The 70776-nt window shown below is 47.8% G+C and overlaps 1 protein-coding gene across 2 annotated transcripts; it reads left to right on the forward strand.

Annotated features, from left to right (window-relative positions):
* Positions 1-3009: 3009 nt before the first annotated feature.
* Bmf (Bcl2 modifying factor) lies at positions 3010-22633 on the forward strand. 2 transcript variants are annotated; one of them, XM_027422209.2, is made up of 5 exons: positions 3010-3132; positions 3502-3631; positions 5594-5890; positions 7372-7532; positions 20870-22633. In XM_027422209.2, exons 1-5 carry the CDS (start codon positions 3010-3012, stop codon positions 20969-20971), a joined length of 813 nt encoding a protein of 270 aa, XP_027278010.1. In that variant the 3' UTR covers positions 20972-22633. The 2 variants fall into 2 exon arrangements, with proteins under 2 accessions (XP_027278010.1, XP_035302665.1); XM_035446774.1 differs by lacking the exons at positions 3010-3132; positions 7372-7532 and having other exon boundaries at positions 3507-3631.
* The last annotated feature ends 48143 nt before the right edge of the window (positions 22634-70776 follow it).

Raw genomic sequence — 70776 nt, forward strand, 5'->3', positions numbered from 1 at the left:
TGTCCCTGTGCTGCAGGAAGAGAAAGGGTCAAGAGGGGGAGGGGTCTGCTTTGACAATGGTGAGTAGTGGGAGTGAGGCTCATGACCTCTCTGACCTCTTTATCCCAGACATCCCTTCTCTGGTCCCTCACGTTGGGATGCTGGGCCCCCTGCTCTTTGACCCTAAAGGTTGAGTGTACCAGAGACCAAGTCACCAGAGTCCTTCAGAAGTAGCCTGAGGGAGAAGGCTGGGGAAAGGTCTGAGCTTCCTACCACCATCATACAAGTTCCCAGGCTCACTAAGGCTGTCTTCTGGGTCTCCAGCACCATTCTTCTACAAAGGTGATGTTTAGCTCTTTGTCTTTGAGTTGGGGGTCTCCTTGGATAGCCCAGGCTAGCCTCAAACTCCTGATCTTTTGCTGCAGTCTCCCTAGTGCTGGGATTTCAGGTGAGCATCACCATGATTTTTAACCCTTTGTAAAGCAGTAGATTCCTTTTTGCGTACCCACCAACTCCGTTTAGACACTTGGGTGGCGTATTCACAGCTCTAACACTCAGGACTCTGAAGGACTTGGTGGGTCTGCAGAATTGGGATGGAAATCTTGTTGTTGTTTTTGTTTGTTTGTTTGTTTGTTTTTTCATGGCTTCCCAGCCTGTGTAACCCAATTCTGACATGCATGGCTGGGTGCAGTAGGTGACTTTAGTGAGAAATCTAGAATAATCCTTACTCCTCAGGGTCTACAGGGGACTCAGAATGCTGCTTTGTCCTTCAGTTCTATTTAAGACCCTGCAGTGGCTTGAATATGAATGGTCCCTGAAAAATAAAATAAAATAAAAAATAAAAAGAATGGTCCTTGTAGGCTCATATATTTGAGTGCTTAGTCACCAGGAAGTAGAACTCTTCTAGAAGGATTAGGTGGTGTGGCCTTGTGGGAGGAAGTGTGTCACTGGGGGGTGGGCTTTGAGGTTTCAAAAGCCCATGCCAAACCCAGTCTTGCTTTCTCTACTATGTTTTTATCACCATGATCACCATCCTCCCTGCCACGATGATAATGGACTAAGCCTCTGAAACTGCCTCTGAAACTGCTGGCAAGCCCCCAATTAAATGTTTTCTCTTCTAAGAGTTGCCATGGCCCTGGTGTCTTTCATAGCAATAGAATAGTGACTAAGGCAGATCCCAAGAGATGCATTTAGCTAGCCCGAGGCTCAGGCCCCTGTAAGATGCTGGTGATGAAGATGAATGGAGGGAGGAGAAGGGATCCAGCCCATGGGAAGCAATGGTGGATTCCTCATGTGTTTCTGAGCCACTGGTCCTGCATGTCTCCTTATGTGTCATGGGTCCCAGGTCACTCTGACCCTCTGACAATCTCACTTGGCCTCCTTTTGTACCTCCTATTGATACAGCATCTCTTGTTGAACATCTATCAGCTCCTAGTAGGATTGGGCTACTGGTCAACCTTGACTCTCTTATCTGTCTTTCCCCTCTTCTCTGTGGCCTGGGATTAGGACTTTCTTACATGAGCAATCATGGACCACAGCCCTCTGTATGCCTGCTTCATTCTTCACTTCTTTCAGATGAATTTTGAGGAAACAAAGGAAATAATAGATAGTAAAAGCATAAGAAGCCTGGCATGGTGGTGCATGCCTGCAATCCCAGCTTTTGGAAGACCGAGGCAGGAAGATCAGGAGGTCACCTTTGGCTATATACAGAGTGTGAAGTCAGCCTGCTACACACAAGGCACTACCTCAAAAAACAAGCCTGCCTCTATCACAGCTCTAGTAGGCTGTGGCAGGAATTGGTTCTTTTCACTGACTTCTGCTCCCTCCTTCCTCCGTGCTCCCCTGTCTTCCCCTCACCCCCCCCCCAATTCATCTTCTGTAAAACCTTTGCTGCCAGCCCTCTATAAAATACAGATTCCTCAGCCTGGTTTTCCAGTCGCACCTCTGCAGTCTGACCCGAACCCGCCTGCCCACACTTACACATCTAAGTCATGGTGAGGATGCCAGATAGCTTGCTGGAGAGGTGTGCCCCTGCTTCCTTGGACAAGCTTTCCAGCAGAGTACTTTATTCTAGCTTCCTGCCTTCTCTGGGCTTGGGCTGTTTTATTTGGATTTTACTTAATGAAAAATTCCTCATTTTTCTAAGCTCGACTCAAAATCTCTGCATTCTGAATTTTCCTGCACCCATAATTATCCCTACACGGAACACCATTCATGTTGCTTTCCGTTATTCGAAAATAACGGGGTAGAAGTTCACTGAGGTCAGGCACCAGAAGTCTGGCACTTAGTCCTGTGCCTGGCACACAGTAGGTGTTCAAGAAATGTGCAGTCATCCTTGGGTCGACCATAGTACGTGAGATGCTTGTTGCTTTCCCAGCGGCCAATGAAGTCTTCTGATGCGACCATCAACAGGTTGTGTCGGCTGCCCAAGCTGCCCCTCTTGATCTCGCCTCTGCCAGAATCTTTTTTTCGCACATGTTCTTGCCCAGTCCAGAAGAGAGGACCTGGGCCTCTCATTGCACTTGCTGGATCCAAATGTCATTTGGTTACAGATGCACGTGTTTTCCTCCAGCTTTCCTCGGACCCACCCAAGCAGGCGAGAGGGCGGCGCCCTCCCCCCTTCACTAGGGACCGACAACAGCTTTTTCCCTCTACAAGTTGCAAGCCGCTGAAAGCTCCCAGCCTCCTTCTGAGCCGGCTTTCTGGAAACTCCGCAATAATTCAGTCCATTTCCAAGTAGACAAAAGTCACTTCGGAGCCCTGTCCTCCCACCTAGTGGAGAACCCAGGGACTCCCTGGCGCTTCTGGGGCCTGCCTTAGGAACCGAATCCTCACCCGACACAGCGCTCCAATTACGCTTCTGGCGAAGGTCAGAAATGCGCTCGGCCCCTTATAGTGTTTCCAAGGGAAGGTTTGTACATTAGTGACCGTCCCTGGCAGCTACCCAGCCTGAGACTTGGAGCTCCACTTGTCATTGGTCAATGGTTGGAGTGACGCGAGAGGGGCGGGGCCTCATCAGCTGTTTGCGGGATGCCCGGAGCGGGCGTATTTTGGAAACAATACCGCGAGGTGCGCCGTGGCCTCCTCCCGCGCCAGCTCGCGCCCGCAGCAGCCACTGCCCCAGCTCGCGCCACCGCCTCCTGCCGCAGCCCGGTGAGCGCCCGGGCGGCCGGGGGCCAGGCGGAGTTGGATCGTGCCTCCTCCGGGAAGTGGGGAGCGGAGTCGCGCGGCGCGTGGGGGCCCGGGAAGGGTTTGGATTGCGGACATCTGGGGTGACCATGAAGAATTGGGGTGCCGGGATGTGGGAGCGGGGTGCAAAGCACAAATTTGGGCGTGCTGTTCCAAGCGGGGCTTTAGGGAAACATTTGGAACTTGGAGTTGAGAGTAGGTGGGCAAGTGACCCTGGGGTGCACTGCCAAGCGCTCGGAACGTTCTGGCCTCCGGGTCTGACTCTGGGGTGGGGCCGTGAGTTGTGGTGCATTTTGCCTCCCTGCGAACTCTGAAGGGTCCTCTTCTTAACAGCTGGAGTTTGCCCCCTCCTTCCCAATCGAGTGTGGGCGCCAAGCCCCCCGAGTGCTCATCACCCTGGACCCTGGCGCAGAGCCCTGGCATCACGACTCGGAGGCTGAGACTCTGTCCTGGAGTCACCCAGGTGTGTCTGCGCTCGTGTGTGCGCGCGTGTGTTTTGAGATCTTAGCCACTATCGATCTTCAAGGTGTCTAGCTAGTGCCATCTCCCAAGAAGAGGAGGAGTTTTAATTGAGCATCCCAGTTGGAGCTCTGAGGCTCTGGGATGGCTCCAGCGGACTTTAATCCCTTTGCTAGGAATAAAGCGTTCTCTGCTGTGCTCTCAGGAAGTGCCCTCTTCTTACCAGTCTGGACATTACCACTTTAGCTCAGGGAAGCTGAAGGTCTCTACTTTTCCCCATTTTACGTTTGTCTTTGCCCAGAACCTCTTGGAGGCGGAGGCTCACACCAACCGGAGAGCCACCTGCAGTTCGTGTGCAGAGTGGGAGGGGGTCTCGGCGTTTTCAGAGTCACACCCTCTGGCTGCACCTCCCCCACTGTCCAGTCTAGGCAAGGGTTGAACTTTGGGGCTTTGCTGGGAGGGGGAGGGGAGTGATAGGCATCAAAAGAAACACCAAGACAATGACTCCTACTTGTGATTGGCTCTGGAGGTCCCTACTTTGGTTGGGATTACCAGCCTGCAGAGAAGGGGATGAAGGACAGGAGAACTGCTTGGTGACAGCTCTTGGTCCTTTTATCTGGGAACTTGATTTTTCTGTTGCTGATAAGCTGGAGTTCCCCCTTACCAATTGGAACAATATCCAAAGATATGTGCTTTGCCATCCTAGCAGGCATGTATGGCATCAATCTCCAGGGAAGAAAGCAGAGACGAGGCCACAGATAGCTCAGGGATGTGATGAGGTGGAGTGCCGGATGAGGCAAGAAACTCAGAGCTCACATTTGGGGAGGGAAGGTCTCCGAACTTAACTAAGATTTCTTTAAAGACAAAGCTTTTCTTTTAAAAGGCTTCTTTAAGAACCCACAAACCACTTGGCTTGTCTTTCAAAGGCAAGACCCTAGTGGGTCAGAAGAGTCTGAAGATTACCAAATTTGTTTTTGCATTGCCTTGACCATTCAGGCGCTTGCCTATGATTCTGGTTGCCCCCGGGGCATGCTTGGAAGCTCAAGCTGCTGGGTGACTCCAAGTGCAGAATTTCATGAGCCGTCAGGTGGAGCGAGAGGAACTTAACACTAAGAAACAGCCCCCGCGGTGTAGGCAGTGAGAGAGAGCACAGCAAGAGGGCTGAATTTCACTTCCTTCTATGAGGCACGTTGCACCTATCTCAGGTTCAGCTCTGGCAAGAGTGGGAGGCTTCGTGGATGAAAATTTGAAGTCATGGAGATTAGTGGGTAGAATTAGCAGGACACTTTGCTAGAGGCTGATTCAGCCTTCAAAATTAACCTGTGCTGGGCAGACAGCTCTGTTCCAGTGGAAGAGAGCTGAGCCAGGCAGCTGGAGTGACTAACTTAGGTCCCCTGTTCCAGGACACTCACCACACCACAGAGCCTGTTTGTTGTGTTGTGCAAGGAGGGGGGTGGAGATGTGCAGTAGGGCAGGGCTTAGCAGGTTAGGAGGGAACCTGGCTGCTCTACAATTTCTGGCTTTTGTTTTTGCTGCTGAGCCTGGAGTTCAGCTCAGACTTAGGGGAAAGCTTGGAGGTCCCTCCTCAGTGTGTGTGTGTGTGTGTGTGTGTGTGTGTGGTTAGTCTTGCTTATCTTTTCCCAGGTACCCTGTGATAGCACCTGATCTTAACCCTTGCTTACATACCTCAGTGCCCAAGCTTTGTGACCAGCCTAGGCTAGAGAGTATGGGGAAAGGTGGCTCTGGTGGGTGCAGGGAGGAGGTATGGAGGAACCTGACCATTGGGGTGGTCCATACTTTATGGGTGAATGTCATCCTTGGCAGTGTTTAATTACCAGAGTTGTGTATCATCAGAAGCTGGCTTGGTTCCCACAAATAAGAAGAATGGGAAAGGAAGGAGGGAGGGAATTCTTCGTCTGGCCTCAGTAGGACAAGCATCCCAGATGCCTCCATTGTTTTCTGACAGGAGAGATGGAGCCACCTCAGTGTGTGGAGGAGCTGGAAGATGATGTGTTCCAGCCAGAGGATGGGGAGCCAGGGACACAACCTGGGAGCTTGCTCTCTGCTGACCTGTTTGCCCAGAGCCAGCTGGATTGTCCCCTCAGTCGGCTTCAGCTCTTTCCTCTCACTCACTGCTGTGGTCCTGGGCTCCGGCCCATAAGCCAGGAAGACAAGGCCACCCAGACCCTCAGCCCAGCCTCCCCAAGCCAGGGTGTTATGCTGCCTTGTGGGGTCACAGAGGAACCCCAGAGACTCTTTTACGGTGAGTGCTCTTAGCCTTAGAGATTGGGGGAAATGAGGGGACTTTCCCTTCCCAAACCTGCTAAGTACTATTTCCTTCCCCAAACTGAACAACAGCCAGGGCTATCGATCATACATCAACTTCCAACCCTCTTCACCCGCCCTTGGGCCCCCAAAGGCCAGATGGCTTTGTTCTTTCTGCTTCTTCCTGGAGGGACCCTTGGGTCCATGCAAGAGAGCTCCTTTGACATCCTATGTCTTCTCCGTGGCTCTCTCTGCCTTTTGGGCCTGGGTGCTGATTTGTCTTTCCCAAAGTGGAAGGGAATGTTAAACCCTGTGTCACTGTTGACACTCCAGGAAAAGCCCAGCGAGCTCTTATACGGAAGGTTGTCCTGAAGACAGAAGGTGGCTTTGAGTTGTCATTTGGGACTTTCTGTGCTTGGAAGGGGAACTGGAGAAAAGAGGCTGGGCCTGCCTGGGCTCAGTGCCAGCAGAGGGTCTGTTTCCAAGGCTAAATCAGACAAGACCCCTTCATTTGTGGGCTTAAATGGTTTGTTTTATGAGAAATATGCCCTCCTCTGGCAAAAGGGCAGGATTAGACACTTGGTCTGTTTTCTTCTTTTAGCACACTGGCCTGTGGAGGGAGGGTAAAGGCTCAGAGGTCATCCTGCTGTGTCTGCGGGAGCAGACTGAGAAGCCGCTGCGCTTAATCTCAGAGGGAACTGCCCATAGGGCACTTCTGGAAAAGCAGTTCTGGCGGGAGTCTAAGAAGCTGGAGGAGGCCTGCTTCGGGCTGGAAGAGGGAGGAGGCAGGAGGTGGCAGGCGCCCCCAGCGGCCATTCTGGTGCCAGCACTCGGTGAGCCGACTTGGCTGCTCTGTGGGCTTCAGGAGTTTTCTCACTCTTTTCTGCTGCTGCTCTGATCTTTGAGTGCTGAGCCCAGCTTTCCTTAACTGTACTAGAAAAACGAAGACACTTTGGGTTTTTTGTTTGTTTTGCTTTTCTCCGTCTGCTTTGCTCAACCCAGGAACTCTTGAGAGTTTTCCCAGAGAAGAGCTTCAGAGTAATACGTTGAGGTCAATTATAGCTTGATAAATGACAGAAGACTGATGTGTTGTTCATCGTACACATTAGCACCCTGCGCTATGCCATGGTACTGAGAGTGGAGAAGAGGCAGGGTCTATATATATTCTTTCCTGTTTTTCCAGGATAAGTGTGTGTGTGTGTGTGTGTGTGTGTGTGTGTGTGTGTGTGTGTGATGTCTTTGAACCTAAACTCGTGTGCTAAATATTCAGCTACACTCTCAGCCCTTGTACCAACTTTCATATTCTTGGGCAGCTCTCCAAGATTGGCAGAATGCCCTGGTAAAGGCAGGCAGGCTGCTTCCTCTTCCTTCTATCCTAAGATTTACCAGTAACTCCAGGTCTTGGCCAGAAAGGATTGACATGGAGAAGATGGGGTGGGGGTAGAAAATGTTGAGATGTGGACCCCTCTATCTTTGCAGGCAATGCTGGCTACAGGCTTCCTCTCCCTGCCAGTTTCCCTGCAGGCTTGCCCCTTGGGGAGCAGCCCCCTGAAGGGCAGTGGCAGCATCGAGCAGAGGTACAGATCGCCAGAAAGCTTCAGTGCATTGCTGACCAGTTTCATCGGCTTCACATACAACAAGTAGGCACGAGGGTGGGGTGGGAGGGTGGAAGGGGGGCTTGAGGCTAATGGGGCTGGGAAGCCAGGGCCTGCCTTTGTCCTCTTGTCAGTAACCCAGGAGTTTGCCAGGCCTCAGGATATGTTTCAGAGTTTTGGCCTTGGCTACTGTCATTATGATGGACTGGGTAGGCACAATTAGATGAGTAGTCTTGTCCTTGAGAGCTCCGGCTGCCTACTTAGCTTCACAAGAGGTGGGAGATACTGCGCTTCCTTCCTGCCAGTGGGATGGCTTCCTGCAGTCTGGTTGGGCAAACTACCCGGACCCAAGTTGGGGGCTTGTCTCTTGTAGAATGCTGAAGTGAAACGGAGCAGTTGGGGGTGTGCCTGGCGGAGGAACAGTGGGAAACCGGTAATCAGTCCTGAGATGGGGCCTGAGTGGGGAAAGTGGTAGAACCGGTTGAAACCTGACACTTTCCAGCTGGGGAGCCACTCCTCACTGTCTGTGTCTGGGAACCCGGGCCTAGGACTCTGGAGATTGTACCTCAGAGTCTCTCCAGACCTGCGACCGGCGGCGGGGCGCTCTGCCTGGTGCTTGGCCGGCAGCCTGGCACCAGCCCCGCCAGGGCGGAGCATCGCGTGTCAGCCGAGCATGTGGCAGAGTCCATCAACAAAGGCGGCGGCTGGCAGGCTCGTGCTGGAGCCCGTTGTGCCATGGATGGGAGGCTGTCTTGCTCGACAGCCTAGCCACCGTCTGTGCTGGGCCCCCAGGTGCTTAACCCTTCCCAGACTGGCTGGCTTTTTGGATGGCTGCCAAGGCAGGGGAGGAGCCTGAAGCTGGATCCTTGCTGGTACAGATACTACCTGGCAAAGCCACAACACAGGGAAATGAACACGATCTCTACCTATAGGACTGTGTTCCTATTCTAGCAGTGTGTGTGTGTGTGTGTGTGTGTGTGTGTGTGTGTGTGTGTGTGTGTGTGTGTGTGTGTGTGTGTGTGTGTGTATCACAGGAACAATTAGCCAACAGGGCTAGGCTCAACCTGGGAAACTTAAGATGACCAGAACAGTTACTGGTAGTGATAACTTTGACTTGGGAAAAAACCATTGCCAGCAGCAGTGGGTGGAGGAATTGACCTTGAGTTTTCTGAGAACAGGCCACAGAGAGATTTGGGGCCACAGCTATTTCTGATGGGTTTTCCCCAGCGCTTAAGTGATTTGGAAAGAAGGTGGCCCTGTGCTGAGGTTATAAGGCAGTCTGGCTAATTGCTGTGGCCCAGACACAGCCCCTATTCCCCGTATGATTATATTGTACAAACTTGGCTTAGTGAGTCCCCTGCAGTCCGTGTATAGATGCCTTCTGATTCTTACTTTCAGCCTCTTGGCCTCCTTCCTGTCCATTTAATCCACCTTGGTTGTACCGGTCCATGGCTCAGCCCAGCTCTTGGTGTTTGGTCCTGATAGTGATGAGGATGGAAAGACACAATGGCTGTAGTCTCTAGCCTCATTTAGAGCATATCTGGAAGACCTTCTTTCTTCATTCACAATAATCTGGCCTCTCTTAGCAGCTGTTTCCCATGATAGCCTGCTTTCCATTAGTGAACCCTGGCATATTGGACACTAGACTAGAGGCCTCCTGGCTGCTGGACCTAGGTTCAGGAGAAGAGACCATACATATCCTGAGGCTTTCTTGGACTGATAGCCCCCAAATCATGACATGACTTATTAATTATAAGTGCTTGGCCTTAGCTTTAGGCTTGTTTCTAGCTAGCTTTTCAAAACTTAAATTAACCGGTTTCTATTAATCTATGTGCTGCCCCCAAGCTCGTCTACCATCTAGGTACTGTCCACCCTGCTTTCCTGCTTCTTCCGTGTCTGTGTCTGGCAGGCTGGGCCCCAGCTGGCTGCCCCCCTCCCCTTTTCTCTCTGCCCACCAATCCTGCCTAGCCTTCCTCTGCCTAGCTATTGGCTGTCCAACTTTTTATTAGACTAGTAAGATACCTTAGGCAGGCAAGGTGAGACAGCAACACATCTTTACACTAACAAATTCAGCATATCTTCATTTAAACAATTATTATGCCACATATCTTTACATAGACTAATATTCTGTTCCACAACAGACCTTTCTCCCAGTTTAGGGTTGCTTCTTTGAGGGCACAGGTCAGTTCTAGACGAGGTGCTAGTATTTCATCTAGAGCGCCCCCAAGAGGTTGGAAGGAGAATCGCACGAGAGTGTTAGCTGTCCTTTAGTCCTTGTAATAGATTTCCGTGGTGATGATGAGATGGAGCCTCAGCCCAGCTGGCCATGACTCACTATGTGACTGAGGATGGCCTTTATTTAGCTTGCGATCCACGTCTTAAGTACTGAGATGGCAGAATTATACCACTATGCTCGATTTATGTGGTGCTGGTGACCAAGCCAAGGGCTCCCTGTATGCTAAGCAAGCATCCAGCCAACTGAGTTCTACCTCCAGTTCCCCAGTTGTTGTTGGCATTACTCTTCCTCTTCTCCTGCACAGGGAGGTGTGGGACATGACAAAGATGAGGGTTTATCATGGGATTGGAATTGGGATTATCTGTTGAGGTCCAGGGCAGCAGGTTTCAAACTGTCCTGGTTGTCAATTTATGTTGGCCACATTCCTTATACCTACCTCCATGCCATTTGCTCTCTCACCATATTCCCTGAGAAGTGTGGCGGGGTGCAAGACTAACCTGGTTCCCCAAGGGGCTGCTTCAGAGTGACTTCTCTGGATTCATGGGCAACGGATCTATGGACAGAAGTCATTGGGTGCTGTTCTCTGCTCATTCCTTGGGTTTCTTTCTCTCTCTCTTTCTTTCTTTCTTTCTTTCTTTCTTTTTTTTTTTCTCGAGACAGGGTTTCTCTGTAGCTTTGGAGGCTGTCCTAGAACTAGCTCTTGTAGACCAGGCTGGTCTCGAACTCACAGAGATCCGCCTGCCTCAGCCTCCTGAGTGCTGGGATTAAAGGCGTGCGCCACCACCGTCCTGCCCATCATTCCTTGGGTTTCTAAAGCAGTGAGAAAGTTGGAGGTGAAGTGAATGGAGGTAAAATGTTCCCTCCCTCCTTCCCGCCCTCCTTCCTTCTCTCCTTCCCTTCCTCCCTCCCTCTCTTCCTTCCTTTTGGGGTTGGGTAGGTGCGACAAGGTCTTGCTATGTAACATAAACTGCCTTCAGTCTCCCTGAGTTCTGGGATTATGGGCATGTACCACTGTGTGCAGCTTAAGGAAAAGTGTTTTCAAACTTCCCCATGTATTCCGCCTCTTTCTGCCGGGTCAGAGGGAGACTCCTGTTCTGTTCCTTTTGGCTGGCAGGCTGTAGCAGAGATTTTTAATGCCTCGCTGACAGGGATTTCCTTAGATTTGGGTTCTGAGAGGGTGGCCCCTCCAGTTTCTCTGCAGAGTGGGGAGAATCAGGTTCAGTTCCTGACAAACTCACAGCTGCCCTGTTCAGGAGGTCGGAGCCTCTGTTTCTCTGTGTTTTCTGTGAATGGCTCCTCTAGCCAGTGTGGGCCTAGGGACAGTCGGTACCTTGTTTCCTTCCCTGCAAGAAAGTCTGCTATGGCCAAGTCTGAATGGATATTTCTAGACAGTGTTGAGAAGCTCAAAAAAAGTAGCTACTGTAGGCCCTTGAGTAAGTGAACAAGAGGGGTAACGTCATTTATCTTGGAATTTTCTTCCTCTTACTTGGCCCGGGAGTGGCTCCATTCAGAAAAAAAAAAAAAATCAGATTTAGAAATTCCCTAGATAGTAATTAGATATTTTGGAAAGTGGTATCTAAAGAAACTTTCAATCCCTTGTTCGAAACCATCTTCATTTGTAATATCAAAGGATGGATGGTGGACTTGCAAACAGGTCTGAGGAGAACCCCCTTCTTGTCACTCACATAAGCTGTGTTTGTGGGCAAATCATTTTACTGGTCCAGACCTCAGGTTCCAAGGTTAACCTTGCAGGGTTGTTGTAAAAGGCCTTTGGGAATTGTAATAAAAGCACTATTGGCATTGGCTTGAGCTCAGGTGAGTATTAGAGGCCTGCCTAGCATTCTGGAAGCCCTGGCTTTGATGCTCAGTGCTGAAAAAAACAAAAACAAAAACAAAAACAAAAACAAGAAATTATGATAGCTTGGAGAATTGAACACATGCTGTTAGCAACGCTGGAGCAAGGCAGGAGGATTGCAAGTTCAAGGTAGGAAGATAGTTCAAGGGCCACCAGGGCAACTTAGTAAGATCCTGTCTCAAAAAGGGAACAAGAATATAGCTCAGTGGTAGGAAACTTGCCTGGTGTGTGCACACATACACCGTGAATTTGGGATTATGCTTGGACCTGACTTTATAATTCTTGGGCACCTCTTTTGGAAGTTGTACCCAGATTGGTGTTTGCATGGTTCATTACCTAGCAGCCTCTCTGCCCAGCATCCTGGATCCTTTGTTCTGGGAGCCCCCAATTGCTTTCTGAGCCTTAGGATGCTCTCCATGTTGGTGAGTGGTTTTCTGGAGCAGAGACCATGGCTAATGAGGTCACTCAGGCTCCAGAGAGAACAGCACTGTGCAGGGGCCTCAGAGATTTGTCCTAGAGTGAAAAGTGTCCCTAGGAAGCCATCTTCTGTCCCAGGAGTAGGAGGTCTATGCAGGACAGTGCTAGGGGAAGAATGGGGTTGGGGGAGGGGTCTCTGAAAGCTCAGTGTTCGTGAGAGCCTGTGCTGGGGCTTGGGGGCCCTGTGTTTGCTCTGTGGCTGGCTCTGTTTATATCACTCGCTATATTTAGCTTCTGAGTCATCAGCGTGGCAGACTGGAGGCCGAGTTCCCCACACACTCTGCACCTGACTGTTCTTTCTTCCAAGAGAAGGCCTTCTAGTTCCGGGCAGTTCATCCCTCTCTGCCCACCAAGACAGGCCATGGGGATGGCAGCAAGCTTTGGTGTGTTTTCAGGGTGGGGGGAGGTGGTGGGAAGACAGGATTGGAGGAAGCACAAAGAAGAATAAAGAAAAGTGCCTGGTTTGCCTTTTGATCCATGCCTGGCAAGTCAAGAGGGCACATTCCATGACCAAAGCAAGAACAGTCTGCCTGTGTGCTGAGAGGAGGGTTCCAAGCCTTATCCTTGCCCAGTCTGCCTTGTCCTGTCCAGCAGACTGACCCCATACAGAAAAAGAACAGCCAGCTGCAAAGGTTCCAATTTGAGAATGAGCCTGGGGGTTCAGTCTCCATAACTGTGTACTCTCACAACCTGCTGGCCTGCCCCTCCCTCCTTCCCTCCCTCCTTCCCTCCCTCCCTCCTCCCTCTCCTCCCTCCCTCCCTCCTCCCTCCTTCCCTTCTTCCCTCTCTCCCTCCTCATTGAGAGACAACCACTTTTCTCCAGAGCTCTTCAGAACTTATGCTGGTCTGAGATAGATGGAAACTGAGACACCCCAAGGGAACTGGGTAAGGGTGTCAGTAGTTTCTACCTTCAGGTTATGGAGGTTGGGACATGGGTAGTGTTCCACAGCACTGTCTCTTGCCTAGCCGCTTGACCCCCAGTGGCTGGATCCAGTGACTTCCAGTAGTGTCAGAGGAAACCCTGATACCCCCAGCCAAGAAGTGGCTGTTGTAGGCTGCCCTTTCTTCCTTGGAGAAGTGTAGGCTTTGCTTTGGCAGCGCTGACATCCTGTTAGTACTGATGCCTGTGTTGAGAAAGTCCTTGGCAAGTATTTCTTTCCTTTTCCATTTTGCTATGTTGCTAATCATGGGGTGTCTGGGCAGGGCCTCGATGGATCCCTGGATGACCCTCTGGGTGTCAGACCCCAAGTTAGCTTGAAAGCCTTGAAACCTGAGCCCAACTGCTTCTGGCTACTGTTAGCAGTCTCAAAATAGGAAGGCTGACCCGTCCGAAGGACTGCCTGAGTTTGGGCAGGAGCTGGTGCTTGGGGGGGCAGAGGCAGAATGTGTCCAGGCTGCTCAGTGCTGCCACCAGGCCTGAGAGCGAATGTATAGTTTCTCATTTAATCAGCAGAGCCAACTTCCAGCCCCATTTTTCCTATTTTATAGCACACAGGCTCCTAGAAACAAAGCACCATACCTGAGTTACTCTGTAAGTGGCTGCACTCAGGGTTGTAAAGTTTAGGCTGCTCCTAAAACTGTGATCTTTCTACCTCACCATCCCGGCTTCTTGGCAAACACATGCCGGAGGGCATGGATATAATGGCGCCGTCATCCACCATCCTAACCATTCTGAGTCCTGACACTTCACTCTGTTCTCTTGATTTCTTCCTCGTTAGACTGTAAAATAAGTGAGAACAAGATTATTCTGAACCACTTTCGTATCCCTAGTAGCTCTCTGGGCTCCAGGGAACCTCAGCGGCTTTAGCAAAACACCTTCCCAACTTGTGCAGAGTGGAATTTTCCTAAGGTTGCCTTATCATTGTCCCTGCTCTCAGCCATGGACTCTTTCCTTCAGCCTTGGCCTGGGCAGTTTTACAGTGTGACAGGAGAATGTGAAGGGGCAGTGTGCAGATCCCTCTGTGATGTAGACCGTGCAATTCTGCATGGTGAAGTCAATGAGGTGGTTTCAAGATGTGGTCCAAGGTCCTAATGCCAGCCCGTCCTTAGTTCTGTTTGATCTCCAGTTAGCTCTGCCTCTGATAGGGCTCTTGTTTTCTGCTCCACATCACCTTTTCTCAACAGCTAATGATCTGGAAACAATGTCTTTAAGCAGACCAGGGGACAGTTCAGTGATGGTTCTCTTTGCACAGGTAATACTGTTTGCACAATGTGAGTAAGCACTGCAGTTCCCTTCCAAGACAGGTTTTCCCCATGTAGCTCTGTTGTCCTGGAGCTAACTGGAGACCAGGTTGGCCTTCCCTGTGTAGCCCTGGTTGTCCTAGAACTAGCTCTGTTGACTAGGCTGGCCCTGAACGCAGAGATCAAAGGTCTACACCACCATGCCCAATATATTATTTTTATTTTATGTTCATTGATGTTTTGCCTGGATGTATGTATGTGTGACGGTGTCAGATCCCCTGGAACTGGATTACAAACAGGTGTGAGCTGCCAGGTGGGTGCTGGGAATTAAACCCAGGTTCTCTGGAAGAGCAGCCAGTGCTCTTAATCTACTAAGCCATCTCTCCAGCCCAGACACAGCATTTATTAAGGAAAGAAAAGTTTTGTAGGACTGGAGAGGCAACTCAGAGGTAGAGTACTTGCCTAACATGCCCTAGGCACTATGTTTGATCCCTAGCAGTGCAAATAAATAAATGGGTTTCTTGTATCAACTTGTGTAGGCGTTTTGTCTGCATGTGTCTATATAGTACATACATGTACGCCTGCTGCCCTCAGAGGCCAGAAGAGGGCATCAGATCCCCTAGAGCTGGTTATGAGCCACCATGTAGGTGCTGGGAATTGAACCCAGGTCTTCTACAAGAATAAGTGCTCTTAACCTCTCCAGGCCTTTCCTCCTCCCTCCCTCCCTCCCCCCTCCCTCCTCCCTCCCTCCCTCCCTCCCTCCCTCCCTCCCTCCCTCCCTTCTCCCTTTTTTAAAAGAATAGCTTGGGATTGAGAAGTCAGGGATTTGAGTAACTCATCAAACTTGCCTAGGATGATTTTTTTGGAGACCTTGCTTCCCCATCTGTAAAACAGGTTGGTAATATCTGCCTGTCCTGTGACCCACTGAAGAAATATGAAAACACTTTGCCTGTGACGGTCAATTTGCTTTTCAAGTGTTAGGTCTATGGAAGCCTTCTGATCCTCTGGGTGACTTAGCTCTGCAGGAGCTTCTGGAACACTGGTGACACATGAAGCCCCCAGAGGGCAGGAATTGAATCCTACCTGGGAGAGGAGAAGGGAGATTTTATCCAGAGAGGGCCAGAAGCACGCTTTGTGCTTGGTGCAGAGGCCCCGTGGGATCAAACAGTTTGATTTGTGTAATCTAACTGTATCTATCTCTCTCTCTCTCTGTCTCTCTCTCTCTCTCTCTCCCTCCCTCTCTCTTTACTGTTTGGCCTCTCCCAGATAAGAGGCTGAATCTACCACATAAGGGACATCTCTTCCCTTGGGCAGACCAGGTATCCCTGGTCTTAGACGGGTGTGTCACCTTTCAGGTCTGACACTTCTGCCCTCAGTCCTGTGTGCACAGGTGGGGAACTCACTGTGTGTCTTCCAGCTTCCCCACTACATGGTATGAGCGACCACACATTCAGTGGTAGTGCCTTGTTCACTTGTTTAGATACTTGTCCATGCTATCTGCCCTTCTCCGACCAAAGCAGAGAAGAGAGATTGACCCCTGCTTGGGCTCTGGGGTTATTCATGCTCTCTCAGCTTTCTTTCTTTCTTTCTTTCTTTCTTTCTTTCTTTCTTTCTTTCATTCTTTCTTTCAACATTTGCTCTTTTGCTATGTGTGCAGAGGAGGTCAAGAAAAAACCTGCAGGAGTGTCTCCTTCCAATATATGGATTCTAGGTTTTTTTGTTGCTTTTGAAACAGCCCTGGCTGGCCTGGAACTTGCTGTGTAAACCAGGCATGCAGAGAGCCACCTGTGTCTGTCTCCTGAGTGCTGGAATTAAAGGCCTGTGCTGTCATGCCCCGTGGATTCTAGGATTTGAACTCAAGCTATCAGGCTTGGCAGAAAGCACCTTTATCCACTGAGTCATTTAGTCAGTCCCCTTGAACATTTTCTATTCGTTCGCTCCTCTTTTGGGTTTAAATCTTGATGAGTGGGAGGGCTTTGGGATGTTTCATTCCCTATTCCCAATCTTTCATATTTGGGTCACTCCATTGTGGTTTCTGGGAGCTCCCAGCCTGAGGCACACATTCCCTGCCTGGGAGAGCTGGGCCCTGTTCCAGGGGTTTGCTCTCAGTTATAGATTGTATGCTGGGTGCTGGGCCAGGTGCCTGAAACTCAGAGGCCTCCCAGACTCTTTCCTGGTTCCCCCTTCCTCCTCCCTCCTTTGGAAGGACTCGTGCTCTCTGCTGTTTTTGGTGTCTTTGTATCCTTCATCCTGTTTGGTAGAGGCAGATTTCCTTCCTCAGAAGTTTCTTTCTGGCCTCCTTTCAAGTCCTTTCTCTTTCCTTTCTCATTAGTCTCTTTTGTTTGACTTGTAGAAATATTTTGTTTATTGTTATTCCTTATAATCAGGGTGTTCTTTGCCTCTTGGTGTGTGAGAGCTTGCTTTCCATTTTGGGGTGTGCAGGAGAGACTTTAAGTGCAGTATTCTCGGCTTGGTTTATGCCCTGGGGGTGCTCAGGGTCCTGAGGATGGGCTCCCAGCCCTCCCTTGCTATCGTCCAGGACTGCCTAAGCACTGCTGGGGTGGCTGACAGTACTGAGTCCTTGGACTGTGCTGTATCCTGAAGGCAATTGTGGTCACAAGCTCCTTGGGGTTGGAAAGCACCTCAGTGGTTTCCAAACGCCTGTCTGTGGCCTGGCTGCTGCAGAAGCACCTGGGCAGGCTCTGCCTCTGGTTTGGCCACCAGGGCAAGCCATTGGTTTAATGGAAAGAGGTTAAAAGGCACTGAAGAAGGTGACAAACTATGAAGTGTTTTCTTCTAGGCTGTAGGATCACTGGCAGCTTTTATATTCTCCTCTGTAATTTCTTACAGCTTATGATGGTTTTACAATGAATATGTATTGCTTTTATTACTATTTAAGTATACAATAAATTTTCCTTCTGATCTTCCTTCTTTCCTTCCTTCCCTCATCCTTTTATTTTTGTGACACTGGAGATTGAACCCAGGGCCTCCATGTATGCTAGGTGTGGTCTACCATTGAGCTACGTTCCCAGTCCCCTTTTGATTAAAAAAAAATATTTTCATTATTTTAATTGTGTGTGTGTGTGTGTGTGTGTCTTAGTTAGGGTTTTATTGCTATGAAGAGACACTATGACCCCAGCAATTCTTACAAAGAAAGCATAGAGGATCCCATTATCATCACAGTGGGGAGCACAGTAGTGTACAGGTAGAGGTGGTGCTGGTTTCATCTTGTTGAATTTCTTTTCCACCTGGTCCTGCTGCTCTTCAGCCCCAAATAAGCACACAGAGACTTATATTAATTATAAACTGTTTGGCCAATGGCTCAGGCTTTTTATTGGCTAGCTCTCTCTTAATTATTAACCCATAACTATTAATCTATGTATTTCTAGGGGTTGTGTGCATGTGGATGCAGGTGCCTGTGGAGACCAGAGCATCAGATCCCCTGGAGCTGGAGTTACAGGTGGTTGTGAGCCACTGATATGGGTCCTAGAAACCAAACTTTGGTCCTCCTCAAGAGCTGTGCACACTCTTAACTACCAAGAGATCCAGCCTGTCTGCCTCTTCTGGTTTTTAAACTATTACTCATAGAATTTGTTCAGTATGTAAATTCCTGGGCCCCTTCCCTGGACATTCTGACCCTGTTGGCATGGGCAGGGCTGGCACATTCTTGTGACACAGTTGGGTTTAGAAGGTATAGATCTACTATAACACCAGTGTGAGTTTTCACAGATCCATTGAGAGATCCAGCCTAAAGCCAGCCTCTGACTCCTGATCTGAGGATCTAAGTTCCTCCCTTAGTGCCTTCTTGCTAGGTCATGAACCCTGAAAAGTCACAGCAAAGTCATGGCGGGCACTAGCTTCTGCTCCAAGGCCAGCCTGTGTGCACCACCACCTGCACTCATGCTAGGCCCCACCCCTCAAAGCTGTCATCCATCCCAACTGACCACTCACCAGCTCATAGATGCTTCTCTGACTCTAAATGATGAGATTGCTTCTTCACCTCACTCCTACCGGACCTGGGGGCCCAGGAAGTTTCTTCTGAGCAAATGACCTCCATTAATGGAATTTGGCAGAAGCCAAGGCATATTGGATATAGGATTGGTGCAGTCTTTGGATCATAGAATCATGATCTCCTTCCTTGGCCATCATGCTATTTTGAGGTGACGTAGTAAATGGGTATGGTGGATCTTCTTTGCCTGGTGCACAGTGATCTTAAGTAGGGATATCGCTCTGGGTTTAGCCAGTCCCTGCCACTTACTAGCCATGTGATGGCTGGATTAGATCTTTAGTTATTTCATCTGTTATGGGAATGAAAATACAGACCCATTTCATAGGGTTTAGGGAGGTGATGGGTGGTTTATTTTGTTTGGTTTGGTTTTTCGAGACAGGGTTTCTCTGTGGCTTTGGAGGCTGTCCTGGAACTAGCTCCTGTAGACCAGGCTGGGCTCAAACTCACAGAGATACCCCTGCCTCTGCCTCCTGAGTGCTGGGATTAAAGGCATGTGCCACCAACACCTGTCGAGGTTCTTTTTATCCTACACTGTACCTTGAACCTCAGAATTCTGGGGATCTTGTAGAAAATTCGCATTCTGATTCAGTGGGTCAGCATTTCTAGTGGGCTTCCCTGGTGCTGCTGAGGCTGCTGTCCTGGGGACCACACCTTAAGAAGCAGGACTGTAGATTGCTCAGTATGGAACAACCATAACCTGTTTCTATTATTGTTGAGAATCGTTGTTATTGTCACTTGGCTTTTTCAGACTGGTACCTGAGGAGATTCACAATGCCAGCAGACTGGCCTCTCCAGGGACCTGTCTATTCCCGGGGTCTCCTGTTCCACTCATGACCTTTGCACCTGTTGTCAGTAGCAGCTGGGCAGGCATGGTGAGGGGGTTCTCCCAGCTGCTGCAGGCCTGGGTCACTAGCTTTGCAGCTGAAGTTCAGGCTGCTCTACTGGAACCAGACTTTGTTAAGCTGCGTGTGTTTCCTCTTTTTACTCATCTTTGTTTACAAAACACGAGGAAGCCATCAGTCTCCCCAGCGCCTTCTTCCAGGCTTCTCTGTGGCACACCCCGCTTAGCCTGCTTGCTTGGCAGGCACTGTGCCTCAGACTCACTCGCCTGTTCTCAACACTCCCCTCCACTATTTCTCTTTGTGGCTGAGGACCGTGGGGAGGGGACTCACAGCCTGCTTGGTTCCCTGGGGAAACCTGGGGCTGGATGGAACTTCAAAGCTCCAGGAGTCCAGGAAACCTGGGCTTACAACATGCTTGTCTTACTAATGTACTCTACCCTTCTCCCATGTAACTCCTACCAGGAGTTGCCTGGTAGGGGGTGATGGTTGTGGTTAAAGACAGCCTGAGAGAGCCCCCACCCCCTACCGGACACCTCACATAAACGGGCTTGCTGACTGGGCCACTGAAGGAATCCAAATCCAGTCTGTGCTGGCCCCTCTCTGCACACTAGGTTTTTATTCCCCTGTCCACTAAGAACCCCACGGAGAGGCCCCAGCCTGTCCTCCTCCCCTGGCAGACAAGGAGAGAACAAAGACCGCCTCTTCCAGCATTCCCTTGTCCCCTTCAGGCCTCTTTCTGCTGGTCTCTGGGAAATAGTACCTGTATGGACAGGACACCAGCCAGAAACCTTTGTGCTTCTGACCTCTGAACTTTGCCCCCTAGCTTCCCTGCCTGACAGTAGGACCTGGGATAACCTCCAGAGCTGGTGTGCATTCTTTGTTTTTGTTTTGTTTTCAAGTGTGTTCTTGCTTAACGTTTAATTGGCTCCAGTCAGTAGGAAAGCGCTCCAAGAGGGATTATTTATGGCTTACTGTCAAAAGCAGCTATAAAAAGGGCAGCCCAGAGCTGGGGATGCTGAAGGGGGGAGAGGCGGGCTCTCTCACACAAGTGTGTGTGTGTGTATCAGTGTGTGTCTGTGTGTGTGTTTGTACTGGATGAAATCAGATTTTTGCTGCCTCAGCAGTGTGGTTTAAATTGAAGATTAACCCTTTGACCTTCACAGTGTCAAATCACTTGCAGATGGAGGCTCCCCCCTCCTTCTCTTGTTCTCTGTGTTCCTTTGGAATGGGGGAGAGGGAGGGACTTCTTGTCTTTCTCGCTCAAGCAAGATTGTTGTTCATGCAGCTGAGGTTGGGGGGGCTCAGGAGCCAATCTGATTAAAAGCAGTACTTGGCTAAACTGTGGAAAAATCCTGCTAGCAGGGGAGAAAGTCTGATCCTCCTGTCACAGTCCACACAGCCCAGCCTAGTGGGGTTTTTTGTTTTGTTTTGTTTTGTTTTTTATGGGGGGGATTCAAGACAGGATTTCTCTGTGTAGCTTTGAACCTATCCTGGCACTCGCTCTGTAGACCAGGCTGGCCTCGAACTCACAGAGATCTGCCTGCCTCTGCCTTCCGAGTGCTGGCATTAAAGGCTTGCGCCACCAACATCTGGCCCAGCCTAGTGTTTTTAAATGCCCAAACTGCAGTTGTCTTTGGAGTTTTGTCCCCTGTCTCCTCAGTTTGCTGGGTGGCACAACGGTGCCAGTCTGAGATCTGGCAATGGAGCTTGTTTGGGAACCAGGAAGGAGCCTGTAGTCTAGGCTGGTGCCTGGCACCTAACACTCATCTCTTTCCCTTACAGCACCAGCAGAACCGAGACCGTGCATGGTGGCAGGTCTTCCTCTTCCTGCAAAACCTGGCCTTGAACAGAGAAGAAAACAGGGAAGGGGTGGGTCCCTGGTGAGGCTGGGCGGCCCTTGTTGGATGAAGCACCAGGAATGCCGTCTGGAACAGGACAGACACCTGGGAGGACAGACACTGTCTTGTCCAGTTTTGTTGTTTTAATTTTTTCCCCTGTATGTACATATAACATACCCCAGTGGGATCTTCCTTCCTGCTCAGAACTTGCACTGGGAATGGGGACCTTTGTCAAACACTGTTGAAGGAGAGGCGGCTGTGTCTGCTGGTGGTGTTCCTAAGGCTCTGATGATGGCCAGTTGGTGATGTTCTCCAGGAAGTGGACTGAGGATTTCCTCCTGGAACTGGTTAAGAAATGGGAAGTCAGGTTAGACTCCCAGGATCACCAAATATGTCAGCCTTCCCTCACACCTGATGGAAACATGACTCTAAACCACCAGGACCTTGGCCAGGGGCTTCCTGGCTAAGAGCAGCAATGCCTTGGCTAGCCAGCCCTACATCTGGGTTCCCACTTGGCACAGCCAGTGCCCACCACATGGGCTCAGGGATTCTTATCCAGACCCTGTCACCTCCAGAAGACCTCAGGGAGGGTTGGACTTCTCTAAGAACCTCTCAAAGGTGCCTCAAAATGGAGTCAAGCTTGATAAGGCCCCAACTGTGACTTGGTCCCACATGGAAACCCCTTGATTAGTCCCAAGGTGCAAACTACTGCCACCTTTGCTGCCTGGGTGTCAACCGTGTGTGAGCCATGTAGCCAGTCACCATCGTGTTGTACCCAGCAGCCTGTGCCTTTGTCAGCTCTATTTTCAAAAGACCCTGCCAACTACTGGACTGGATTGGACTACACCCACTTCAGCGGCAGCACTTCGAGATGGGGTGGGTTCACAGGGGGCATGGGAATGGAGCAGCCATCCCACTGATCAGACAGTCCCAGGGGATCCTAGACCTCTTGGTTTCCTTGGAAACGTGTACCTCCTCCCCCTTATCCCCATTCCTTTCTCGTACCTAGTGGGATACAGGAAGAAGCTAGGACAGTGACTTTGTCACCTGAAAAGTGACTTTTGAAGTAACAGACAATGTTTAGAACACGGAACCGGCAGAGCTGGGTTCCATCTTCCTTCAGCTTCCCGGCTAACCCAGAAGGGAGAGTTATTGAACCCAGAGGAATCTCAGCTGCCTCTGAATGTCTTCCTTCTCTCCCTGCCACAGCTCTCAGGGAGGGGACACAAAGCGGCTGACCTTAGTCACAGGGTGACTCCTAACCCATGCCTGGAAGTCACATCGTAATTTTTATATGTATGTGAGGAAAGACATTGGTGCTAAAGATGAAGTCCAAAGAAAAGATGGCTTCCCCGAGCAAAGACGACTCCGGGGTCATTCAAGGAACTTGGAGGAAGAACTCAGAGGAGGTTTAAATTGAACAAAGCCCAATAACTCTCATTTCTCTGTGTGTGTGCGTGTGGGGGGGGTCTTCAGTCCTGTAGAAGGCAACTGACCCCCCTGGGCATACAGTTGGGCAGGCTTTCTGCTGCACAAGGGTATGAGGGGGATCACGGAGGCTGAAGTTCAGCCTGTGCTCTGCTCTCTAGGCTGTATGTCCTGACGTGGGGCAGATCTGCTCAGAGTTAGGGGTGTCTTTCCTAATCTACACAAAGGTACCGTATGCACTCGCAATGGTCCCAAGAAGGACCTGGAAATATGTGTATAAGCCTTTGTGTTTTTCTGCTTAGATGATCTGGAGATATTACCTCTTCTTGGCCACAGTCATTTTCTCAGGGTGTATACCATTGTTTGTCTGCTAAGAAGCTGGGTTCCTATTTGCAAGGAAAAGGGACCTAATTAATGAATATGAAGACTGGTTCTGGGGCACACCATCACAAAGCCCAGCTTTCCTGTGTGTCTCCCCAGCAGTTTAGATGTGCATGGGACATGTGTGGTCTTCCACTTTCCTGGATCAAGGCTATGACAGGCAGGCTTCCGGTATGTGCTTGGCACATGGGCTGTGGGACACGTGTGCCCCTGTCATACCGAACCATGTTCACCAGTCATCTTTGAAACCCCTAAGCAGACTTTACATCTGTGTCAGGGCACAGCTTTCAGCTTCAGAGACCTTGCCAGGCACAGGCTGGGTGCCCTGTGGTCTGTCCTGAGAACTGAGCCCAGAGATTGACCTGAACATTGAGTCTGGGGCCAGGTGGAAACTGGTCAGAATGCACTGTCTCCACTTTGGGCCTAGGCTGACTCAAACTCACTAACTTGGGCAAGCCAGGGTGAAATTGAAAACCTCTTTTATCTTCCTTCAACCTGAATCCAGGCTGGGGTTGAAGCTCTAAGATAGAGTTCTTGCCTAGCAGTCAAAAGACCCTTGGATGGATCCCCAGGACTGTAAAATATAAATAAACAAAAACACAGCGCCCTCCCCCGCCCCCAAGCCCTAGGAGGTAGCTGGCAGCCCAACCCCAGGAGGCAGAGGTTCCCCCTGGCTGGTTGCTTTAATTGGCCAGTGATCTATGCCTGGTGAATTGGCTTTATAGTCTCCCAGCCCAGCTCCGGGACAGCCAGCCCCTCCCCATTGCCTCTCCCCAACTTCAGGAGCCTGGCTGTCTCTAGTGAAGAGTGGAGATTCAGATTTAGAGGGAGGGAAGTCTGACCTGTGTGATGACCTGTAACCAGCTGAAGGCAGCGGGCTTTTGTGGTGTGCTGAGGGTGGGGGTGGGAGAGGGGCGGGAAAACTCCATATAGAAATGCCCTAGAGGGACAGAAGCCTGATATTCAGGGGCCAAACTGCTCTTCTAGTTCACAATTCCCAGCAGGCATTTCTAGAAGCCAGTGAACAGATCTGAAAAGGACTGTCCCTCAGTCCAGTTACTGACTCCCCAGTGAGACTGGGGCAGGGGTGGGAGCAGCTCTCTGCCTGGCCCTGTCTCTGTGTTTCAAAGTCTGGCTATGCTATGTAGTTGTCCCCAGTGGCCTTGTCTTGCTCAATCAGAGGTGGAAAAAGATCACCTCCCAGTGACCTCCCTCAGGCCCCAAGGGATGGGCTGTGTCCAGAGCTATGTGCAGAGCTTGTTTCCAGGGCCTAGAGAGGCCCAGCTGGCCTGCCTTGCAGCCCCAGCCACAAACCCAAGCCCAACCTTGAGCATGGCGGGGAGTGGGTATTTGGGGCAGTCTAGCCAGGGCCCCCGTCTGCCCCAAGCTTTCCAGGAACTAGGCAGTGAAGTCACTGACTGTCCGGGTCAGGGAGGAGAACAGTGCTCTGATAGGAACTTTCCTTTCGGGGTTCTTGATAGGGAATCGGGTACATGTGCTTAGAGTGGCCAAAAAAAGTCCTCATGGTTCTGCAGGACTTATGAGGAATCAGAACTGTGGCCGAGATCCTCCTGGTGGGGCAACCTGTGGCTCTCTGAAGATGAGGACCTTTGGAAACAGGCTATCCTGGCCTGATAACCTGGTGGGGCAGGGTGGAACCACAGTCGTTTCCTGGGGTTCCTATGAGCTGCAGGTCTGGGGGAAAGAGCCCCAAGGGAACAGCAGAACAAAGCTGGGCTCTTCCATATGTGCCTAGCTTTGGCCAAGGTGCTATGAGGTATGCAGCGCCAGGCTTGCACTACCCCTCTTTCTACAGGTGTCTCATGGTCCACCCCATCTCTGGGTCTACAGAACTGATGGGGGGGGGCAGTGAGATGTAGCATTTCATTCCTCCCAGTTTGGTTGCCCTGGGGTCTGGGCATTCTGCCTTAAGGAGAATAATGGGGACCATTATTTTTTAACCTGTACATAATATTTGGCTTTTTTTTTTTTTTTTTGCTCTTTACATGTATACATGTGTAAATATCCTCTTCCTCATCAACTGGTACAATTTTTAATAAAACCATTTAAAGTAAATCTGTTCTTTATTTTTCTAAGATGTGGCAAAAATACACAAGGGGCATCAAACCATCTTAACGTGCTTCTCCCTGACATCCTGAGTTACCCCAGGGCCTTTCGCTTCTCAGAGTTGGGAAGAACAGTCTGGCTTCATGGTAACTGGGCCACAGAAGCCCAGTGTCATGGGACAAAGGGGCTTTGGAGCGGTCAAACTGGGTATGGGTCCAGTCTCTGGCTCCACCTGCTGAATGATCTTGACAGTGATGGAATATGCCACAAACCCTGCCACCTCTGACACCCAGCACTGGCATTCTGTGGTGGAGAGGAAACTCCCGCCTTTCTGCACACAGCTGAACCCCCTGGCAGGCCTAACCTTGGTTTCTTTTTTTACCAGGTAACATCTCAGGCCTGGCTTGGTAACACAGGCCTATGATCCCATCCCAGCTGCTTGGGAGACTGAGGCAGGAGGATCACAAATCCAAGGCTGGCCTGGGCTATAGAGAGCATTCAAGACCCTGTCATAAAAGCAAAGAGGACTGGAGCTATCACTTGGTGGTAGAGCACATTCCAAGCAAGCGTGATGCCTCGGGTTCAATCCCCAGCTCATGAAGGGAGTGAAGAGAGAGGGCCCAGTGGATACAAGTGGGTCTGTACCTAAGGGTGGCTCTTGAAGGACCCATTCAAAAGGCCAGGAGCAGAGACACACTCTAATCCTAGAGGCAGCAACAGGAAGATCCCAGGGGCTTGCCTGGACAGTCCCTGGTAAATGAATTCACAAGCTCCAGGTTAAGTAATGGACCCTGCCTCAAAAAACTAGCTGAAGGGGCTAGAGAGATGGCTCAGTAGTTAAGAATGCTTGCTGCTCTTCCAGAGGACCTGAGCTTGGTACAACTGCCTATAATTCCAGCTCTAGAGGGATCCAGTGCCTCTAGCCTCCACAGGTACCCTCACTTGTGTGCACATGCCCACACATATACACATAAAGATAAGATGAAATCTTCGAAAGACGTATATAAGATATATAAAGAGAATAATAGCAGACCCCCCAGCTTCAACCTCCAACCTGCACATATGCACACATGCATACACCACACATACAAAACTGTTTGATAAGTGTTTGGCGGTAGTGGCACATGCCCTTAACCCCAGCACTTGGGAGGCAGGAGCTAGCCTCATCTACATAGGCCAGCCAAAGCTACATAGTGAGACTATTTATAAATTAATTAATTAAAAGGTAGCCTGTGAGGAGTTATGTGCTGGGTGTATAGGGACTTCCTGGTTGACCTTGTCTTATGTATGTGTGAATCAACAATGCATGAGATTACAAAGGGTGGTTTCCAGCTCTTGACCGAGTTCTGTTAAGTCCTTAGGGAAAAGCTGGTGTGGGTCCTGATTAGCCCTGTTCCAAGAGCAGAGGGCCAGCTAGCCTTCCTGTGTCACACTGCTGTGAAGTCACCAGCTCTCCACAGATGTCCTGCTTGGTAGAACGTGGTCACTTGCTTTGCAGATCTGCTAACTGAGGTCCACATGGGCACTCTACTTTTCTGTGGAGGCTCGTTAAATAGCTGAGTCAGGCCGGATGTGTGTGAGTGTCGCGCTCTATCTGTGTTTCCATTTGAAAATCACATTGCTAATGCCCAGCTATTTGAGGAAGCCAACACTTGTCTATTTTTAATGCCAAGTAACTGCCTCTTCTGTAAAACATGGCACTTCTGACTACTCTATATTTGAACAGTGAGGTTTATTTTTACTGGAGTGTGGTGGAAGTGGGGCTTGGTGCCATGTCCAGATGTTATTCTACATATTATATGCGAAGTTGTAGTTGAGTCTATTAAGCAGTTCCTATGAGCTATGCAGAGAATTGTAGGTTACTAGTGATAGCAATGCCTTACCACCACTGCCCAGGGAGCTCATGGTTTCTATGGGTCAGGAATTCTAGATCAACAACCCAAGGTGGCGGCGGCGGGATGAGCCTGAGGTGCTGACATAAAGTGGGGTTAGTTGAAGGATCCCTTTAAGTTTACATCAAGTCAGATGTGTGGTTTAGCTGAGGAGGGTTGGAGAGAGGGGCTCATAGCATGGGGGGGGCATACAGTGATGTATGGGTGCATAGTGACACGCTCTCTTGCTCTTCTACTCTATGTGCAGGTGGCGCTCTCTCTCTCTCTCTCTCTCTCTCTCTCTCTCTCTCTCTCTCTCTGTGTGTGTGTGTATGTGTGTGTGTGTGTGTGTGTAACATGGGTCATGCATAGGCCCTTCCCTGGTCGTATCACATCAGATTCTGATCATACACAGATATGCCTCTCTGCTTCAGTGTTCTAAACGCCAGCCAGTGTTTTCCTCTGCTGCTCAACTGAGGCAAAGAAAAAACTGGCTGGCTGGGCTTTCCTGAGAAGTAATCATGTCTGCTTGTTGAACTTCATGGGCATCTTAAAGGATTTTCAAGGACAATTTTTACTTTGTGTGATTTTTTTCCCCCTCGCTGGAGGTCTTGGAACTGATCCCTTTGTAAAATGAGACTCTTTTGGACCACTAAACCCAACCACTCTGCCCTTAATCCTTGGCTTCCTGGGAGAACTTTTTGCCTAACTAAGAAGACTGTATGGGACTGAATTCTAACTAGAATTAGAAATGTCACTTGGGCTAAGCAGTGGTGGTGCACGCCTTTAATCCCAGCACTTGGGAGGAAGAGGCAGGTGGATATCTATGAGTTTGAAGCCAGCCTGGTCTACAGAATGAGTTCCAGGATATCCAAGGCTACACAGAGAAACCCTGTTTCAAACAAAACAAAACAAAACACACAAAAAAAAGAAATGCCACTTGGGAAGGCGAGAAGGAGCCATGTTAACCATATCCTGTCAGCCTTTGACATGTAACACTTCCGTGGCTCCATGCCACTCTGCATTTGAGTAACATTAACAGTGCCTGAGAGGGTGAGGCCCACTGATGAGCCAGTGACCACAGAGACAAGGAACCACCCTAAACCCAGGGCACAGATCCAAAACAAGCCACACAGTTCCTGTCCTGAAGACCATACCCTGCAAGAAATCCAGGTGGTGTGGAACACTGGAAACACTACCCATCCTGGACTGAGGGGATGTGATTCGTAAGATGTCTCTGTCATTAACTGGTAAAGAGACTTGGGACAGGATATCTCTGGTCTTGGGCATACTCACCTGTTAGTGGGACAGGAGTAGTCTTATCTGCCCAATGTTTTGTCCTTTGGTTTCTTTGCTGGGGAGGGGAGATCTTGAATTATTTTCTTTGTACTGAAACAAAATATTGATTGTCTCCCCAGGATAAAGGCACACAGTGTATCTAAACTCAAGGATTTGTGTATAAGATTTCAGGCAATTAGCTGGGACATGGCTGGCATATGCCTGTAATCCCAGCAGTGGGGAGGTTGAGGCAAAAAGAATGAGAGATCATATAGTGAGACATTCTCTCTCCCTCTCTCTCTCTCTCTCTCTCTCTCTCTCTCTCTCTCTCTCACACACACACAAAAAAAAAAAAAAGAAAAGAAAAGAAAAGAAAAAGAAAAAGAAAAAAAAAGCTGGCCCCCTACTCACAGAGATCCACCTGTGTCTGCTTCATGAGTGCTGGGCTTAAAGGCATATGCCACCATGCCCAGCTAAGAGAGATTTTAAAATGTAGTAAAGACTGCCTTATTGCAAAGCAGCCAAGCCTAAGTACAAGCACCTCAGGCATGGTTTACACGAAGATCCTAAGACTGTCATTTTAACACCCCAACTTTGTGATGAAAACTTGAGCTTATAATGATGCTTTTTCTCCTCTGAATACCAAAAGCATTAAAGTCAGGTGTAAATAAAAAAAAAAAAAAAAAAAAAAAAGGAAAGAAAGAACAAGCACTGCAGAGGCCTAGAAACCTAAGTGAGCCTTCTTCATTCTAGCCCTCACTTTCTCCATAATGAGAGACGTTGCCTCTGCTCCCTCTGTGTACCGTGACGGAGAATTGTGCAATCACTGGAGACTTGTGTTTATCAGACTGCATTCCTGATGTCAGGGACCCGAATTTCCTGTCCACACACTCAGAGACCAAAGCTGTGACAATGGCTGGTTCTTTGGGAAGCCACGACTTCAGTCCAGACAGGGTATTTGTGGCCAGTCTTTATAGCACTCTTAGCCAGTTTAAAGGGGGAGGGTGTCTTTTCACAAACACAGAAAGGCCCTTCTGATCATCCTGAATTAGTGTCAAGGTTCATCCTGAATTAGTGTCTGAGAACTAATCAGACCTTGAAAGTATAGAACAACATGGCCTGAGGCTATGGGAGACCCAGGTACAGGCAGAGGCCAGGAGGTCTGCATGATCCTGACATAAGTTTTTTGTTTGTCACCTGAGTGAGCCCAGGGTTATGCCCCATGATTCTGACTTTGAAGTGGAGAGGGTTCAATGCCCAGTGGTTACCTCATTTCAAACACATATTTACCAAGTGCCTCTGAGCCCCAGGCACCAATTTCAGAGGCTCTGAAAATGTGAATAGACTCAAGTGAACTGGATACTATTCTAAACAGAGCCACAGAAACTCCCCAGTCACTGAGTTTGGGAGGAGCAAAGCTGTGAGTCTCTTTGCTGCCACCAGGGCCAGTATGGGAGTCAATGTCCCACAGATATCTATGCTAAACATGATATTTCAATGTTTCCTCCCTGGATTATAGAGAAGAGTGATGGCTTGTTCTCTCTCTCTCTCTCTCTCTCTCTCTCTCTCTCTCTCTCTCTCTTCCCCCTCTCTCCTTTCCAGATTGGTTTCTTTTATTCTCTGGTGTGAGTGTTTGCTTGCATGTATGTGTATGTACTATGTGCATGCCTGGTACTCATAGGAGCCAGGATAGGCACTAGATCCTTTAGAACTGGAGTTTCATGTGGGTGCTGGGAAAGGAACCTGTGTCACCCTAAAGAGTAGCACATGCTCCCAATCACTAAGCCATCCCTTTAACATCTGCCACCATTTTTTTTTTTTTTTTTGCAGGGGAGTAGAAGGCAGGGAGGGTCTCATTATGTAGCTCTGGCTGGTCTCAAACTCAGAGAGATCCATCTGCCTCAGTTTCCCAAGTGCTTCAATTAAAGGCATGGGTCCCTATGCCTGGCTAGGTACCATTTTCTTGATCATCAATGGATGTGATTGGTTGAGTGGCTCTGGACGTGCCTAGATAGACAGGAGGTCCCGGGTGGGGCCGGTAGTAGTTGGTCAGTCTCATTCCCTACCATAGCTCCATCACCTAGGAAAGAACTTGACTCTGGTGAGGAGCTCAGAAATCTCTGGAAGAAGAAAGTGGAGAATCATGATGAGAGGCATGATGAGTGCTAACGGATGGTGTTCAACCAGACCTTTGCCACCACCTTCATTTCTGAATCCCTGAGCAGTCCATGAGACCGGGCTTTGTATGGCAAAACAGAGCCGTTTCCTTTCTTCCTGGTGCCAAAGTGTGGAAGTCAGATCTGGAGACTTTCAGGAAATTTGTCTCATTCAGTAAGGCTCCATGCAGCAAGCCCTAGGCTGAGGCGCAGCTGGGGGAAGGGCACACTAGCCAAGGGCAGGTAAACTGTAAGCAGCACAAGAAAGCTGGGCCACCTGCCTTGTGTGTCTGTGGGGGTACATGAGCAGAACCCGTGCTTGCCAAGTTTCCACCTAGTATCTTGGTAAGGCTGGTGCAGCCAGGGTAGGCTGAGTCAGCAGCCTGCCGGTTTTCCTCCAGCAGTGGCCTGCCAACAGTCACTCTTCCACTCCTGGGAAGAATCAGGTTGCTGAGTGGCTAGGACTATGCTGCAGCAGTCTTCCTTAGGCCTCTGAGACATGCAGGAGCAGAGGATGAACTGAGGGAGTGAGCCTGCCTGTGTTTAGATGTGAAGACAAGGAAATGCTGTGTCTTAGTCCATCAAAAAACCCGACATTGTTCTAATGGCTTTGGGCTGCCTCTTAGCTGGGTAGCAAGCTCATTCCCTCACCCTGTCTCTCTGTCTCTACTCCCCCCCCCCCCCCAATTCCAAGAAATGCTGCTTGGCTCCTCACGAAAGCCTCAGCTTTGGAAACAGCTTCTGCCTTCTGTGTGTGTAGCCTCAGGACTACCACTCACTTGCACTTGCTGGCTTTGCCGGTGAACACAAAGGCTCCCTTGTTTCTGGCCTCGCTGAAGTCACATGCTTTCACTCTTAACCAGAGCTTTAAAACGAAAGACCCACCCTCTCTGGCCCCAGATGACCCTGTTTACGTCTGCGGAGCCAATTCCAAAACAGTTACAGTAGTGAAAACTGCTTTCGAGGGTGACTTCTCACTGTTGGTGTAGAGAGAACAGGTCTTCACTTTGTGTAATGAGGGGACTTTAAGGAGTTTTGGGAAACGGCTTGTGGGGGAAAATACTAGGACCAGCAGCTGGCCCGTACTTCTCTATTTTCTGAAGTATCTCTTACCCGGGACCCCAGGGGCCAAAGCTAAAGCTTGAAAGAAACAAAAGGATGAGCAGAGTTTTAAGGGCTTAGAGGCAGAACATTCTGGATGTTCCTAGTCAGATCCTGTTTTGTTTAATCCCTGAAGAAAGTGATATTTTTTTCTTTCTAAGATAGAGGTATTTTTGTTTTGTTTTGTTTTGATTTGATTTGATTTTGTGTGTGTTTAATGAGTTAAAGAGTGATGCCCTTCATTTTGGTGTTACTAAGAGTAGGAAAGAAAGTTCTCTTCCCTAGCATAGAATAGAATGACCTATTGAATTGTGGAAGCTTCTAGAAATGTCTGGGCTCAGATCTGTTTTGTTTTTCTGTTTGTACCCCAAAGATTCCTTTCTTTCACTTTGTGAGTAGTGACCCACGTTCACTGTGAAGGAAGTCAAGTTTCCTTTGATTGTTCTTATTCTGATCAAAGTGGTAAAAGCTGAAGGGAAAACACCAAAGCCCAGGAGTGCTGGCAACACTGGAGTCCCCAGATGAGGTACCACGTGTGAGCCACACAGATAACAGAAAGGATCAGATGCCGGCTGGTCTCTTTGTGCATCCCTGAGAAAGCAGTGGAGCAGCAGAGATGGAGCCAGAAGGCAGTGGTTCTCAACCTTCCTAATGCAGTGACCCTTTAATACAGTTCCTCATGCCGTGGTGACCCCCAACCATAAAATTGTTTTCATTGCTACTTTGTAATTATAATTTTGCTACTGTTATGAATAGCAATGTAAATATCTGATATGCAGAATATCTCGAGATGTGACCCCACAAAAGGGTTGTTTGGACCCCGAAGGGGTTGAGACCCACAGGTTGAGAATCATAATTACAGGGTCTGGAGAAGTTCTTGAGGCAAATGAGTTTCCTTCCCAGTGATGATGCAGGGAAGGACTCTGATGCTGTGTCTGGGCTTAGGAGAAAAAGAGTGCATGGCCAATGAGCAGTGAGAATGGGAAGAGGACACCACAGCAGTAATTGCTAATCTCTGGCCTGGGAAGTCTCAGAAAGTTGCATTAGCACGCTATGGGAAGGTAAGCAGAAAATAGGCAGTCACAGAGAGGAAATAGTAAACAGGATGGCAGAGGTCATGGTGATTATGGCAGAGACAATGGTGCTCACTCAACACTGTAGTCCTGAATTAGGTGGACCATGAAACCTAAGCAGAAGTAAAGTTTCACCTTCGATCTGAGGCAGAGAATAATTACAGGTCATTCTGTACTCCGTCTTCCCAGTCCTTAATTCAAAGGGCCTCATGTTCTAGTAGTGTGCTCACAAAATGGGGCAGCCTCTGTCACCATGGTTGCTTATATAGGGCACAGCTTCTGGCCAAACTGAATGTGTAGCCAGTGTGTGTGTGTGTGTGTGTGTGTGTGTGTGTGTGTGTGTGTGTCCGACCATTGGAACTCAGTGTACCCTAGCTCATTCTGACTGCTATAGTAATGAAAGGAGAGCAGGTTGCCCCCCCCCCAATTTTCCATTTTCTACTCATTATTTTTAGTGTCTCACTATGTAGCTTTGGCTGGCTTGAAACTCGGTGTGTAGATCAGGCTGGACTTGATCAAATTCACAGAAATCCACCTCCTTCTACCTGAGTTCTGGGATTAAAGGTATATGCCACCATACCTGGTTTATCCATGTAGTCTTGCTGTATAGGCCAGGATGGGCTGGGATTACAGATATGCACCACTATGCTTGGCTTTGCCCATACTTGAAACTGTTATTTTAATAAATGATGGCTGGGTATGGTGGTAAACCCAGCCTCTTGGAAGGTTTAGGTGGAAGGATCAGAGAGAGGTTCAAGGCCTGCCTAGAGTGCATAGTGAGACCCTGTCTCACACAAGTAAGCAAGCAAAAGCATAAGAGACACCTTGGCAAATTAGTCATGTATCAAAAGATTTCTTAAGGGTGCTGGAGAGATGGCTCACTGGTTAAGAACACTGGCTGCTCTTCCAGAGGACCTGGGTTCAATTCCCAGCACCCACATGACAGCTCACAACTGTCTATAACTCCAGTTCCAGAAGATCTGACACCTTCACACTAATGCACATAAAATAAATTTAAATAAACTAGTTTTAAAAAATTAAAAAATTTCTTAAGAAGGAAAAAACAAACAAACCAGATCACCCTCTGATCATAGTTAACAAAATATGTACATGCTTTATTGCAAAATGTTTATACAAATGGTCAGCTTCTATGCTCATTAAACATGAGACTTATAAGACTTACTGATCAGTTTCTTTTCTTTTCTTCCTTTTTTTTGGGGGGGGGGTTGAGATAGGGTTTCTCTGTGTCTTTGGGGCTGTCTTGGAACTAGCTCTTATAGAGCAGGCTGGTCTCGAACTCATAGAGATCCACCTGCCTCTGCCTCCCGAGTGCTGGCATTAAAGGTGTATGCCACCACGGCCTGGTGATCAGTTTCTTTTCTTTCTTTTTTTTATTTTTATTTTTCAAGACAGAGTTTCTCTGTGTAACCCCTGGCTATCCTGAAACTCACTCTGTAGATCAGGCTCGTCTCAAACTCACAAAGATCCGCCTGCTTCTACCTCCTGAGTACTGGGATTAAAAGCGTGCACCACCACCTCCCTGTCACTCTTCCTTTTCCCCTTCCCTTTCCCTTTCCCTTTCCCTTTCCCTTTCCCTTTTCCTCCCTCCCTCCCTCCCTCCTCCTCCCCCTCCCTCCTTCCCTCCCTCCCTGTTTCTCTCATTCTTTCTCTCTCTCTCATTCTTTATCTCTCTTTCTTGGTGTCTCTAGGCCAGACTGGCTTCAAATTCACTAAGAAGCCAAAGATTACCTGGCACTTTAGATCCTCCCAAGTGCTGGGATTACAGAAGTTATGTCAATACTTATGGTTTATGTGATGCTGAAGATCAAATCTGGGCTTTGTGCATGCTAGGCAAGCATCCTACCATCTGGACTCCATTCTTAGAGCACTGATTCATTCATTTTTCATTCATTCATCCATTCTCTTTCTTTCCCTTTTCTTTCTTTTGAGACAGGGTTTCACTGTGTAGCTCTGATTGGCCTGGACTTCTCTTTGTAGGACAGGAGTAGGGGAGGATGGCTTGAACTTATGGAGTCTGCCTTGCCTCCTGAGTGCTAGATTAAAAGCATGCTCCACCATGCCCAGCATCTGATTATTTCTTTAGAAAATATACCTACGCTCAATGTCTGGGTAATAAATATAAGGGATACTAAATGCTAGAATGGATAAAGCTCCCATTTTCAAAGACTTCACACAAGAGTTTATTTCTCACTTACACATGTGTCTAATGTATGTGGCCTATGACCTTTACGTGACTGTTCAAGGACTCATGTTCCATCTAGCTTATTATGCTGTCACCATCAAAAAGTTCTTTTAAAAGCCACTAAGTCTAGAAACACACAGGGTGAAGAACATACTCCAGGCTTCTCAGCTTGGAAGGGATGCATGCCACCTCCCACTCACTTTGCATCAGGGAGGGAAGCTGGTTACATAGGATCGAGCTTACCTCAAGGAAAACCGAGGTAAGCTACTGGCAAGGTAGCCATTTCCCAGAACACTTGTTCTGTGAGGTTTCTCTGGAGAGAATGAACAAATGTCTGTTCACCCCAGATAGGGAACCAAGGATAGACGATTCTACCCAAGTGTTGCTTGAACCAAGGAGTTTATTGGGCTCACTTACAGGAACATGAGTTACATACAGGAAGAATGGGTACCCACAAGCAGCCACACCATCAAAACGTCTCATGTCAGCATGGATGATGACTTCCCCATAGCCACGTAAATGGCATGCCTCTTATGAACCTTCCACTTTCCATATTCTCTGGCAACTTCCAAGATCATGTGAAGCTGGGGAGGAATTATGTACAGCTTGGAGGAGGGGGTGGCCGGAATCTCAGGTAAGGATCTAATGACTCTCTCTCCCAGTTAACAGGTCTGAAATTGAGGCTGGCTTGAGGGCCACCACAGCTGCTCTTGACTGAGATGACAATAGCTGTCACACTCTGAGAAGACCGTTCCTCGGCAACTGCGTACTGTGGAAGGACACTTGATTGTAGACAGTTGTTATCTCTGGTCACAATAGTATGAGTTTCTCAAAAACTTTGATGCCTGTGTCAAAATTGTTTTTCATTAAGTCTGTCCCAATAGCTGGGTGGTGGTGGTGCACGCATTTAATTCCAGCACTCAGGAGGCAGAGGCAGGTGAATCTCTGTGAGTTCAAGACCAGCCTGGTCTACAAGAGCTAGTTCCAGGACAGCCTCCAAAGCCACAGAGAAACCCAGACTTGGAAAAAAAAAAAAGTCTGTACCACTTTATGTTAGTTCTAGCATATCTCAGTCCTACCTAGAAAAGCTTATCTAAAATGGAATACAGTACTATAACCTGAAATATTTTTATTTTGCTAATTTTGGGGGACATTTCATTGCTTAATATATTCCTTATTTTCTAAAAGAGTGAGAAATATGTGTATGCTTAATTGGCATAGTTTCTTCTGTTAATTATCTCTTGGTATTAGCTCTTTTTGTGGGGACACTGAGTAGACAGGATCTTAATATACAACCCAGGCTAGCCCTGAACTTGCAATCCTCCCACCCCAGTCTTTCGAGTACTGAGGTTACAGGTGTTTTGTTTACCGCCTTGCCCATATGTATTTAACTCCTTTGGCTTGTGACATTAGTATTTTATTGTCCATTTATAAGAGTTCTGTTCTTTTTTTTTTCTTTTGGTTTTTCGAGACAGGGTTTCTCTGTATTGTTTTGGAGACTGTCCTGGAACTCTGTAGACCAGGCTGGCCTCGACCTCAGAGATCCGCCTGCCTCTGCCTCCCGAGTGCTGGGATTAAAGTTGTGTACTACTACTACCCGGCAAGAGTTCTTTATAAATTGTTGTTTTGTTTGATAATTTTGTTTATGGGAGTTCTAACATTTTTAATATATTAAAACCGCTCATACTTTTCCTTTATGACTTCTGTTGCATCTATGCTTCTAAAATGTTTTGTATAAAAATGAATCTTTAAGAACAAAGAAATTCAAATGTTGGTTGAGGAGGAATGTTCAGTGGTAGAGCACGTGTTCAGGATGCACGAGGTCCCGAGTTCAATTCCTAGCATCAGACAACAGCAGCAGCAGCAGCAGCAGCAAAATCCAAAATGTTTACCTACAAAAGCTTCTAGTTGTTTCCGTTGTTTTGCGTCTGCTGGGTTTGGTGACACCTGCCTGTAATTCCAGCACACACTCAGGAGGCCAAGACAGGAGGATCTTACAGCTTAGGCCAGCCTGGGCTACAGAATGACGGAAGAAGACCTCATTTCAAAAAGTGAGCAAACAAATAAAGAAATATTGCTTCCCTTCAAAAGACAGTCATTTATTCTAACTGACACTCTTTCTGGAATGTGTGTGAGCTAGAAAACTGCAGTATCATTTTCTCCTACAGGTAACCGGTTCCCTCTAATACTTCTCTGCTGTTGCCGATCATCAGAAGACCTAGAATGCAAATGCTGTCGGTCAGGATTGATCTTGCTCCAATATCCTTTCAGTTACATGGACACAGTCATTCACTGTCCCCCAGTCTTTTCTCTCTCTCACTTAGACTCCCCTTCAAAACAACATGCATTTCCAAGGCCACCTGAACTAACTCTGTAAAGAAAATCTGAGACACTGGTGGGTCACACAACTGGCTATATGGCTAAAATCCATGTAATTCCCTTTCTTCTCTTATTGTTAGACTCAAGGTAAGTCACTTGGATCCAGTGGGGTTATGTTCCCACCCCGAGTAGCAGTCTCCCCTTCAGCTTTTACCCAGCATCCTGCCAATCTTGTATGGTGGAAATTCCCCAAACTCCCTCCTCTTTCCTTTTGGGGCATGAGAAGTCATTCTGCTGACTCGTTTGCCCTCTGCCTGGCAGTCCAGAGCCCCTTTCTCTGAAGTCATATAGGTACTCCTGTGTTTTCTGAGTCTTGTCTACAAAGTTCACCCCTGTGGCTTCTCTAGAAACCAGTGCCTTTGTTTCCTGGCGTGTAGATCTTCTGAGTGTGCTCTTGCAGTGCTGGGCTCACGATCTCTTGGATCTCCTGGCCTGCCTATCTATTTACACCCATCTCTGGAAAGGATGGGCTTGGAGCACTGTTTCTCCCTGGGCCTGGAAAATGGTTGCTCTAGAAGGATGTAGGGCAAGTGGATAGTCCTTCTACCCACAGAACCTCTTCAGTGGAGGAGGAAAGACAGAGGGAGGGCCAGGATGGCTGGGTAGTGTGTATCCTTGAGCATTGTGTAGATTTTCTGGAGGTTGTTAGAGTGGATGGGCCTGATTACTTCCTTGGAGAAGCAGATCCTCCCCACCTGAGTTATAGCCTTGACTGACAGCCAGAAATGACTACAACATTCCCTTCTGAGAGGCCTAGGATCAAAAGCTCTTCCCTGTGAAGAGGCCCAGTGGTTAAACTTCCTCAGAAAGGAGGCAGCTTGTGGGAGAAATTCTCATGTCATGGGTTGCAAAGAAGAGCAGCCTGGAGAATCAAGCTCTTGAACAATCCAATGCCTGTGGGTGCTGTGAGCTTAGTGACCAGAGGCCCTTTCCCTCCCCCAAACTCCATCTTACAGGGTGTCCTGGTAGATTTCCCACTTACCTGCTTCAGATGACCCTGTCTCCTCTCAGGATACTCCCTGTGACCTGCTACAGGGAGGGAGGGAGAGGAAAGGGTAGTTTCCTCGAGAGACCAGGGCAGGGGAGCAGCAGGGAAAGCTGCTTGTCTGCAGAGGAAGCTAGAGAGGAAGGCTGAGACTTTTTGAACTGCTCCCACAAGCTGACAGGAAGGTTGCACAAACACCATCAGGCTATGGCAGGATGTGAAGGGAGCAGCCAGGATGAATAAGTAGCTCCTTTGAAGGCCACCACCTGACGGCCATCCTGGAAGCAGGCTGCTCTGTGGTTGAGTCCCCAGCACCAGCAGAGGCAGAAGACAGGGATGTAAGAAGCAGATGCTGTAAGTTGTCACTGATGGGAGGTCCCAGAGGAGGCTGGCAGGAGCTACATGAGGACAAGGGCAGCCTGGGTCCTGGATGGATAGCAATGATGAGGTCTAGCTATGGTCCAGAAGACTGGAGAAGATAAGCAATGGTCATAGGCAGGGCTATGAGATGTGAGCCAGGTACCTGTCCTGTGGGACTGAGAACCAAAGGAAAGTGTAGGCTCCTTGTTTAAAAAAAAAAAAAACCAAAAAACCAAAAAACCAAAAAACCAAGATAAGTTTTAAGCTGTTAATTAAAACAAGCTCAGACCCCTTCTGAGCATTAGACCCTGTGCAATTTGGCTGCATTAGGTTGGAGTGTGAGGTTAAGCAGAGAGAAGGGGCATAGGACAGATGATTCTGGATTAGATGGGAAGCGGGGTGGGAGGATTCCCTGAGGAGTCCTTTGGTGCTCAAAAACACAGGAGACAGATAGACTCTATTAACAACACATTTTTAACTTGGAGACAGGACTTCACATCTCTGAAACCATATAACAAAGGTGACAATTTTACGAGCCAAGTTATGTGTAGCACATTTTATGTTCCTAAACGACCTAAGTGATTTTTGTAGGTCCTTCAAGGACACTAAAAAAGTAAATGTTGGGGCTGGAGAGATGGCTCAGTGGTTACAAGAACTTGATGCTCCTCTATAGAACCCTGGTTCAGTTCCCAACACCCATGTCAGGGGGCTCACAACTACCTATAACTCCAGCTCCAGGTGCATCCAATGCCTCTTCTGGCCTCTGAGGGCACACACACACACACACACACACACACACACACACACACACACACAAATTAAAATAAATCATAAAAATTTCATTTCTCAGTTTGGCCTGGTAGCTCATGATTGTAATCCCACTGAGAGGCTGAGGCAGGATTATTGCCTGGAACTGGCCTACAGTGTCTCAAAAAACCAAAGCAAAGAAAGAAGGAAAGAAAAAGGAGAAGTGGGGGAGATTGCTCAGTAGTAAAATGTCTTTCTTGCAAGCATAGGACCTGAGCTCAGATTCCCCAGAACCCACATAAAAAGCTGGGCATGTTCCCCATGTGCCAGCCACCCCAGCAGATCGTGAAGGAGTGACAAAGACAGGTAGACCCTTGAAGCACATTAGCTGGCAGCCTTGTCAAATTAGCAAGCTTTAGGTTCAGTGAGAGACCTTGTCTCGGACTCAAACGGTGGAGGGCTGGAGAGGTGACTCAGAGGTTGAGAGCACCCGCATCAGGAGGCTCACAACCACCTGTAGCTCGAGTTCCATGGGTCTGATGCTCTCTTCTGGCTCTGAAGACACACACATCAAGCAAACTAGGGTGGAGAATGAGCAGAGAAGGGCACCAAATGGTACCTCTGGCCTGCACAAGCACACACAGATAGGTAGCCACACTAACACACAACACAGACACTCCCAGAAATAAATAAAACTCTTACCTCCTACGGTCCAAATCCCACCCCTAGTTTTACTTGCCACTGTCTTATTTCCTGTTTGGAGACAATCATTCCAGGGCTCATTTGGTGGCTCCTATGTCCTCTTCCTGGGGAGGATCTGACCCCAGAGCCTAAAGGGAAAGATTGAAAGAACCAAAAAAGAAAAGCAAAGTGGGTACTTTTCGGGCCCTGCCGAGGTATGCCACATGGAACAGAGTTAGTGCAAGGGGTTTATTGAGGGAGGGGAGACCGAAAGAGCGAAAGGCTAGGTCTGAGAGGGGACATGAGAGAGGCAGATAGAGAGAACAGGGAAGAGACAGAGAAGCAAGAAAGGTAAGGGAGGTAAGAGAGGCACAAGGGGCAAGAGATGAGAGAGAGAGAGAGCGAACTGTGCCTGGTAGACACTCTTTGTTGTTATTTTTTGTTTGTTTGTTTGTTTTGGAAACAGGGTTTCTCTGTGGCTTTGGAAGCTGTCCTGGAACTAGCTCTTGTAGACCAGGCTGGTCTCCAACTCACAGAGATCTACCTGTCTCTGCCTCCTGAGTGCTGGGATTAAAGGCGTGCGCCACCACCAGACACTCTTAAGGGTGCACATGTTGAATAGCCGAGGGTGGAAAGGCACGGAACTGCTGTGGCGGCAGAGGCAGGCTGCTGCCGCCGCAACTGTGGTGGAAGCTAACAAAGGTGAGGGAACTTGAGGGTGAAGAGGTGCTGAAGCCCGAGTAACACCTGTGCTCTGACTGAGACTGAAGATCTCAGAAGGAGAAGCCAATTTCCGTCGGAGGCGTGAACATTCATGAGGGGTTGACTGTTCCTGATTGGCCCCAAGGAGCCTGAGAGCTGACATCATCTCCTGAGTCAAGAACGCCTGTGCACTGGACAGCCCACACTGTGCACTGGACAGCTTCATAGATCCCAGCCTCCTGCTCCTTCCATTCCCTTCCCAGGGTGGGCTGCTGCCGTGGAGCACCGCTGTCCAGCAGGACTTTGGGGGGCAGGAAAAGAAAGCCGTCCAGATGACAGAGCCCAGCCAAGTTCTGTCCTCACTGCAGGAGGGCATTGCCTATCCCCTACACCAAACCTTCAATCCCCCTAGTCTGTGCGGCCCCAAACAGCCTGTGACCGATCAAGAACAGACCAGGGAAGGATCACAAATCAGGGCCCAGGGTGTGTGTGTGTGTGTGTGTGTCTGTGTGTGTGTGTGTGTGTGTGTGTGTGTGTCTGTGTGTGTGTGTGTGTCTGTGTGCCTGTGTGTCTGTGTGTGTGTGTGTGTGTGTGTGTGTGTGTGTGTGTGTGTGTGTGTGTGTGTGTTGTGTGTGACAACTGGCAATTCCTCCCAACCTGCATTGATGGTGGTGGTGGGAGTGCAGCCAGCGGGTGACAGCGGGCGCCCAGGGTAGGCCTCGTGCCCTCTCGGTGAGGGTGACTGAATCTGCCAGCTGTGGGGCCTGTCCGTGCCAAGTCTGCCCTGGCTCCGTCTAGTCGTAATCGATGCTGGCGCCAGGCCAGGCCCCCTGCCAGCTCCGGTCACACTCGGCTAGCGCAGAGGCCCAGCCCATTAACTCCTCGCCAAGGCCCATTGTCTGGGTCCCAGCCCAGTGGTTTATTTACTCCAGGCTGGACAGGAGGTGGCGGCCAGCAACAGCCCGGCGGGAGAGGATGGGGTGCAGGGGAGGCCTCCGGAGCCTCAGGGCAGAGCCTGCTGTTAGGACTTTTTGTTGGGATTGTCGTGGCTTGAAAGATTCCTGGTAGAAGCAGACGCACCTCCAAGGCCACCTCAGGGCTCCTCTGGGAGGTGCAGACACTGCAGAATAGAGACCCTCAAACCCACCCACGACCCTTAAACCCCACTCACCTCCAAAGCCCAAAGCCCCATGAAGAACTTTTTTTTTAACTTCCAATACCGTCTTGTGCTTTTTAACTTGGCATTTAAATAATTTCATAACAAGTTTAGTTATGAAGATCATCCTTTCTAGCATTTTTAGGAATATATATGCCTTTATTATACAGAATAGTCATGAAGTGTTGTTGGTTTTTTGTTTGTTCGTTTGTTTTGTTTTAGTTTTTTGAGACAGGATTTCTCTGTATAACAGTTCTGGCTGTCCTGGAACTCTCGCTTTGTAGACCAGACTGGCCTGGAACTCACTGAGATTGGGCTGCCTCTGCCTCTGCCTCTGCCTCTGCCTCTGCCTCTGCCTCTGCCTCTGCCTCTGCCTCCTGAGTGCTGGGATTAAAGGCGTGAACCACCACCACCTGGCGTCATGAAGTTTTAATGAAAAATTATTACTGAATTTTACAATTATAATTTAGCATTTCTGCCTGGCAATGGCGGCCCACACCTTTAATCCCAGCACTCAGGAGGCAGAGACAGGCGGATCTCTGTGAGTTCCAGGCCAGCCTGGTCTACAAAGCGAGTTCCAGGACAGCCAGGGACACACAGAGAAACCCTGTCTAGAAAAAAGCTAGCATCTTGATTTTCTTTCTTTTTTGTTTTGTTTCAATTTTTCATGACCTCTTTTTACTTCTTTGTGTGATGGGAGTGGCTTGTGTCCTGTCAGGCTAGACTAGGACAACTTTCAGGGATTGGTTCTCTCCTTTCATCATTTGGGTTCTGGGGACTCTAACTCAGTTGCCCCCCTTAGCAGCCTTCACCATCTGTGCCATCCACCTGGCCTGATTTCTCATTTGTTTTCTTTGAGACAGAGTCTCACTCTATAGCTGAGGTTAGCCTGGAACTCACTATAGAGCCCAGACTAGCTTCCAATTTACTTGTGGTCATCCTCCTGCCGTAAGTGCTGGGGTTATAGGTTATAGTGGAGTTCTTTTAAATAGCCAGTGCTGGCTAAATATCATAGCATTTTTATTCTGACAACAGTTTTTCACTGAATGAAAATGAGGATATGACTGTACCAAGGTATGGATGAGGAGAAGGTTTTTATTGTAGGTATGAGGGAGAGAACTCTCCAGAGACATCTGAAGAGTCCAGACTGACCGTGGTCAGCAGAATAGATTGGGCCATGAGAAGAGAGAGAATGGGGGAAGAACAAGAGAGAACCAAATGAGGAACTGAGAGAGAGCATAGCCAAAGTGGCTGGGTTTTATAGGAAAAGAGAAGCTGGGGGTGAGGGTGGGGGTGGGGTAAGAAGTGCTGAGAGGAGCCAGGACTCTGTAAGGGGACCTGCCATGCTGGGAGCCTGGTGCCAGCATCAGCTTTGATAAGTTGAATAGGCACCTTAGTTAGCCATTTTCCCCAGGTTTCTCTGAGACCTAACATGCACCATTCAGTAGCCATTTAAAGATCATAGTGTAACAAACTAAAGTTTCTGTTGATGTTTTGAGATAAGGCTAGGCTGGCCTCAAACTGAAGCTCCTCCTGCTTCAGCCTCCCAACTAATCATTTATTTATTTATTTATTTATATTTCAAGACAGGGTTTCTATGTGTAGCCCTGGCGATTCTGGAACTTACTCTGTAGATCAGGCTGGCCATGAACTGAGAGATCTACCTGCCTCTACCTCCAGAGTCATTGATATAAAGGTATGTGCCACCACTAGCCAGCCCCCTTTGTAGACCATTTTTGCTTTTTATGGATGTTTTTTGTTGTTTTTTGTGGTGGTTTGAATAGGAATGGCCCGCACAGACTCTTGTGTTGGAATTCTTGGGCATAGGGAGTTGCACCATTAGGAGGTGTGGCCTTGTTGGAGTAGGGGTGTGGCCTTATTGGAGGAAGTGGGTCCCTTTGAGGTCTCAGTGTGCCTCAGTTCACTTCCGGTTGCTCGCCAATCTGGATGTAAATGTCTCGGCTCCTTCTCTAGCACCATGTCTGCCTGCATGCTGCCATGGTTCCTGAGGACTAAACCTCTGAACTGTAAGCTAGTCTCAATTAAATATTTTCCTTTACATGAGAAGCTGTGGTCATGGTGTCTCTTCACAATAGAAACGCTAATGTTTTTGTTTGTTTGAGACAGGGCCTTACTAAGTGCTGCCTTGAAACTCTCTATGTAGACCAAGCTGACCGCCTGCCTCTTGTCTCCTGAGTCCTGGGATTAAAGGTGTACATGCCCATTCCCATTCCTGGGTGTTTTGTTTCTTGGTTTTAATTTTAAAAAAATTTAAAGTTTTATTTTATTTGTACCTATGTGCATATGTGGCAGGTGTGTGTGTGTGTCCAGGGATGTGCACATGTGAGTACAGGTACCCTTAGAGTCCAAAAGATGGCATATGATCCTCTGCAGCTGGAGTTACAGGCAGTTGTAAGCTGCTAGATGTGTTTAACAGGAACCAAACTCAAGTCTTCTACAACTTTGGTGATATTGAACTCATGCTCCTGAAGTTGGACTTGAACTCCTGATTCTCCTGCCTCCACCTCCCAAGTGTCAATCAAAAGCTTTAACACATTTTTTTTCCTTTTCAAATTTAAATTAGAAACAAGCTTGTTTTACATGTCAATCCTAGTTCCCTCTCTGTTCCCTCCTTCCCTGCTCCCCACCGGCCCCCTATCCCATCCACTTTCTACTCCCCAGGGAAGGTGAGGCCTTCCATGGGAGAATCTTCAGAGTCTGTCATCATTTGGAGCAGGGCCTAGGCCCTCCTCCACGTGTCTAGGCTGAGAGACTATCCTATGTGGAATGGGCTCCCAATGTCCATTCGTATACTAGGGATAAATACTGATCAGATAAATACTACCAGAGGCCCCATAGATTAACCAGACCTCCAAACTGACATCCTCGTTCAGGGGGCCTGGGTCGGTCCTATGCTGGTTTACTAGCTATCAGTCTGGGGTCCATGAGCTCCCCTTGTTCAGGTCACCTGTTTCTGTGGATTTCTCCAGCCTGGTCTTGAGCCCTTTGCTTATCACTCCTCCCTCTCTGCAACTGGATTCCAGGAGTTCAGCTCAGTGCTTAGCTGTGGGTCTCAGCTTCTGCTTCCATCAGCTGCTGGATGAAGGCTCTAGGATGGCATATAAGGTAGTCATCAATCTCATTATGGGGAAGGGTGTTTAAGGTAGCCTCTCCACTATTGCTTATATTGTTAATTGGGGTCATCCTTGTAGATCTCTAGACATTTCCCTAGTGCCAGATTTCTCTTTAAACCTATAATGGCTCCCTCTATCATGGTATCTCTTTTCTTGCTCTACTCTATTCTTCCCCTGACTAGATCTTTCTGCTCCCTCATGTCCTCCTCTCCCCTCCTCTTCTCCCCTTCTCTTTCTCCTAACTTCCTCTCCCCTCCCCCCATGCTCCCAATTAGCTCAGGAGACCTTGTCCCTTTCCCCTTCTCCAGGGAACCATGTATGTCTCTCTTAGGGCCCTCCTTGTTTCCTAGCTTCTCCAGTGGTGTAGATTGTGGGCTGGTAATCCTTTGCTCTATGTCTAAAATCCATATATGAGTGAGTACATACCATGCTTGTCTTTTTGTGACTGGGTTACCTCTCTCAGAATGGTTTCTTCTAGTTCCATCCATTTGCCTGCAAATTTCAAGATTCCTTTTTTTTTTTTTTTTTCCCACTGAGTAGTACTCCATTGAGTAAATGTACAACATTTTCTTTATCCATTCTTCGGTTGAGGGGCATCTAGGTTGCTTCCAGGTTCTGGCTATTACAAATAGTGCTTCTATGAACATAGTTGAACAGATGTCCTTGTTGTATGAATGTGCATCTTTTGGGTATATGCCTAAGAGTGGAATTGCTGGATCTTGTAGTAGACTGATTCCCATTTTCCTAAGGAACCACCATACTGATTTCCAAAGTGGCTGTACAAGTTTGTACTGCCACCAGCAGTGGAGGAGTGTTCCCCTTTCTCCACATCCTCTCCAGCATAAACTGTCATTGGTGTTTTTGATTTTAGCCATTCTGACAGGAGCAAGATGGTATCTCAGAGTTGTTTTGATTTGCATTTCCTTGATGGCTAAGGATGTTTAACACATTTTATAAAGCTCTGAGTGTTAGAAAATTTTATTGCTATGATTTCAGTTATTGTAATAGTTAATATTTAATTGATCAGAATAGCACTGATTATAAAATTTGGTATTACATGTAAAAAGTACACTTTTATTGGCAATGTATATCTTTTAAAAAATTTTATATTATTGCATATGTGTGTATGGTTTTGTGTGTGCACCACAATGCATTTGTACTTGTGTGAGACAGAGAACAACTTATTGAAGTTACTTCTCTCCTACTATGTGGGTGCTAGGGACAGAGTCCTGTTTGGTTGTCTGACCTTGCAGGAAGCACCTTCCTCTGCTGAGCCAATCTTGCCTGTCCAGAAATGGATCTCTTAATGAGATGATTAGGCATTTTTGTTCCTAATTAGTGCATGTTATATGATGATGATAGTGGCTTATTGCCAGACTGACACATTTCAACATCAATTTCATTTTGTTTGTGGATCACAGACCACCGCCCTTCACAAGGTCTCATTATGTTGCTTAGACTGACCATAAACTTTTGGTCCTCCTGCCACACTGAGTGTTGAGGTCACAGGTGTGCAGGACCAAGCACCCAGCTCATGCTTTGTCTTTGAGAAACAGTATTCAAGTAAATAAATACAGAGTGTGTTTTACTATAGGGATGTCATTCAAGTCTTTGAACTTCTTCCAAGTTATACAGTATTATCAAAGAATCACTGACAGTTTGATTGACAGTTCGATTAGTAATTCCTTTAATTTGGATGAGGGCAGAGTTCTCAGCTTGCTTCACTTTCACTACACTGACTCTCATTACCTGCCTACCTACCCTACTATTCCCAGTTGTCATTCCTCAGCACCATGGGTCTCATTTCTTTCTTTCTTTTTTCCTTTTTTTTTTTTTTAAGTGTGTGTGTGTGTGTGTGTGTGTGTGTGTGTACGTGTGTGCGTGTATGCATTCACGTGTATGGAGGCCAGTGTACATCTTTACCTCCACCTGTTGCCCTGCTCCATCACTCTTGTCCTGAGCAGTGTCACTGGGGGACATCCACAGCCTTGCTGACTGACCACACTCACATTTCTGATCGCACCCCTCAAGGAGGCGTTCAGCTTGCCCATAACCTTATTATGTTTCTCTGCTAACCTTCCTGCCCCACTTTCCCAGTGAATTATCTGGCTGAATCTTTTCCACTCTAGGATACCTTCCCTTTGTTCTCACTAATAGCTAATGAACTCGCTTCTTGTTTTGAGAGAAAACAGATGCAGGGTACTTGCCTTCCCACCATCAGGTTTCACAAGGTGCCCATATGTGTACCCTAGCTACTGCCTTCCTTTCTCATGTTGGGTGAGTGAATGCGTGGGTGGATGTGCCCATGTGTGGCCTCCTCTCATCCCAGAGCAACCCCAGCACCTGTGTATCACATCTTTTTGTTTTGTTTTTTCGAGACAGTGTTTCTCTATGTACCTTTGGAACCTGTCTTGGAACTCACTCTGTAGACCAGGCTGGTCTCGAACTCACAGAGATCTTCCTGCCTCTGCCTCCCAGGTACACTACCACCGCCTGGATGTATATCTCATCTTAATTCTTTATTTTTCCTCAAGGACTGTCGCAGTTACTTTTCTCTGCTGTGATAAGACACCATTACAAAGGCAACTCATAAAAGAAAGTATTTAACTTATACTTACACTTGCAGAGGGCTAGAGTCTATAATGGCAGAACAAAGGCATGGTGGTAGAAATAGCTGAGTGCTTACATCTGATCTGCAAGTAGGAGGCAGTAGAGAGACACTGGGAATGGCATGAGTGCTTTGAACCCCCAAAACCCACCTCCAGTGACACATCTCCTTCAACAAGACCACACCTCTTAATTCTTCCCAAACAATTCCACCAGCCAGAGACCACACATTCAAACATAAGAGCCTACGGGAACATTCTTGTTCAAACCACCACAAAGACTTATCTCTCCCTACTCTGTCCACCTGAGCCCCCGTGCCCATCATTTCCTTCAGTAGAGAGTAATGTAACCCCCATATTTAAAACACTTCTTAGACTGCCCCAGCTCCTGTCGCACTCCCTCCCTCTGTGTTCTGCACACTCCCTTGCACCTGTGCTGGCTGCCCCCCTCCTTCCACATCCTCACCTCCTTCCTTCCTGCTCCAGTCAAGCTTTTGTCTCCTCTCCTGCACTGAAATTGTCCAGGTCATCAGTGACCTCCTTGTGGGCACATCCAGAAGGCCGTCTCTTGTCTTCTTCTCATCTTTGTCACTGTAGCACTGCAATAAGAACATTGGTTCCTCCATGTCTTTCCTTGAGGTCAGGACACCACACTGGCCTGCTTTTCTCTCTGTTGCAGATCTTTGTCCCCCTTCTTCCTGGGCTCCCCCCACCCCTTGGTGATCTCTAAATATGAGCACCGCTTGGAAAACTTCTTTCTTATTTAGTCTCTCCTTGGTTAGATCTACCTAGGCCTCTACCCTCAAGTGGAATTCGGAAATTGGAATCTTTGCAAGCAGCGTGGAAGAAAGTAGACAATAAAACAATGGGCTTTAAAGGTGGGCGGAGGTGGTACACACCTTTAAAACCCAGACTCAGGAGGAAGGTGGATCTCTGAAAGTTTGAGGCCAACCTTGTTTACCTAGCGAATTCCAGGACAGTCAAGGCCACACAGCAAACAAACAAACAAACAAAACGGGCTTCAGCATGCCTGGCCAATGGGACCACCACTCTGCACTGATGAGCTGCATGCAGTATCTCATAGAACAAACAAACAAACCATTCCTATACTGTGTGTGTGTGTGTGTGTGTGTATGTGTGTGTGCATGTGATGTATGATGTATTTGTGTGTGTGTGTGTGTGTGTGTGTGATGTATGATGTATTTGTTTGTGTGTGTATGTGTGTGCATGTGATGTATGATGTATGATGTATTTGTTTGTGTGTGTATGTGTGCGTGTGTGTGATACATGATGTATTTGTGTGTGTGCATGTGATGTATGATGTATTTGTGTGTGTGTGTGTGTGTGTGTGATGTATAATGTATTTGTGTGCGTGTGTGTGATGTATGATGTATTTGTGTGTGTGTGTGTGTGTGATGTATGATGTATGTGGGGAGCATGTGTCACAATGCATATGTGAAGGTTAGAGGATAGCTTTGTGGAGTCTGTTCTTTCCTTCTACTTTCTTTCTTTCTTTTTTTTGTATTTTTGTTTTGTTTTGTTTTGTTTTGTCGAGACAGGGTTTCTCTGAAGCATTGGAGGTTGTCCTGGCACTCGCTCTGGAGACCAGGCTGGCCTCGAACTTACAGAGATCCTCCTGCCTTTGCCTCCATTGTGCTGGGATTAAAGGCGTGCGCCACCACCATCCAGCTCCTTCTGCCCTTATATGAGTCTCAGAGATGAAGCAACTCACTAGTCTTGTGTGGCAGCCACTGTTACCCTCTGAGCCATCTTACTGGCCTTTATTCTTGCAATTCTAGGTGGGTAATATGGCAATGGTAAGCATGTGTAATAATTGCCTCTGCCCTGGGTCAGGAGGTGAGAGGCCTCATAAAGACCCCGTCAGCATATGCAAAACTGGTCGTTGCATTAGAATCCAGAATGAGAGGCAAGGCTGGGGACTTTCATTAGTTTATCAGTAAGGTTTTATGGTTTAGTTTTTCTTCTATTTGTGTGTGTGTGTGTGTGTGTGTGTGTGTGTGTGTGTGTGTGTGTGTGTGCCTGCATGAATATGCACACCATATGATGCGGTGCCTACATAGGCCAGAAGAGAGCGTCAGATCTCTGGAACTGGGGATATAGGCAGCTGTAAGTTACCTGATGTGGGTATGGTCCAGACCATCTCTCCGGCCCAGTTCAAGGACATTTAAACTAGTACATGTGTCTAGCATGGAGATAACTGTGACATTTGCCTCGTAGCATTGTTAAGGTAATTAAATAAATAGCTGGTTAGTGTTCAGCCTTCAACAGTGCCTATCTGCAGGGTGGAGACCCTTTGATGGTGTCTCCTTTGCCCAGTTAAACATCTTGGAGGCCTGTGTGTCAAAAGCAGAGCTGTGATTTCCTGACTGTCCCTTCACCCAACTCTTCTTCTGTGCAATTAGATGGCCTGGATTCTGCTCTCTTTCCTTGGCCCCTTACACTAGTATATTATCAAAGTCTAACTTCAAAATACAGCCCAGCCTGACCTCATTAATTCCTATCACAGAGTGGCTGGTCCCAGCCAAGTCTCCATGAAGCTGTGCCTGGCCCCATGCCACAGCCTCCCAACTGTGTTCCTGCCTCTTTCTCTCTTCTCCAATGCCTCTATAGTTTATTCTCCCACAGTGGCCTGAATGACTAAAGCAACTCTCTAATGGCCCATGATCCTTCTTAAAATAACAGCTTTATTGAGATATAATTCACACACCATGTAATTCACTTCTTTAAAGTGTACGACTCAATGGTTTTTTGGTATATTCATAGGGTTGTGCAAACATCACCACCATCGGTTTTAGAACATTTCCATTATTCTTCCCCCAAAAGAAACCCAGTATCCATTAACATTCTCTGTTTCCGCCCAGCCTCCAGCTCCAGGCAACCACTAATCTAATGCTTTCTTTCTCTATGGATGTTCTATTTTGGATACTTCATATAAATGGAATCATGTAATTGCTGTGGGATTTTATTTTAACTGGACAAAGATGTGTTACATTTGTTTATGCTGCGGAATATTGCTTTAACTGTGTAAAGGTGTGTTATATTTGCCTATGCTGTATTTGTTTAACGATGTAAGAATGTGTGATTAATTATGAAAAGATGTGTTGCATTTGTTTCATCTTCCCTGCCTGAGGCACCTGATTGGTCTAATAAAAAGCTGAACGGCCAATACCTGGGCAGGAGAGGGGTAGGTGGTACTGCCGAGAAGAGAGAATAAATAGGAGAGCGAGAAGACAGAGAGAAGAGGAGAAAACAAGGGAGGAAAAGAGGGACACACCTGGGGCAAGAAGCTAGGCAGCCACCAGCCAGACAAGAGATATGCAGAAAGAAAGGCTAAAAAGCCCCGAGGCAAAAGGTAGGTAGATTAAACAGGTCAATTTAAGTTAAAAGAGCTAGCCAGAAACAAGCCTAAACTAGGTCAAGCATTTATAACAATAACAAGTCTCCATGTCATGATCTGGGAGCTGGTCTCCCAGTCTGTAAAACTGCTTTATAGCAAAGGTTAGAACATTGGGTAGAAATTAGAAGGACTATTGCTTTCTCAATTTTTTCCTCATTTTAGGTGATCATTGCAAAAAGCAAACCAAATTAAAAATAAATCACCATTCTATTTAGAGAATTTATTTAGAATCTTTCTTTCCAGAAACTAAAAGTATTCAGCAGTCATGGCTGGGTGCAAAGTGTAACCTACCTATAATGTTGGCTGTGGCTCTTGGCCTGTCAGCTCTCCAAAGACAAGGCCCTGTTTTTTTTTTTTTTTTTTTTTTTTTTTTGTCTTCAGAGTGTTCCCAACACCATCACCATAGACCACCCACAGTAGCCACTCAGTTAATGTTGTTAAATGAGGTATGAATTAATGAATGAGCAAAAACATTTTATAGCTTAACAATGGAGCATGTGCACCTTGTCAAAGGACCTATGCTGATGTAGTAGTGCAAAATGGGTGTCTCTGAGCAAGGAGGAAAAGAGAAAGGCCATTTGGGAAAGCCAAAAAGTACACTGGAGGTCCAGTCAGTAGCTCTCCCAATAGCAGGCTTTCTGTGTTGTTATTGGCAACAAGTTCCCAAGATTATAATGAGTAAATACTGGATATAGAGTTAAAACAACCATGAAGCACATGTAATCCACTGTGGGCAAAGTCACCTCATCGTGGGCACCTGCTTCTCCAGAACCTTGATTTATTTATTGTTAAAATACTAATTTTTTTAAGTGTGTGTGTGTGTGTGTGTGTGTGTGTGTGTGTGTGTGCCTGAGTGTATGTGTACCGTGTACATGCAGTACCTATGAAGGCCAGAAGAGGGTGTCAAATTCCCCTGGAACTGGAGTTATAGATAGCTGTAAGTGATCATGTGGGTGCTGGGGAAATCAAACCCAGGTCCTCTGGAAGAGCAGCCAGTGCTCTTAACCACTGAGCCATCTCTCCGGTCCCTCTCTCTTTCACACAGCTTTGGCTCTGTATACCTGGAGAGAACCAGAACTCAGTGGTCACTTATCAGTCAGAGCTCTGCTCTCTTGGTGTGCTATGTGGCACGGCTGTGAATGCCCCAGGCATGTTCTGGAGCACACAGTGGTCTCCTGACACTGGCCCTGGCCTGGTGCTGGACACGGTTATACCCTGACAGGAAGGTGATATTAGGTGGAAGTTGAGACCAAAGCTTGCCCTATGCTTCTCAGCATGCACCCTTGCCTCTCTCAGGCCCTGGCTGTCACCTTGCAGCTGGCCTGTTCCTGAATTGTAGTTTCTGCCTGGCCTCTCTTTCCCTCCTCCCTCCATCTAACTGAGATGGGCAGCTCTGTTTCCTCTCAAGCCTCCTTTGCCAAATGGTCTCTGCAACTGGGGACCAAGGTAGCTGTGGGCCTGAGGCTGTAGGGTCTGGCAGGGGAAGTGCTGAATGCCTGGGGCTGGATGCAAAAGAAGCCAGGGCTTTGGACCCTGTCACAGTTCGGGCCTGTCACATTCCTACCATCTCATCCCTCCATGCTCTCTGGCTTTGGCACCAGGTCCAAGTGAGTATTCCTTGGTAGAGCCCTGGAAGGGGCACCCCAGGTGTCATCAGCCATCATGCCCTGGAATCTGAGCCCATGTTTTGCAGGCCAGAGGTAAGGGTTTGGCAATTAGGATGAACTTGAGGTTCATCTAGTGCTCAGTCCAGGGAGATGTCTCAGCAGGAAAGCTCCCAGCACTTGCTGCCTCATCGTCTCAGCCTGTTTCAGGATGTCCCTGTATCCCCTTTCTTGTCCAGAGGGAAGCTGGGTACTTAGCCAGGACCCTATGGCAAGCTGATCTTTGGGAGGTCAGAGAACAGGCCTTACCAGTGTCCCAGCTCTGTGGGTTCAAGGCTATTGTGACCAGCTGAGGTTGTGCCTACCCGGTTTCACTCTTCCTACCCACTTCCCTGTAATACTCACTTACCCTCTTTTCTAGAGCTCTATGTCCTACCCCAGGGAACCAGGATGCCAAGCCAACACTAAGGAGGCCAGTTAGCATCTTCTAGAAATCAGCAGAGTAGGGCACACTAGGGGATGAGGGGTCCTATAGAGAAGGGTTACAGCTATTTTTTTCTTCTCAAGAAATCCCCTTCCATTTTCCAAAACAGAATCTCTGCCTTTGGCATCTAAGCAGGGATCCCAGATTGAACACACAACCAGAACACTCCTTGTGGCAGCTCTAGAGGGCTCCAAGAGCACCCCATACCATCCTTAGCAGCTGAATGGAGGATGAAGAGCCCCTTGCAGGCGCCTCAGACTCTGGGGCCTCTCGGGTTCCCTTGGAGGGAGGGGGCTGCTGCGAGCCAGCTGCAGCTGTGGGAAACCACACACCGCAGCCTGCAGGTGCAGGGGGCCTGGTGGAAGGGGAAAAAATTAACTATTTCTTGGGAGCAAGCCTTGTCCATTCCTTCCACTCCCAAACTGTGGCTCCCGCGTCTCCCCAGACACTAGGGAGCATGCGCAGCAGGAGTGTGGGGCAGGAAGCCAGTAGCAGTGTCAAGCCCCAGCGGTGTGAAAGTCAAGCTCCTGCCTTAGATGCAGAGCAACTTTTGAGCCACCCAGATACCTCGTCACCATGTCCCTTCGTGTCTGGTTACTTCTCTCCTGAGCAATCTCTTGCCATGCACGGAAAAGGAAGTCTTGTTTTCTAGGGTATGCCACTGACCTCCACCTTAGGGCTACCCACTGAGGACTTTCCAGAGGGTCCCACAAGGGCCAGTGGGCCAAGTCTCCTAGGGCAGCAGGTGGCTGAGCAGGCAGCTCCTACTCATCCCCGGCTTATACTATGCTATCATCGTACATCAGCAACTCTAAGCTCACCAGGACTTTGATACTGCTCTGGGGCTGTCATGGGCTGGAAGCCACGCGAGGGAGAGCTTTCACACCGCTTCCAGACAGCTCTTTTCAGCTGGGCCTGTCCCCAGAGGCTGGCACGCTGCTTAATGCTGCCAGCTGCTTGCTCCAGTCGCGTTGGTCATATTCCTCATCCTGTCAGTCCGCCTGCCTGTTGGTGGAGTATCTGCCAAGAGCAGTTTTAGCAAAATGGTCGGTAGATTCAGGGTCCTGCCAGAGAAGGCTAGCCTTGACCTTGTCTTACTTAGTCCTACCGGACTCCCAAGTTCGTTTTCATTGTTCCCATTAGAAACATAACCCCTATCACTACTATTCTTTTTTTTTTTCCCCTGAGACATGTTTTTTTGTGTAGCCTTGGCTGTCCTAGAACTTGCTCTGTAGACTAGACGGGCCCCAGTTCATAGAGATCTACCTGCTTCTGCCTCCCACGTGCTGGGATTAAAGATGTGTGCCACCACCGCCTAGCCAGTACTCTTTTATTTTGCCTAAATATGAGAAAGGCGGTATTCTCTAGGAGGAACTGGGTATGTTCTATTCATGTGCTGGGCCTGTACTACATGCCGGACTGCTCCAGGGATCCGGAGCATAGACACTCACAGTCAGGGCAGATGGTCACATTCTATTCATAAAAGCCCAGACTCTGTGAGGGAAAGCACGCAGGCCCTTGGTGGGCAAGGAAGAGGCTACTGAGAAAGGCCGTCTGTGTAGAGTTCACAGATGTTTCACAGATGCAGTGTTGGTTGTTTGGAATGAGGCACAAGGGGATGGAGTGCTTAGCAATAAATTGGGAGATGAAGATGTGTATGGTGGGCTGGAGAGACGGCTTAGTGGTTAAGAGCACTTGCTGTTCTTGCAGAGGATTGGGTTTCCAGTCCCAATATCCACCTCAAGTGGCTCAACTGTCAGCAGCTCCGCTTCTAGGGGGATCCAATACCTTCTTCTGGCCTCTGTGGACACCAGGCATGCTTGTGGCACACAAACACACCTGAAAGCAAAGCATTCGTGCACATAAAATCTTTTGGAAAACTTTTTTTTTTTTTTAAGTGTGTGTGTTAATGTGGTTGTCTCATAGTAAGGGACTGATTCAAAGGGGCTTTCAGAATTACGGCAGGGATCCTTCCCATTGGGGTAGTCAGGTAAGACATCCTTTTTTGTTTGCCATACTGGGGATTGAACACAGGGCTTCACTCATGCTAGGCAAACTCTCTACTGCTGAGCTGCATCCCCAGCCCACTGTCCACCCACAAGGCTAGGGGTGCAATGCAATATATTTTTAAAATTATGTTTAATTAATTAGTTATGCTAATTATGTTAATTATGTTAATTATCTGTACACACATGTGCACATGCCATGGTACCTGTGGGGAGGTGAGGAGACACCTTGCAGGAGTCAGTTCTCTCCTTCCACCACATGGGTTCCAGGCATTGAATACAGGTCATCCTGGCAGTATGTGCCTTTACGAACAGGGCCATCTTGCTGACCTCTTCCCTCTGGATCTCTTGTTTTATTTTATTTTCATTTTTGAGACAGCATGTCACTAAATTTCCAAGACTGGCTTTAAACTTGTATTCCTCCTGCCTCAGTTTCTAGAATAGCTTTGATTGTAGGCCTGTGCCATTAGACCCTGCCAGTGAAGGTTACTAGGAGGGGAAAACGCATTTGACTGGGGGATAGCACTAGAGAGCTGGAGGAAGTCAGACTTGAGTCAAGAGGACCCTGGCCCAGATGCAGAGACTGGAAGATGCCTCTTGCCTTAGGGGAGGAGACCTGGAATGAAACATGTGACTGTCAAACACTTAAGGTAGATGAATTTTAGAGATGGATGGTTGAAGAACAGACAATGATTTGGGACCAGGTTCCTCTGGGCTCTTAGTATGATGGTGGCTTTCTAATCTCTTCTCTGGTGTTTAACCTTCCTTGATTAATGATGTTTCAGTAAAAAGATTGAAGAATATTGCAATCTTCCTTTGTGGGTCCGGTCTTTGGACAGATAAGGGAATGCCAGAGAAAGTGTTTCTAGGTGTTTAGGAGAGAAAGGATTGAGAGAAGACACAGGGTATGCTGGGGAGGTCAGAGTCACCTTCAAGCTTCAGCTTTAGTTCTTTTAGTTCAGCTTATGTCACACCGTCATGCCTCAAAACCATCAATTCTGACTTCATAAATCCACCCCATTGACCAATCCAGTCTATGTTCTTGGTCTTTGTCCCCCCTTTTTGGCATAGAGCTTCAAAAATACCTGTGATTTCCCATTTGATAGGAATACCCTTTATTGTTCATAGAAATCCACCCCACTGAAATTTATGCTGACAAGGAGACTCCTGGTGGCTCGTAGACTGTTTAAGAGTCTAGCCTTGTCCAAAAGATCAAAAAACGTGAACAAAAGGTTAGAACTGTCACCCTCAACCTATAGCCAGCTACACTCCTAACATCCAGGGAGGGCAGGAAGGGTGTGCTAGATTGAGGTTGTCCCATAGCCACTGGTCATCAGTCACACCCAGCTGAAAGCTATGGGCATGGAAACTGGCAGGAGCTTCTTGTCGGTGAACACAGTGATGCTAGTGGATGAGCCAGTATATTCCACAAGGAGGGGCATCCGCGTTATACCTCTCCATTTGAGATGCTGTCCTGGCAGTTCCAGAATCTCTTATTTAATTTAATTTTATTTTATACAACCTTTGGCTATGTAGCCTGGGATAGCTTTCAACTCAAGTGACTCCTGCCTCTCTGCCTCCAATGGCTGGTATTATAAGCATATGTCACCATGTCTGACCCGAGTAATATTTTATAATAAAAATTATTGTCCAGAATGGGCTAAAGAGTAAGTCTCTATCTCAAAACAAAAACATAAAAGAATTGGGGGGAGGGTAGCTGGAGAAATGGCTCAGTGGTTAAGAGTGCTTACTGTTACTCCTCCAGAGGCTACGTTTGCTTCTCAGCATCCATCCAGATGACTAATGACTACTGTAACTCCGACTCTAGGGTGTACTATATCTGCTTCTCTCCACCCCAATGGAAGTGGCACACACCTTTAATCCCAGAACTTGGGAGGCAGAGGCAGGCAGATCTCTGAGAGTTTTAGGCCAGCTTGAGCTACAGAGTGAGTTCTGAGACAGCAAGGGCTACATAGAGAAACCCTATCTTGAAAAACCAAAAAGTAAAATAAAAAATTAAAAACTAGGACCTGGGGACAGACTCAGAGGCATAGTACTTGCCTGGTATGTAGAAGTCTCAGCACTGTAACAAAACAACAAAACAAAACCTCAAGAACTTTCTTGTCATATTTAAAAAACAATTTATTTTTACTTTATGTGCATTGATGTTTTGCCTGCATGTATGTCTGAATGAGGTGTCAGATCTTGGAGTTACAGGCAGTTGTGAGCTGCCATGTGGTTGCTGGGAATTGAACCTAGGTCCTCTAGAAGAGCAGTCAGTGCTCTTAACCACTAAACTATCTCTTCAGCCCACTCTTGTCATTTTTTTTTTTAATTCAATAGTAATTGTAAGGACATCACTTTCAGTGAGTTCTAGAAGTTATTTGAATAAGTTATCAATTTTTTTATTTTTTGACACAACATCAGGTGTCACTGAGTAATTATCAGATTTTTTAGTTTGTTTTTGAGACAGTCTTTGTGTCCCAGGCTGGTCTCAAACTGGCTAGGTAGCTGAGGTTGACCTTGAACTCTTGATTGTAGCTGATCTTTCTTTGGACTGCCAGCTCCCAAATAATGACACAGAGACTTTTTATTAAGTATTAAAACTTGGCCTTAGCTTAGGCTTGTTCCCAACCAGCTCTTATGACTTAAATTAACTTGTTTATATTAATCTATGTTCTGCTATGTGGCTTTTTACATCTCCTCCATATTGTAAGTCCAACTTCCTCCAAGTCTTGCTGGCAAATTCCCTGCCTCTCAGACCTCCCCCCCCCCAACCCCAAGTTCCTGTTTCTGTCCTGAAGTCCTGACTGTCTTCTCCTGTCTAGCTACGGGGCATTCAGCTCTTTATTAAACCAATCAGAAGGTGCCTTGGCAGAAACACATCTTCACAGTGTACAAAAAGATCCCATAACACTTGCTCCTTCTTCCTTAGCCTCCTAGTGCTGGAATGGCAGGCATGTGCCATGGTGCTCAACTCTGAAAAAATTTTAGGAAGGTAGTGTGATGCTTCCAGATTTGTAACTACATCAGACAGAAGTACAGGTAGGTAGCCTAAGGACCCCACTTGCACCCAACAGCCAAAGTAAAGATGGATTTTGCCTTTTACCTTGTAGGACCTGACTCTATGAGTTACTGTGAAACGGCCAGCTGATGTTAGAGAATTGTCATTTGTGTACAAAGATGGAAAGATCAGTTGGAAGAGTGCTTGCCTAACATTCACAAAGCCCTGAGTTCTATTCTAGCACTGCACAGACCCAGAATAGTGATGCATACCTATAATCCCAGCACTTGGGAGGTAGAGGCAGAAGGATCAGGAGTTCAAGTTCTAGGAGTTCCATTCTTTCCAAGTCTTAACTCTCTTCCATCTACCTCCTTCACCACTCAGAAGCAGTGTGCCTTGTGGAGGCCCTGACTTCTACACATCACTTCTGACTTTCCTTGTAAGCAGAAAGGTTGTTATTTTGTTTTTGTTTTTGTTTTGGAAAGAGGCTTGGGGGACTTGAGTGCCTGGGACAAAGAAGTTGCTCACAAAGCCCTCTGCCCTGCTTGGCAGACAGACAGGGAAGGTTGTGTTGGTTGCAGAGGGTTGCTGGCCTGATGAAGTCTGGGTACTCCTAGAAGGAAAGCCCCCCCCCCAGCCTCTCCTCCTCTCTGTTTCCTGTTTGCTGAGAGAGTCAGTGCCTAGGATGGGTAAGGGAGGGAGTAGGGCTTCTCATTCTGAGGCTTCTAGTTCCAGTGGCCTTGACACCTCTACTGAGGTTGGAGGTACTCACCCAGGCCAACTGGGCCAACTATCACCCCCCCCCTTGTGTGCATAGTTGTACACACACATGTGCACACATTGCGTGTGGTAGGAGCATGTCTAGCCCCAGGCTTGCCTGACCGTGGGCTGCAGCTGAGAATCACCACACACGGGCCTGACCTGGCCTTGCTCTCTACTATTGCTTTTTGCCAACACTAGCTTTGGCAGGGTGCAGGCCTTGAGACTAAACACTGAGGGGAACAGCTTGTTCCCTTCTCCCACAGGCTCACCCACCCTTCCACCTCCAATACTGCACCCTGCTCAGAAATTGCCTCTAAGAGCCTAGGATGATGACTCATTTTTGAAATGGCTCTTGGGTCCATTTGGTCTAAGCTGGTGGGAGACCAGAGAGCAGTGTGACACTGTCTTCTCTTGCAGACTGGAAAGCAAGCGGGTGGTAGATTGATTTTTCTTCCCAGGGGTTGCTGACACCTAGAAGGGAAATGCAGAGTGCTCCCAAGGGACACAGAAGGTGTTTAGAAGGCCAAAGCCTCCTATATCACTACCTACAGTATGTCTCCGAGGGGCTAGCCTGGGATCTGTTTTCAGAAGAATTATGGTCCCTGTAGTCTTTGGCTCTCTGTCTCTCCTTGCATCTCCTCACTCCACTTAAGCATATCTATCCTAGGGCTTAGAAGGACAGAATGTTAGCATTTAAATTATCATGGGGACTTGAAGGGTAGTTCCAGGTTTTTGTTGTTGTTGTTTTTAAGCTATAACTGCTGAAGGAGTTCAGGGCATACCACCCCTAAAGATTCTACTTTGGGGGCTGGAGAGATGGCTCATGGTTAAGAGCACTTGTTGTTCTTCCAGAGGTCTTGAGCTCAATTTCCAGCACCCACATGGTGGCTCACAACCATCTATAGCTGTAGTTCCATAGGATCTGATGCCTTCTTCTGGTGTGTAGACAGACATGCAGACAAAACACCTATATGTATAAAACCATAAATAAATGAATAAATATAAATTTTAAAAAAGATCCCACCTTAGTATTCTGATGGCTTCAGAAGGACTTGGGAAACAGCTAATGTGTGGGGTGGGGCGGGGGAAAGACTTTCTCTGGACCACGCTTACCTGCCTTAAGATAGGCACTCTAGAGAAAGCTTGAACGGTGTGAATCTTCTCCTCCAACCAGGAAAGACTGTCATCACTTGAGAGGAGCCTGGAGGGCCACACCATGCTCAGGCAGGATTTGTCACAGACTGTCACCTATTCTGAGAGCTCATTCATCTTTTCTCCAAATCATGTAGTCTTCCCTAAGTTTCTCTGGCCACCTTCTGTCCCCACCATCCCATGACGAAGCCACACATACTTCCAGCCCTCTGTGTGTAACAGATTTGCAAACTTTTATCTCCCCCCCCCCCCCCCCCCCGACTCCGTTCTTTCCAGGACATTTTAAACTTACTTATCAAATCCTGGGAAGGTAGAGGGGAAGTTCTTCCTCTTCTACACTAAATGAAAGTCTTGAAATGGAAATGTTAAAGAGACCCTCAAGGGAGACATAGAGTTGAGAAGACTGGGGTCTATCCTTCCCAGTTATTACTGTACCTCACTCTTCCCTGGCCAGTGTGTCCCTCCCAAAGTCTTGTATGTGTGACTAAGGACATCAGGCATCTGGAAGCATTCCCACTTCTCTACACCAAGAGATTGAGAATTTTCAGTAAAACTGTTCGTTGTTCTTTTTGTTGTTGTTGCTGCTGGTTTTTTTTTTTAAAGGTCTTGCTATGTAGTCCAGTCCAGGCTGGGCTTGACTCACAATGTAGCCTATAGTAGCCTCAACCTCACAGTGATCCTCCTGCCTCTGCTTCCTAGGTACTAAGATTATAGGTGTTTGCCACCATGACCAGGTGTTTCTTTTTTATTACTGAATATTTATTTTATTATTGTGTGTATGTGTGCATTAAGAGGGTGTGTGAGTTCATATGTGATAGCACCCATATGCAGGTCAGAGGACAACTTTGTGGAGTCTGTTCTCTCCTTCTACCTTTACTTGGGTTCTGGGGATGGAACTCAGGTTGCCAGGCTCACATGGGAAACACCTTTACCTGTTGAGCCACCTTATCGGCTCCTTCTTGGATAGCTCTTTTAGAGAGAAATTCTCAGTTCAAGAGGCCCAGGTTAGTCTCTCTCTCTCTCTCTCTCTCTCTCTCTCTCTCTCTCTCTCTCTCCTCTCTCCCCCCCTCTCTCTCTGTCTCCTGTTTTATTTTTAAAGACATGGTCTTGTGTAGCCCAGTCTGGATTTAGACTCATGACATAGTCAAGGCTGGCCTCCTGCCTCTGGCCTCCAAGGTGCTGGAATGATAGATGTGCACCAGCATGTTTGGCTTCTATATATATATATTATATATATATATTATATATATATATATATTTATTGTTTTTTGTTCTTTATATTTTTGTTCTTTATATTTTTTGTTCTTTATATGTTTTGTTCTTTATATTTTTGAGACATTATCTCGCACTGTAACCTAGGCTGTCCTGGTATTCACTATGTAGCCTGGACTAGCCTTAAACTCATGGCAATCTTCCTGTCGGTCTCCTGAGAGATGAGGTTTCAAACATTGCCAAGTCCTCTAACATTCTTTGTCTTTTTAAAATGAAGACATGAAGGATCCAATTCAAGTTCTGAATTGAGTTTCTTACTTAAAAATAAGACTTTTATTATGTTAAATTATGTGTGCATGTATGTGTCTGTGTGTGGGTATTGTTAGACCCCCGGAAAAACTCAGGTATCTGGGGTCCCAGGCCACGACCTCGGTCACCCCAATCACCAGGCAGATTCGAGAGCTTGATGCAAACTGCAGGAGGCTTTATTGTTGTTTAAGGAGCTGATCCCATGTTAGCTCGGGTCTTTCACCCACCCACCATGGCCGATGGCTAGAAAAGACAGCTCCTAGGTGCTGCTTAGAGATCTTGTAGGGCAGCGTAAGGGGAGTGTCTAGGGGTATGCACAGGCTCAGGATTGGTGTGCCTCCAGGCTTGCAGGGCTTGCCCTGTGTTGATTGGCCAACTGGTTGTTATGGCCCATAGGCCCTCCCAGGGTGGTTGCTATGCTCCACGAGTTATTGCTGTGCACACCCAGTGCCAAGCATAGTGCCACCAGCTAACTTCTGATTGGCTTGCCACGAGGCAGGGATCTGACTTTCTAGTGACTAGGACAAGGTCAAACAAGCATGTGTTCAGCTGTTATGGCTGCCGACAGGGGCAGGCATCTGACCTTAGTGACTAAGACAAGGTCAGACAAGCTGTTATGGCTGCCGAAATGAGGAGCAGGTCCCTTCAGATATGTGCATGTGAGCACAGGTACCTACAGAATTCAGAAGAGGATGTCCAATTCCCTGGAGCTGCAGTTATAGATGAGTCACCTGATGTGGGTGCTGGGAACTGAACTCAGGTCCTCTGCACAAATAGTAAGCATTCCTAACCCCTGGAGTAGTGAGGGATCCTAACCCTAACCCATCTCTCTAGCCCTTGAGTCCATTTCTTCTCTGTCTGGATCTTAGCTGAAATCATATCTGATTTTCCTCTCGGTGATCCCAACTCCAGTTCCTGTGAGCTCTCTGAAGTGGCCTTAGAGTGTTGGAATTGCACATTTTAATACTGAAAGGGAACCTAGAATTCAATTCCAATTTCTCATGTTGCAGAGGAAGAAACAGAAGTCAGACAGGAAGTGATTGGCATGATATCACATGGCTGATTAATGGCAGAGTGGAACTTGGAACTCAGTGTTTTGATTCCTTCGCACCACTGAGTGGCCCCACTTTTGAGTCTGGGGTCTGGGGGCCTTCTTTAGAGATGCTATTGAAAGTCCCAGGATAAGGCCTACTGAAGAGGCACTGCTGGTTCCCCCAAGACGCTTGTTCTGGGTTTCATTGTCCCCAGGGTACTGAAGCTGGGTCTGGGGTGGGAGGAGGTGGGGGTGGTGAGCAAGGCTGAGCCATGGGCTCTACCGGCCTCAGCCTGGACTCATGGGGCTTGTCCAAACAGACCTGGGAGCAGGTGTGAGCCCTCTGTCCCCAGAGTTTCTTGAAGAACAGTTTGTTCTGCGGGGGTGGGTGGGGTGGGGGACAACAGTCAGTGTAGGGGAGTGAGAGACATTAGTCGGGCCCCGGAGTCTGTTGCAGCTGCTTCCTGTTGTCAGAGCACTCCGGCATGGAGAGCCTGGTCTCCCTGGCCCTACACCCTACACACACACACACACACACACACACACACACACACACACACACACACACACACACACCACCTCTCTGGCTTCAAGACTCACCAGCTCCCTTGGGGAAAAGGGTCTCTGTCCTAAAATGTGCCCCTCAGTCCTGTCCCTTCTTCCTTTCCCTGTGTGAAAAGTCTCTCTTGTCTTCTCTGCAGCACCCTTTCTCTCCACTCTGGCCTTCTCCCCCAGGTTCACTGTTCCCCCAGGCTTGAAAGCAGACTGTTTCTCTCAGCTTACTGACTCTCCTTGGCCATGTATCATGTCAGTGTGGACCCAGCTTCCCCTGCCTTGTCTTGTGGTTTGACATTTCACCTAGGTTTGTTCTGTCTCTTCCTCAAGACGGACAGACAGGAGACTCTGGTTCCCTAGCCACTGCCTCCTACTTTAAACCATATCCTATGTAGAGCCAGCTCAGAACTGGCCCTGTAACTGGGGGCACAATAAGTCCTCAGCACAAGTTCTCTCTCTCTCTCTCTCTCTCTCTCTCTCTCTCTCTCTCTCTCTCTCTTTTTCTCTCCCCCCCCCCCGTCAGTTCCTGCCTGAATTTTAGTCGTCTGATATAGTTTGCCTCAGACACTGGCATGTGAAGAATGGCAGCTTGCTCTCTTGGGTGGAACATGCTGCTTTTGGTCACTGTGTCTCCTTGTAGAAGGCTGACCAAGACTGTTTCTCTCCATATTTGTGGCCCAGTGGCCTTCCAGGAGCCCCTCTGACTGAGCATGAGAGAGCTATAGGAATGACCTGAGCTAACCACTCCACCCTTAAAAGGATCCCTAGCAGTGTAAGTGTTTGCAGGTGGTCATCGAGGGAAGTGGGAGAGTGGTGGCCCATGTATGGCTATCCCTACATCCAACTCTGAAAGGTCAACAAATGTTTCCCATAGGGAAACCTGGAGCCTCTATCTCATTTTTTGTAACTCTTTTCACTCTAAACCTGCAGCAGGGCCAGGATCATTCTCCCTAGGGGGCCCGAGAAGGGCTGGAGTGGGGGGTGGGGAAGCAGTAACCTGGTACTCTCAGCCCGGCACTCTTCCCCCAATTGTGAAATGGCCTTGGATGGGAGCCAAGCCGGAAGCTGCCTCTAATCTGTGGCCTGGCGCCTGGGGTGTGAGGCCTGAGACTGACTCTTCCCTCCCCAGTGATGGCTGAGGCTGACACACAGGCTCACCTGCCAGGAGACAGTCTGAATTGCTCTTAGATAATCAAAGGGAGCCTAAGCCTCCATTCTGCCTTGCCCTAAACAGGTGGGGGTATTCTGAGGGTGTGAAGGGCAGTCTAGTTGAAGGCCTGAGGGCTCAGGACTCCCCGGGTCTACTCTCCTCCCCCACTCTGTTTTCTTACTGGAGAATAACTAAAAGGAAGCTCGGTACAGTGGCTAAAATCTTTTAAGACCACCAGTTGGGAGGCAGAGGAAGAGGCAGGCAGATCCCTGTGAGTTCGAGTTTGAGGCTAGCCTGGTCTACTTAGTGACTTCCAGTACAGTCAGAGCTACACAGTGACCCCCTGTCTCAAAAACAAACAAACCAAAACCAAAACCATTTGCCCAACCAACCAACCAACTAGACACACACACACACACACACACACACACACACACACACACACACACACCGTAACTAGAAGGGAAGGTAAAAGGTTGGACTAGAAAGATTTGGAGAGCCAGGCGTTGGTGGCGCACACCTTTAATCCCAGCACTCGGAAGGCAGAGGCAGGTGGATCTCTGTGAATTCGAGGCCAGCCTGGTCTACAGAGTGAGTGCCAGGACAGTCTCCAAAGCTACACAGAGAAACCCTGTCTCAAACAAACAAACAAACAAACAAACAAACAAAAAACGATCTGGAGAGGCTGTTGCTTTTCCAGTTCCATAGTGTGACTCACTAGTCCATGATCCACTGACATAATTATGAGTCTCAGTCAGGTGGGCAGTCTGTCCGTGTGTCTGTTTCCCCCACATAAATCTGCCTGTTCACCTGCCGGAGCAGTGGCATGGCTCCTTGTTGATCAAGGGTGAGTGATGACTTGAGAGCATCACTTGCTTTTGGAGTTAGGACACCTGCTAGGTAATCTGTGCAAGAATTCTCACTGTATTTTTTCCTGGTCATCGACTTCCAAGCTGGAAAGTTTTAACTTGGGTCACTTAGGCATGGTGGCGCACACCTTTAATCCCAGAACTCGGGAGGCAGAGACAGGCGGATCTCTGGGAGTTTGAGGCCATCTTGGTTTACAGAGTGAGTTCTAGGACAGCCTTACATAGTAAGACTTTGTTTCAAAAACCAAAAAAACAAAACAAAACAAGTTTGGGACCCCTGATCATCATGAACAGAGGGCTGCGTCTCCCGTGCACTAAAAATGGAGGGAGGAGGAGGACAGGAGAACATGAGCCTTCATATACCGGGGCCTTCTGGCTGGGACTGCTCATGTAAGAGCCAGGCATCCCTGTCTTCACCTCCGTTTTCTTTTGTACAGTGTAGTACACCCTGCATGAGTACCCCCCCCCCCACCTCTGCACACGGGGCTAGGGGCTGTTTAAGGGGTACAGTCTATAGGGTATAGGGATGCCCATGCATCTCTCCCAAAGCCCAGCATCTGAAATGACACCTTTGAGTCTTCATCCACCATTGCCTCAGCTCCCTCTGTTGATGGAGAGCCAGGGGTGGTGGAGCACTCCTGTAATCCCAGTACTCAGAAGGCAGAGGCAGGAAAGGGATGAGTTTCAAGGCAAGCTTGTGTGGAGTCCTTGCTCAGTCTCAGGGACTTGACCTGATGGGGACAGCAAAGGACTGAAGAAAAGACAGACACAGACATACACACAGGAGGCTGGGGTAGGATGCACTGGGCTCGTGGATGGAGAAATCACAGCTCTCTAGAAGCTCAGTGTTTATCACAGTGTTGAACAGGAAGGTGGGGTTACTGCATACAGCTCAACAAGGAGGTGGTGTTATATATACAAGATAAACAAGGAGGCAAGGTTAATATATACAGCTGGGGCAAGGATTAGCCGATCTTGGTAGGTGTAGTCTCTGTAGGGGAGCAGTCTCCAGGCACTAAACATGGTGGTGTTGGTGGGCTAAAGCTATGATGGACATTTCTGCATACACTGCCAACATCCACACATGCACCAGAGGGAAGGCTTTGCCCATTTCCCTATGAGCTCACGGCAGCAGGAGACGGGGAGGGGTTGCCATTTTCCCATGGATCTGAGGCTATGGTCCTTGACATGGCTATGCCCGTGTCACTCAGGATTTTACTCTCTTAGGTTTTCCTCTGTTCCCTACAAGCACACACTACAAGCTATAAAAAAGAAGTTAAAAAAAAAGATAAAAGGAAAAGGGGTGTGTGAGACACATGCTTATGTTAGGATGAGGTAGTTAAGAGTGGTGAGGAGGGTGAGCAGGAAGGAGAACCCTGACTCGGCTTCTCTGGGTCTCAGTTGTGGAATGTCTCTGTACAGGATTTCATCCTGTACAGTATGAACAGTAGTAACTCTGCCCAGTGAGGAAGACCTTCCCATTTTCAGTTGAGATGGAAGTTCTTAGAAACCAAAGTGACTCTCCTGGGCTGGAGAGGTGGCTCATCACTTAAGAGCACTGGCTGTTCTTCCAGAGGACCCAAGTTCTATTGCTAGCATCTAGGTGGCAGCTCACATCCATCTGTGACACCAGTTCCAGGGAGCTGATGCTCTCTTCTGGCCTCTGAGGGTGATGCACACATGTTACCCAGACATACTTGCAAGCAAAACACTCACACACAAGGAGTAGGTAAGTCTTTTTTAAAAATGATTTTCCTTCTGAAACATCACTGGAGAGTGCTGATTAGAGCCTAGAATGCAAGGATTTGTGGATTCAGGAGACAGAATTTTGCCTGGAGTATAAAGGAGGACAGAGGCTTGGAATTGGGGTCCAGACCCAGAGACAGGAAAGATGGAGGGAAGAGAGTCGAGTACCAGAGCTGGCCAATTTTCTGCCTTCTCTCCCTTCCACCATCTCTATAGCCATCTCTGGGGATATTTGAAAGGTCCAATCCCCAGTGTGAGTTCCCTTTAGACTGGGTTCATCCATGGACATTGTACATTGGGCCCTAAAGGCCTAGTTCTTCTTGGTATCATTTAACCTCTTAGTGCTTTAGTGACAATGGGCATGTGTCACTCAAATCTCAGGACTCAGAAAAAATAGGTAAGGTACCTAGAAATGAGCCGTGCACTTAGTAACTTCTCAGTAAATGTGTGCAAAGTTGTTCAATGAAGCTAGTCCCTCCAATACAGACAGGTCTGCTTTGGATACCCACACAATGAGTGTTTAGCACCAGAGGTTGCCTGGTTAATCCCTGTTCAGGAAACAGATTAATGATAATCTCCTTTTTTTGCAGAAAGGTCTAGCCCCCTCCTGAAGCACGTTTTAAAGATAAAGCCCACAATCTAGTATAATGTCTGTTTAGAGCATGATTCTCAACCTGTGGGTCGTGACCCTTTGGGAGGGTCAAATGATCCTTTCATAGGGTTACATATCAGATATCCTGCATATCAGATATTTACATTACAATTCATAACTAGCAAAATCACAATTATGAAGTAATTTTATGGTTGGGGGGTCACCACAACATGAAGAACTGTATTAGAGGGTTGAAGCATTAGAACCATTGGTCTAAGATAAATTATTGTCCAAGCTCTAGGGGGCCCTGGATGCCTACGGCTGCACCTGTCAATGATGCTATGGCATCCCCTGCTGGCTGTAAGGAATACTGCAGGTGGGCCCCCAGGAGGCTGAGCCTGGGAGATGATGCCTGGGTCTCCTCAGCTTTATCTGTCTAAAGGAGCAAGGAGACCAGCGCTAATTACATACATCTGGAGATGCCAGAGACTTCCTAAACCCTGGAGGGGAGCGATCCATAGTTCTGAAAGGGCCTGGCTATATAATTCTGATTGGCCAGGAAGTCACTAGATAGATCAAACTGGCTTCCAACTTTGATCTATCTTCCTGCCTGTGCCTCCTCACTGCTAGGATTACACGCACGTGATACCATGCTCTCTCCATCCTCGGAAGTGGAAGACACTTTAGTGATTAGTATAAGTCCTTACAGAATGGTGGGATTACCTTCTTGCTGCTGGAACACAACCCTTTGGGGTAGGTACTATGATCAGGATAAGGTCCAATAAATAACTTACCCAGGTCTCACACAAAAATGAGGAACCAGGATGACCCCAGACCCTCTGATCTAAGTTGAAGCTGTTCACATTGTCTCTGTGGGGTCCAGGGGTTGGGATTAACTCCATTACTTCATTCTGAGGGTGAGGGCAGGAGTCTCCCACCTGTATACAACAAACACTTATCGACTGAAGAAAAGAGTATAGGAATTGGCAGCTTTGCATAGCAACTTGGCCAGAGTGTGTGCAGACATGTCAGTGTGGTTATTTGTAGGAACACACAGGCTTCCAGAACACATTCTCTCCTCAGGGTGCCTTCACTACAGCTAATTTCTTCCCACTGACTCAGCAGGGATCTAGGTCTTAGGACCTCTCTCTGTCACCCTGAACACAGCCCAGCCCAGCCAAGCCAGGTGTCATTCACTACTTCTTTTCAGTCACTCTCTCGTTCTTCATCTTCTGATCACTCCAAATTCAGTTCACTGAGCCCGAGTAATGTAGCGCAGAGCCCAAGACCTGTTCAGACTGAAACTGAAAATGGTCCATATAGCCCAGAAGACAGTCTCTGTAAGGCACAAATGTCGGGGAGGCACCACTGCGTTTGTCATCATCTGCTTCTGAGGATGCATCCACCTTGACAAGCAGGGAACAGGAGCAGCCGCCTCCAGCCTGTGTGACTGGAGTCATAACATTGCATGATCAGAGAGCTCACTCACTTCTCTCCAGTGAGGCAGGCACTTTCATGTTTCATGACACCCCCACTTTGTAGTTGAAGAAATTAAGGTGCAGGGAGATTTAAGTAAAGGTGGAATAACAAAAGTGGAAGAGAAATTCAAAGAAGAAAACAGCCTTCACCTCCCATACACACACACACACACACACACACACACACACACACACACACACACACTCACGCACGCACGAACACACATGAGAGTCTCCAAGGGAAAGTAACTCAGTAAGGTGCTGGGTTTGATTCCCAGCATTGCATGTATTCACAAGGCAAAAGATGGAGGGTTGAAAGTTCAAGACCATCTTCCACACTTAGGAAGTTCCAGGCCTACTTGATCTACATGAGATTGTGTTTCCATTCCTGCTTCCCTCAGAAAAGCGTGCAAGCAAGCAAACAAACAAGATCTGTGTAAAAGAATGCAAAACCCAAAGTAGATCCTATGCTCTAGCCAACCTGCAGATCTTGCTTGATTTGTGATGTCTTTGGTGGCTTCCTTTGTAGACATTATTGACTAGCAGTTTATCATGGCTTCATGTCCTGATGCATCTTGAGATGGTCACACCACATTTGGCTGAGTGAGGCAGACATCCTGCTCTATTAGAGCATCCTGACCTAGGAATGAAAGAGAACAGCTGCTGGTGATGGGCTGTGCACCTGCTGGCAAGGAGCTCTTGGCAGCCTTGGAGCACCATGAGGTAGGTACCTTTAATGCTGTCCTGCTTTTCAGAGAGAAACTTGTACTATAAGGGGAAAAAGAGTAACTTGTTTCACTAGTTCTTACATATACAGATTTGAAAATGTAATGAAAAAATCCGAAGCAAAACAAGGATTAGTGTATTTTTTCAAAGGGAAAGGCTGCCTTGTTTGGACAGCATCCTTCAGAGGTAGCTGATTCTAGCCTGTTGTTTCATTAGGTCAAGGATGACCCATGGCAGCCCAGATGGTTTCTGTGCCTAGATAGACATACTTTGCTGAGTGGAGGAACAACTCTGGCCTCCCTCCTACTGTGCAAAATTCAACTTTGTTTTCTCTTACAAGCTTGTTTCTGAATTCCTGCTTTATAAATGTGTGTGGTCTTTATATTATCCTTTCAATGAGTTGTTAATCTACTCAGTTCCCTGATTAATAGTAATCGTAACAAAAATATGATCATAATTTCATTTTCTTAAAAAATACATCTTAACAGGATTCCTATAATTTGTCTCCAGCCAAATTATACAGGAGAGGTAGAAATGACATATAATTTTTGCCAAATAGGAAGTGGTCACTTGCTGTGGAATAATCCTTCTGTACACTGTGCAGACATGTTGTTCTCATTGTTACTAAAAAGCTGATTGGCCAATAGCTAGGCAGGATTTTCAGGGAAGAGAGATTGCTGGGAAGAAGAAGGGCAGAGTCTGGGAATAACGAGGCAGATGTGGAAGAAGCAACATGGGAGTTCACAGTCGAGGCACATGAGCCTGGGACAACACATAGATTAATAGAAATGGCTTAATTTAAGTTGTAAGAGCTGGTTAGTGGCAAGCCGAAGCTATGGGCTGAGCATTTATAATTGCTATTAAGTCTCTGTTTGGTTATTTTCGGAGGGGGTGGTGGGATAGAAAAGTCTGGCTACAGTTACTATTTTTTTGTTTTGTTTTGTTTTTGAACCAGGGTTTTGCTATGTAGCCCAATCTAGCTTTAAACTTGGAATCCACTGTGTCTCCCAGGTCCTGGGATTACAGGTATATGCCATCATGCCTGGCTCATGACCAGGCTTTAACATTTTTTAGAAGAGATTTATTTTTATTTATGTGTACGAGTGTCTTGCTTGCATGTGTGTCTATGTATCATATGAGTGCTGTTGTCCTCAGAAACAGAAGAGGTCATTGGATCCCCTGGAATTGGAGTTACAGTTGTGAACTGCCACGTGGGTGCTGGGAACTGAACCCAGATCCTCTGCATGATCAGCGTGTATTTTTAAGCACTGAGCCATGTCTCCAGCCCATGCCTATGTTTTTGATCATCACACTTTTCTTGTGCTCCCCTCTTAAGAAGGAAGGACCAGGGAGGGGCTGGAGAGATGGCTTAGAGGTTAAGAGCACTGGCTGTTCTTTCAGAGGTTCGGAGTTCAATTCCCAGCAACCACATGGTGACTCAGA

The sequence above is a fragment of the Cricetulus griseus genome, chromosome 6 (assembly GCF_003668045.3).
Source record: "Cricetulus griseus strain 17A/GY chromosome 6, alternate assembly CriGri-PICRH-1.0, whole genome shotgun sequence".
NCBI lineage: Eukaryota > Metazoa > Chordata > Mammalia > Rodentia > Cricetidae > Cricetulus > Cricetulus griseus.

What these genes read in the sequence shown, in the direction of transcription:
- Bmf (XM_027422209.2), top strand. Translation starts at nt 3,010, where the DNA reads ATGCCCGGAGCGGGCGTATTTTGGAAACAATACCGCGAGGTGCGCCGT. An exon ending in CCGCCTCCTGCCGCAGCCCG is followed by an intron (nt 3,133 to 3,501) that starts GTGAGCGCCCGG and finishes TCTTCTTAACAG; the next exon opens with CTGGAGTTTGCCCCCTCCTT. An exon ending in ACCCCAGAGACTCTTTTACG is followed by an intron (nt 5,891 to 7,371) that starts GTGAGTGCTCTT and finishes CTATCTTTGCAG; the next exon opens with GCAATGCTGGCTACAGGCTT.